Consider the following 70,737-nt stretch of genomic DNA (forward strand, 5'->3'; position numbering starts at 1 on the left):
GACTAAATCCTGGAGCAGAGATTTTAGATGCAGGCCGATGTAATTCAATACTTGCTTTTAGGCTGATATTGAACCAATTTCCAATATCAATATCTGATTGGGACACCCTAATTTATCGTGCAAGTAAATTGTTTGAAATGTACAACACACAGGGAGCGACAGCAAAAGTTTTCCACAACAGCAGACGGCAACAAAAGTTTGAAAGATCGAAATTTCACATGTACGAAATATGTCGGCCGCTCGGCTGGATGAGGACAAACGACTGTGGCCTCATCGGACAAGTTCCACAGGAAATGAAAGGAGAGGGACATTTCTAAACAAACGTTCAAAACAAAATGACTTCCTTTTAATCCTCCTGGAAAACTGAGAATCAGTAGACATGCTTAGTTTGAGACAATGAACAATTTCATAGACATGTTTTATAAATGTGCATACAGTGAAGGTTTTTGATATGGGTTATATGGGCATTTGCCCAGGGCGGCATCAGAAAGAGATGGGGCACAAAGAATATCTTATCTGTCAGTTGTCCCCAGAACAAGTTCCCTGCTACTTGTATCATGTGCTGCAGTGTTCAGAAGCGCATCCGGGGAGGCACGAGGCCTGCCTCCCCGGAGGCAGGCCTCGTGCAGCGGCGTGATGGAGTCCACCGCCACCATGTTGACCGAAGCTCCGCCCTCTATGAGGTGCTGCAGGTGGGAGGCGTGGCCGAGAGACGCTGCCTTATGCACCTCAGTCCTCTCCGCCCAGCAGCCTGAGGGGCAGAGGGGGCAGGAGGAAGGCTGACCATCTATCCAACCGCAGGCTGCTGTTATCCATACCGAGTTAAAACTAATTCATGTCATCCAGAATCAGTCATCCATCCATCCTACTGCTGAATTTCAATCTAAGAAGACGTCCTAAAAATCTATTAACCCTTTCATTTGGCATCATAACTCTGGATGCAGTCAGCTGCTTTTCCATAGCTGATTTTACAAAATTTAAATCTTCAGAAAATGTAAACTCTGATTAATTGAAAAAAATCAAATAATCACCCAAACTTAGTGGAACCTTCGTCATTTCAATGTTACCTCTCAAGAATCTAAGGCAGAACTCTGCAACTTTTCAATTCAAGCAACTCATCCTTCCTCCAAAAGTACACATTTGGTAGTGCAACAAATTTATATCGCCAGGAGAAAAACTCATATCAACTTTAATAGATACAAATTTAGGTACTTTTCTTTAAAAAATAAAAGTGTATTTGTTTAGTTTTAAGAAAGCCATCTTTTGTAGAATGAGGCCAATAGGGACCGTTCTACAAAGGAATAAAAACAAAAACTACAAAAAAAAAAACAGGTAGCTCACCTAAAAAAATATTAAAGCTCATGTAGAAAACTAGAGCCAACTAGTATAAAAGAATTAAAAAGACACAACATTGAATTCATCTTGTTATAATGCCTCTAAATCCATGATTGTTTTTATCTTTTAATAAGATAACTTGCTTCTGTTCAGACTTAAGTGGTTCCAACCTGCCCAGCATGTTGTTGGGCTCCCTGCTGCAGAACAGCTGATTTCAACTGATGGCTGGAACAGGCCCAAGTCATAGTACCAGCTGGATCAGGTGAGTCAAAGCAGAGAAACAACTAAACACGCAGGGACGACTGAGCTTCGGGAGGGCTCTATGTAAATGGTGCGCGTGCTCTACCACTGAACCATGCGGCGAACCGCTCGCGCACCCGGGTTAGGAGGAAACACTGGGTTAAAGACTCTGAGGCCCCAGCCGAGAGAGCTGCTGATAACAGCGATACAAAAGACATCTGACACAGTGTTCCTGATGTTTATGCGCTTGGGCCCTAGAGAAGGCAGCTTTAGCAACCTGCAAGCGGTGCACAACCCTGACACAGTATTCCCGAGCTAAGCTAGCTGGCAGCCGCGCCAAACACGTCAACGTCAAACCGGGTCGGGACTAAACAAGCGACAGTCTCTCCGGAGCTTCTGCGTGTCTTGTACTCACCAATGTCCCCAACATAATACGGCTGAGAAATCTCCATTTCCATCCTGGTTGTTCTCTTCCTTTCACCAGTGAAGCGACGCTAAAAGGAGATCCAGTTATGTTTGTTTGTAAACAGCCGCGTCTTCACTGCTTGCATGCTTCTGTAGTCACGTGACATGACTGGGCGCCGACGAGGAGCCCGGTAGTTGTAGTTTTTGTGAATATTTCCGGAAATTAGGTTTTGACGTCGGACAAAGCTATATTCAGGCGTATGTATCCATGCATATCGATTTAATAATTCAGATAATAGCCTTGCTACGTTACGCCCTGTTTCAGGAGTGGCCAGATCATAGCATCAACGAGAAAACAATCATTTAAGAGTTAAATAATTGCAGGGCAGTCAAATGTACTGCTGTGCTGATATAAAATAACACAATAAATAACAGTGTACAGAGATTTCTGATCTTGGTTACCTGGATGTAGGAAATCAGATGCATTCAATAAGAACACAAATTTAAAAATGAGACTCACCGATTTTTTCAAGGTATCTCATTTTTCAAGGTGGTCGAGCTAGATAAGAAGCAGTGGCTGGTAATCATCAGATCAACTGTCTGTACCTACCACACAAAAATCCAGATAAACAGTGGAAGTAATAACAAGATAACAAGATGGGAAATCTTCAGAAAAAGATAAAAATGGCCAATAAAACTTAGTCTAAAAATATCATAAAATAAATTTTGATGAGTCAAAATTACAGTTCAAAATATTTTTTATTTAGTTTTACCTAATCATTATTTACTTTCAAAATATCCGAAATGTAATTTCCACTAGTCAGATCTATTTACATCCTACCTAAAAGTACATTTAAGATATCTAGAATTACAGTGTATTTCAAGATAGCTGTAGAATTATAACTAGCCAGAAAAGGGAATTATTATATACTTACATTATGACTAGCCATAGTTTAATTGCCACAGTGACGTCAGACAATGGCCGCCATAACTCGAAACGGTGTATATTTACTTCCGGTGTGATTTTGCTTCGGGAAACCTGACTGAAAAATTCACGGATACTTATTACTCATTAAGGATATAATAAAAGGTAAGGTTAATAATAACAGCATTAAAGTGTTAGATAACCATCATTACTCATTGTCAAGCCATCATTCTCTAACTGTGTATAAAATAAACATCGGAGAGTAAACCAGCTAGCAGCAGCTTTAGCCACAGTTGGGAAAATATATACACCGCTGTCTGTCAGTGCTGTAACGTTAAAAGGTTCACTTTCTGTATTAACTGTAATAAAACAGTATTTACATGTTAGCCTTCATCAGTCATTGTCAATTTACCATTCACTGTATTTAAAGAAACCAGCCTCCGATCGGAGAGTAAACCAGCTAGCAGCAGCTTTAGCCACAGTTAGGAAACATACACGTACACCGCTGTACGTGTATGTTGCTGTGTTGTCAAAAGTTTCACTAAAATCTCTGACATCTTCCAACACTGTTGTTTAGAAAAGCCTTTTAAATATTGATTTAAGCACCATCTGCCAGATAATTTCCATATTCTGATGTGATTCATAATTTCTCCTTTTGTTTTGTTGTCCGTCTTTCTCAACAGTAGCCGACCTAACAACCCACCATATCTGGGACGGTCTGTTCTTCTGTCCATGGCAGGTTCAGTCAATCAGCTGTGGGACATCTGCTGTCTAGTCAAAGTATCATGGGCCTCTTGATTTAAAAGGACAAACCAGTACAGAGCCTCCCTGCTCCTGCAAGTCACACTTCTTGGATGAACACTCACTACTGCTAGCAGCTGTTAGAAATGAAATCTTTGTGTATCTATTCTGTAATTAATACCTAAATATATCTATTAATAAATGAATTGATGTTGTGTAAAGTTCTGTAAAAAAAAAAAAATATTGTTAATAGCTTCTCTTGAGTAATCTACATATGTGCAACTTTTACATTTAAATTGCTTCTTTTTGTAAATTTTACACATCTGGCAACAAAGTATGTGGAGGAGAGGAAATGCTCAAATTAAAGCTGCCATTGTGGACCAAAGACATAAGGTTTGTGGCTGTTTCTTTAAAACATCTATTTAATAGTTATATTAAACACTGTACATGGTTACTACATTACACAAACATAATTACTAAAGTTAATTTAAGTCATTGATAGAGAAAATGTATTTAGAAAAGGCATATCAATTTTATTTCAACATTATGTACTCAGGGTTTACAACTTAAGAAGACGTCCATGTTGGGTCCTTGGCGTGAGCCAGTCTGCAGTGAACTGGTGCCAGTCTGCAGTGAACTGGTGCCAGTCTGCAGTGAACTGGTGGATGACAGAGGCAATAATATACTGTAGTGAGCAGTGAGAAGCAGAAGTCCCACCATGTGATCCACAGGGTTTTACCAGCTGAGCACAAACTTCATGCACTTCGTTTCCACAGGCACCACAGCAGAATCAAGTGTAACCTGTTAAAAGGGATATAAAGTTATTATTCCTGTTATCAATTTTCTACTGCCAAGTCTACAGCCGCAGGAAGACAAAGTATAAGAAACTTAACCTTCTAAGCATAACATTTGATAAATATTCATTGGAGAAATGTGAAGTTAATGAGCTAATATAGATGGATAGATATATAGATAGATAGCTCATCACATTTCTCCAATGAAACGTTAATATCTATATCTATCTAAAACAGCATCTTCCTTCTCATGTCTCGATCGTAGCAGGAGTTTAACTTCTCAGGACGTGGTGGAGCGGCGGGTGTTTGGCATAACTGTTAAGTTTTGGACTTGTGGCTACAGGTAATGTCGCTACTGAGCGGGAGATGAAACTAGCGTAAGTGAGGAGGGTTTAATACGATCATGCATTTTACATGACGGGTGGCAACCCCAGTCTATACTATAAAAATCTGATTAAGATTAGAGCCGAAATACGTTCTATTTCCAAAACAGAAAGGCTACATAATGTTAGCCAGCTGACAAATTACTATTGCTGTCCTAGCATGTCAACTAGCAGCTAGAAAAAACCAAAACACGTACCTTCGTAGTCAAACTGGTATCAATCAGCGAGGAATTTGTCCAGTTTAGATTATGTTGATGAAGAAAAATTGTTTGCAAATAGTGATATATCTTCAAATCATATTTGTGGCAGCAGCTTTAGAGTCCAGAAACAGCGTTAACTACACACACCGGAACTAAAGATACACTGCTCCGAGCCATAACGGAAGTTGTGTGACGTCATGTGAAAAGGGTCTATTGTGAATATGATGAATTTAAGCCACAGGATATACTTTATTGATCTCCAAGGGGAAATAGGTTTTTTATTCACAAGTCACTCGATTAGAAATGTATTATTAAATACAAATATAACCACAAGTGATACAAAACTGTAGTACCAAAGATTCAAATAGGGACTCATTAAAATATAATCAGTGATATCTTGATTAGTCTAGTCATAAACCAATGTCAGATACCTGGAATGCAAGTGTGATGAAACCAATGTTTATGTTAAAACTGTCTGCCATTAGCTTGGTGTATGAGACATCATACATCACCAATGATGTCACATATGCCTTTGATATACGTCACATACATCAAAGGCATATTCTGCCAGCAGAATTTCCTGCATTCTCCTAGCATTGTTTCGCTCTGACATTTTACCTCGTTTTTAAACGGCAAGAAAAATTGTAACGTTTTTTAAGCTTTAGACAGCAAGAACAATTTCAAAATGTTTACATTTTTCAAGAGGACGCAGAAATCTGTCTCTACTGATCTTGAAGAAATGCGCCAAAGGAATAACGAGGCAATCCAAGAACTCTTGGAAAAGAACCAAAGGCTTGAAAAAAAGAGAGATCTCCGAAATCCCAAAAAAGTGATGAAAGCTGAGATGGAGTTGAGCAAAGAATGTGAAAGACGGATTAGGAAGTTGAATCTGGAAGCTGACAAATGGACTGCAAAGGAAGAAAAACTGATGTATTTAGACAGAAGGAGGAATGAACTTTTCCGTACTTTGGAAAGGACGAATGAACAATTAATTGAGAAACCTGTGTTAAAATCTTACTTACGTGGGGCTAAAGAACAGCAGAAAAGCCTCAAACTTCTTAACACTAGGTTAGCAAATCATGTTGACATCTTGACAGACCAACTTTCATATCAAACTAAAGTATTTGATAAGTACACAAAGTTTGCAGAGGGTAACAAAAATTTGATGAAGATTCAAGAAAACTGCATAACACAGATTATGGACAAACTGGAAATATTCAACTTGGCAGCTTTGAATGACAAAACCATGGCAAAAGATGAAAACCTGGATCATTTAGACAAAAAGAACAATAGTCTTTTGCAAAAGCTCGAAAGTTTGAAACAACAACTAGTTGGTGTGCCTATCACGAGATACCACTACAGGTGTGCAAAAAAAGAGTGCCAAAGGCTCACACAACTGAACCCTAAGTTAGAAAAACTGGTTCAGGACCTGACAGACGAACTGTCATATCAAACTGTACTGGAATGTGATTACAAAGAGGCAGACGATCTGATCAAAGAGCTGGAGGAGACCAAGCAAAATTACCTACACAAGATAGAGGATTTAAAATCAATGGTAAAACTTGGGACCAAATCAAAGAAAAAGGACAAAGACAACATGGGAAAACGTTTAACTTCCCTTGTACTTAAACTCAATGATCTCAAGAAGAAATTTGTTTCCTTCCAACTAGACATTGAGAACATTCTTGGAAACATTCAGTCTTTTCATGTTGTGAATATACAAGATAGAATTCGTCCAGCAGACAATCAGAAGTTTACCGGACAGCATTCTAACTTAGCAGGAGAATGGAAACAAATTTCTTTGGACTCAATATTATCTGATGGGGAATGTGTGCCTCCTACTCAAAAATATTTTTTAGAGTCAGAGGATGAGGCAAGCGATAAGGAGTTGGAAGACAGCTCTTTAGAAGAAACGACAACTGAAGATGACTTAGCAGGTTTAAACAACACAACTGTGAAAGAGTCAGACCCTCAAGACCGCCAAAGACTAAGAGAAAATGAGAAACAAGTTGATATTTCAGAGTCAGAGGACGAGACAAGTGACGAAGAGTCAGAAGACAGTACTTCGGAAGACACGTCTGAAGATGACTTAACAGAATCATACAGCACAGCTATAAATGAGTCATTTCCTCAAGCCCCCCAAAGGCAGAGAGAAAACGAGAACCAAGAGAAGATTTCAGAGTCGGAGGATGAAACAAGTGATGTAGAGTTAGAAGACACAACATCTGAAGATGACTCAACAGATTTATGCAACACACCTGTGAAAGTGTCAGACCCTCAAGACCTCCAAGGGTTGAGAGGAAACAAGAAACAAGATTTTTCAGAGTCAGTGGACAAAGCAAGTGATAAAGAGTTACAAGACAGGACAACGGAAAACACAACGTCCAAAGATAACTTAACAGAATCATGCAACACAACTGTGACAGACTCAGACCCTCAAAACCTCCAAGGGCTGAGAGAAAATGAGAAGCAATTAGATTTTTCAGAGTCAGTGGACAAAACATGCAATAAAGAGTTTGAAGATATAACTCTGGAAAACACAACATCTCAAGATAATTCAATAGATTCACGCAACCCAACTGTGAAAGAGTCAGAGCCTCAAGACCTCCAAGGGCTGAGAGGAAACGGGAAACAAGAAGATTTTTCAGAGTCAGAGGACAAGATGTGTGATAAAGAGATAAAAGATGGGACTTTGGAAAACACAACTTCTGAAGATAACTTAACAAATTTATACAACACAGCTGTGAAAAAGTCAGACTGTCCAGACCTTTCAACCCTGAGACGAAATGAAAAACAGGAGGATTTTTCAGAGTCAGTTGACAAGATACATGATAAAGAGTTAGAAGACAGGACTTTGGAAGACACAAGATTTGAAGATGACTTAACAGATTCACACAACACAACTGTTAAAGAGTCAGACTCTCCAGGCCTCCAAAGGCTGGAAAAGAAAGGGAAACAGGAGGACTTCACAAAGCCAGAGGACAAGACAAGTGACAAAGAGATAGAGGAAAGTCCTTTGGAAGACATGATATCTGAAGACAACTTAACAGATTCACAAGACACAAGTTTGAAAGAATCAGACTGTTTAGACCCCCAAAGGCTAAGAGACAAGCATCAAGAATCCACTTCAGAAGAGAACAACACATGTGAAGACCGAGACCGTTCAGAACAGTGATACGGCAGAGACAGACAGGTGGTGGGGAGCGCATGTAAAAACCAGAACCAAGCCTGGGAAAACAATCTGGAGAAAGACTGGATCTTGAGGTACGAGATATATTTTCCAGCGCTGGCTGGGCTCAGCCAGAAGAAGAAACATGCATGTCACATGCAGGATGGAGGGAAGGATGGGATTTGGGACTGCAACTTCACAAACCAGCCAAAATAAAGGCCCTGGTCTAAAGTAGTTCAGCCCACATAAAACAAAAAAATGAGTAATTTCACACAATGACAGTTTAGATTAGATAAGTCACATTGTGTATGCCAGTACTGGCATACACATTGATTGTGCTTAGTAGATTTTATTATTATTGTTCTTATGTTGTTGATTATGTATTTCACAGGTCTCCCTTATAAATTAAACATGTGAGTTTCAAAATATTTCCCTGTATTGTGACTGCACATTATTTTTAGCAGTATGTCATTCAATGCTTCTTGTGTAGTAATTACCACTACAGCATTTATGCATATATATGGGTTTTCTCCAGGTGCTCTGGTTTGCCTAATCCAAAAATATTGATACCATATTTGCTATGGTGTCAAATAGAACACATTACACTCAAAATAAAGCGTACATTATAAATAACACTTGTACATCACCATTAGTTAAAGGAGATATTAAAGAAATAAGGACACATTAAGCAACATACAATTTTGATGTACACATATCAAAACTACGGAAGAGGAATATAGGACCACTGGAAAAAAAAACTGGGCCGCACAGTGTCGCAGTTGGTAGAACTGTTGCCTTGCAGCAAGAAGGTTCTGGGTTCGATTCCCAGCCCGGGTCTTTCTGCATGGAGTTTGCATGTTCTCCCTGTGCATGCGTGGGTTTTCTCCGGGTACTCCGGTTTCCTCCCACAGTCCAAAAACATGACTGTCAGGTTAATTGGTCTGTCTACATGGTTGTGTGTCCTCTGTGTCTCTGTGTTGCCCTGCGACAGACTGGCGACCTGTCCAGGGTGACCCCGCCTCTCGCCCGGAACGTAAGTTGGAGATGGGCACCAGCAGCCCTCCCGACCCCACTGAGGGACAAGGGTGTCAAGAAAATGGATGGATGGATGAAAAAAAAAATCTGACTTTATTGTCAGAATTCTGAGATTAAAGTCAGAATTAAGATTAAAGTCAGAATTCATATTTTTTTCAGTGGCCCTAATCTTCTGTAAAACTAAGAATTGTTGAGGAAATGACAACAAATGAATGACGTATACAGAACACTTATTTGAACAAACGGGTTCACCCAGGTATACTTTGAATTGATGGCGTACACTGGCGCTGTTCCAGTAACATGGTCCAGGGTTCTGTATCTGGTCTGTATCCTTTCTGCATCATTTTTTTTTCTGACTATGTTCTCTGTAGGTGATTCCTCTTGTTCGTGTAGAGAAAAGAAAACTTTCCAAACTTCATATTTCAATGATGACATCAGTTCCTCATAACATCAACTTAAGTGGTAGTTGCAGTTTGAAAGTAAAAATAGACTTTCACGTTTTCTTGGCCTTGCAAAGTTTTCCCAGTTCCACTCTGTAAATTAAAAATGATAAATAAGAGTAGTCTCTTTCAGGACAAAGTATATCCTCCTTAGTCTTCACAATCACGTGATTATCCTTCTGCAACCAACCAAAATTTGGATTGTTTAAAAAAAATTTCTAGAGTGAGATTATGCTACCAATATAAATTTTACATTTATATTAAGTTTCTTTCCTCAAACATATTTAACAAGAATCCCTATAAGTGTACATGACATATTTGGACAGAATACAGTTATTTGAGACACTTTGTTTTTAATACTTTCAGTGGATAGGAGAGATTCAGCAGTGGTCAGAGAACTGGAGGTAGTCGTAGATGCGTCGGGAGATGTTCAGCTGGCCTATGACCTCTGAGGCTTTGGTACCCAGAATCCTCCTCAAAACAATCCTGCAGAGCTGCTGAAGGTTCAGAGGATTACCTGTCAGCAAGAAGACGTCTCTGTTAATCCACTTTTTAGTTTTTCAGCACATTGTACCTAATCAGGCCAGCTGGTACGTCTGACAGAATTCAGCTAAAATTACTTTCATAAAACTGGAGGCAGGCGTAAGAGGGAGAGGCCGGCGTCATGTAGTCGAGTGGCTTCTTTCCGAGACTGTCACTGGCGTACACATTGGCTCCAAATTCCACCAACAGCTCGATCATGTCCACCATGTGGGCTCGAGCGGCGTGGTGCAAAGCTGTCTCATGAAAATTCACTGAATTCACATTGGCACCTGCACAAAGGATGAAAACCAACCTATTCAAATCCTAGAATCAATGAGATCAACGCTATTTACAGCCATGAAAGAGTATTAACACTATGTTCAATGTTGTGTTCACAAATGGAGGTGACTTTTGTTTTGAGAACATTGCAATGACTGATGCCGTTTTTTGACATAATGTAACTTGCCGTTATTTGAGGGTAAATAAAGATGTGCACTGAATTATTTTAGTGGCACACTTGGGTGTTTTATGCAGAAAAGAGATAAAAACCATTTATTTTACATTCACTTTACAGTTGAAGGTAATCTCTTCAGCTTTAGATATCAGCATTTCAACTCAAGGCTCATGCTAACCATTTAAACTAAGACTAGATTCAGTTGGTTGTTTGGAGTGAGAAATCCTGGAGAGCAGAACAAAGAAGCTGCAGTTGCATTCTAGTCTACTCAGCCCACAGTATGGGTAAGTAGCAAAAACAACAGCACACAAGTTTAATATGATATTCCATGTGAATTAGCATTTCAATAAAGATCGACCTTTTCAAGTATAATTATAATCTAAAAGAACTGCTTCTTAGTCCCATTTCAGACTCTGCTTTATACCAACAAAAGGATAAGATTATGAACAAGAACAGATTTTTTTGGGAATTATGCCATTAATAAGATGCTGCTTGTGTGAACAATGAGAACAAAATACAATAAAGCAGTTTTCAATAAGCAGACAAAGGCGAGATGACAAATTAGGTAATGACATAGTTGATATGCTAATTAGTGAATGATGTCATGATGAACATATAGATTTTAAATAGGGTTGAACCGGTTTTCCAGCCAATCACTAATCTTTAAAGAACCTGACCTGCTGATATGTTATTTTTTGTGTCTGAAAAGTTGCTAAGTTATCTTCAGTGTGGTGATTTACTGTTTTTGGCCTCACAGCATTTATCATCTGCCTAAGCTATTATATTTGCATTTTAATGATTTAAATACATTTAATAAATTAATCATCAATTAAATACATTATTTAGACATTCAATTAAGCATGTATTTATTTCATGTCAATTTTGTCCCTTTTAGTCCTCCATAGAACAGAGCTCAGTGTTTCCCCGTATCCTGTCGGCTGTATCGCTTTTCCTTTGTGTGCTAAAAAATCTCTTATAAACTTCATCATACGCAGGTTGACCATATTTAATAATTATTAACTTCTCAAGGTAGTTGGTTGCACGGAATGTTATTTAGGGGTATCAGAATAAAGGGGGCTCAATGTAAACTAAATGCTACTTTTTTACTTGTTTTTGCAAAAACAATTGAGTAGTATATATTACATGCCTTCCAATTCACTTTTGTACACTACATTGTTATGGTGGATCACACACAACCTCGATAAAGATGAGTGAAGTTTGTGGTTGCAGCTGATGCATGCATCTGTTGCAAGGCGCTGGACGTTAGTAAACAACCTGCTTTCAGCAGCTCCTTGACACACTCCACGTGACCTTTAGCACTTGCTATGTGAAGCGGGGGACCAAAGTGGACGTCGAAGGCTTCCAGCTTGGCGCCGCTGGTTATCATCAGCCTCACCACCTCAGCATTACCTGGCAGGAGACTGGAACGTTACTGAATGAACATGTTAGTTTCCCCAGTCTGTTCTCGGAGGGCGCACCCTGGATGCAGGCCTCATGGAGCGGAGATGCAGTCAGCGCCGTGAGCGATGGGTTCACCGTGGCGCCGTACTCCAAGAGCAGCCGGGCACACTCCAGGCTGCCAGCAGCACAGGCGTTGCAGAGGGGCGTGCTGCCATGGATGGTCCGGATGTCTACCTGGAACAGCCACACAGACACCAGGCGCCGTCTCACCATCACCTCTGCATCTTTGGCGCTGCTGATCCTGAACTCACCTGAGCTCCGGCCTCCAGCAGGAGGCGGGCACAGTTGGGACAGGCCTGAATGCAGGCTTCATGCAGCGGTGTGATGTTATCCACAGTCACCACGTTGACAGAGGCCCCGCTCTCTATGAGCTGCTTCAGCTGGAAGGCCCGGCCCTGGGCCGCGGCTTCATGCAACGCCGTACGGTCTGCCCAGGAACCTGACACACACCAGCAGAGTAACACACAGGAAGGACGACCTGACAGTACACTGGAACCAAATAGTACCACAGATAGAGCTGGCCATTTATCATCAACTGTGAGACACTTCTCACTCATCTCGATAAGAATTTTGAATTATTGTTATGATAAATCCTAATTGTGATATCAAAAAGAAAAAACTCTAGTCAGGATTGTTATTTAATTATCTCCACTGCTTGATCAACGAGAGTATCAATAAATATCAAATTTAAAAAAATAAGATTCAATGCACTTACTGTAGTTAAGTGATATAAATCACATTATTTAAGTGGCTGGAGTCATAAAGAAACGCATCACACCTGGATACGTTTTTCAAAAACAGGATTTGACAGCTGTCAACTCAGCAGTATTTCGTATGACTGTGTGGACCGTGGCATAAAATATATGTATTGAAAATAAACTTTATTGGTCTCATGTAGCACATTTTCTGACAAACTAAATTTAGTTTTGACAGAGATATTCAAACCCATGGAAAATAAAACATTTTTACTGCGTTTGTGTAAGTACAGATTTACGATACTTTAACCTGACTTGCTCTGTCCGCTTTTAGCCTGTATGAACCGCACCACTGCTAAACATGCCGCAACTTTCCGCTCACAGAGTTGGGCTCACCAATGTCGCAAAGAAACGAGCGACGCGCCGCAGTCACCTCCATGACGATCCGGATAGTAAATCAATCCGACCACAACTCTCACAGCAACGTTTTGGGAAAGAGGACGGTCCAGCAGGGGGATGTGGGAAGTGTAGTCCGCAGGCAGTTACTGTCTAGCTAGACAGTAACATTCTACTCCGCAATGGTCCTAGAAAATTACCTAGGTAGTTTTCTAGGACCACTGCTGTCCACTGTATAAAAACAACATGTCCCGGGCCCCGTTTCAGAAAGCAGGGTCAACAAGCTGAGTAGAAGGCAGATACTCTGAATAGACCTACCTAACTGTGATACTCCGGGTTTTTGGTTTCAGAATATCAACTAAGTAACTCAGTTCTGAGTCAAGTTATTCCTGAATTATTGTTTCTTGAGCGCGAGAAACCGTCATCAATGGGACGGAAATAACGCGATTCATCATGGCAACGGGGAAAAATGTTCAGTCGTCGCTAACGGAATTAGAAATTTGACCATAACTAAGCTATTTATGCTTGATACCAATATCAGAAGATAAAAAGAATATCTTTGATTGAGAACACCTGCCGGGGATTGAACACTAGCGTCCTGTCCGACAAGTAGAGACAAGCACCACTTTGAAGGGGAAGAACATTCACTCTCAACGGCGCCCCCTGCTGTAAACCATCAGTGGTGCTACAGTAACATTCCTGACAGCATTCAGTTGGCATTAAAACGAAGTACTACAGGAAATAAAACAAAAACAGCAACGATCGAAAACATAATCCGGGTATCATAAAATCTAGTTGCGGTGTGATCACCTTATTCCAATGGAGATTTCTGCTCTCCAACATCTACAGAGTCACCCTGGAGAGGACATGTCATTCTGACACTTTCCTTTGCCCCAGGTTTCAGCCAAGTAGGAGAAACTCGGGTTTGGATTGCAGAGTCCATCTGCAGCTAAAAAAAACCGTGAAAGTCTGAGCCCTTTCAGCTCCACGTAAGACAGCATAGGGCTGATCTGTTGGCTACTTTTTGGATTAATAACTGGATAGCAAAAGATTTGCATGCATGTCTCTGTGTACATATACAGTAATTTTGGCTTAGTTACTGCGGAGTATGTTCCGCTTTCAGCAAATCGCCATTTTTGAGTCTGTATACTCCAGTTAAAAATTGATCAAATGCTAAACTAGTTGACGATTATTTCAATAACCAACTCATCACAGTTAATCAGGTAAATCATTTCAGTCCTAGTTGGAACACTTGATATTAATCATCCTGCGTGTTAGAACACTTGGGGGGAAAAAACCTCTTAAACTATACATTTCCATAAAAATAAACAAATACAAGTCATTTGATTTATTCTTTTTACTTTGCAGTACAGAAATCATTTGAGCCCAGGCCAATTGTTTTTCTTTTACAGTTGTTCAAAACAGAGACAAGGCTCTCATCAGTTCAATACTGCAGCAGTATACATTTGGTCCTTCTTTAGTAATTACAGTGAACCATAACTGCCATCCGCCATCAATGTTTGGATTGTTTTACCAGGCATAGATCCAAATGTCTGCTGCTTTCTAGGAACTCCAGCTGTTGGTAGTTTCAGGTAGTTTTCCCTTGAGTACGGTCATCAGCGTGACTTTGTTTACAGTAAAGCATACCGTCTTGGCAGTGTGTCAGAGGTGAGACCCCTTCTGTCACAGGTCTTTATTTTCTGAAATTACGACACCCTGCAAAGAACAGAGTTGCTCACAAGATTTAATACAAAAAGGACAAAGCCACCTCTCTTTCAGTCAGACACGGAAAACACCTGCAAAACAACATGGTGTTGGAGATATTGTACATCTTTTAGAACCTGAATAATGACAAAAAAAACTTGGACCCCACCCACCTTAAACCCCAGAATTTGTTTTTTTTAAGATACTGATCAATTCTTTTTTTGATTTAGGGTCTTTGGATTATGCTTCATCTAAACATGATGACTCACAATAGTATAAAGTACTGACTAATAGGCATAAACTGTATTTAGTGCAACATCCACCTGAATGAGATCTGAAAAAGCAATGCTCCCTTTCTGAACCCTATCCAACACTATTTCATATCTTTCTATAGATCATAAACTTCCACAGAGGGTAAACCATATACCTGGATATCTGGTTAGCCCACCCATGAATACATATTTCTGTAGTTTATCTATTTGTTTTGTTTTTTAAGAATTCCGTAATTGCCATCTTTGATCATCTGGAGTACTGTGGATGTGTTGCCTCTACTCTGCGGCGTCGCCAAAGATGTCCTGCTTTTTGCGCTCCATTTCAGCAAAGTCAAAGTCTGAACCAGTCATTCGCTTGTAGATGTCCTTGATGTCAGCACAGGTGGTCTCGAAGTGAGTCGTGGCATCATAAGAGCGGGAGATGAAGATCTGGGAGGGACAAAAGCACCAGACGATAAATATTTCTGACTGAGCCCAGAGAGGCTATGAGAATAAAATGCCTTAATGCAATAAACTAAATCTACAATAACACAGATGGTTTGTTTCAAGAAATGTTAATGTCCAATTAACACTTGAACATATTCATATATATATATATTCATATATATATATATATATATATATATATATATATTTTACGTTATTTTAATAAACGATAATATTGTTTTGAGACCATTTTCAATTAAAATAATGGTAATGACATAATAATGCAAGAATACATTCCCAGAAATCAATTAACTTTAAATTCTAATAAACATTTAACACTGGAACTGGAAGACATTATTAACATCCAAAATAAATAAAACAACAGAAATAAATAAAATGAATTAGGGAATCTCTCTAAACAAAATTGTCCTTAGAAAAAAGATTTTAAAAAAGTACCAGACTGAAGACTTCAGTCATCCAGTTTTTGGTAGAAAAAAACAAATAACTCATGCAAATAGAAATCAAGTTTCTTTTAATTTTCCCACACAATTAATTGATTTAATGTTCATTGCAGCAGGCCTACTGACAGGTATTTCTAGAAAACCAAATTTCAGAATGTGTCCACTGGTTTTGAACAGAAATTAAAAATACAGGGGTAGGGAAACAGTCCTCCACTCGCTGGAGGTCATTTAGGTTCTGCCACAAAAACAGCAATGAGGAAAACCACGGCCAGGAGATCAGAACAATGTTTTCAAAGACTGTCTGGAGCTGTAGTGGTAGATTTATGATCAATAAGATTGAGCTGATTGAGCAGCCAACCCACAGGGGGACCCAAACATTTGTGTTTCTTTTCCTTTGTGGTAATCTTGTCTGTGATGCAAGTTCTGCATTTTGCAGGTGATGAGCAGAATGGTGTCTGATTAAAATGCAACAAGCCACAATACTTGCTCAGCTTGCATGAGCTCATCGCAAATGTTCAAAAGCGCCAAAGCTAAAGTAGACAAAAACTGGATACAAACACGCACTTCTACTCTGTTACCGACATTCACGCGCTGAGTCAGGTGAGCTCGCATGCAGACAAAAGCATTTTCCCGCCAGCATACAGAAAGCAAACAGAAAAACAATTGCAACAACCTGCAAAACAGGTAAGGATATCAATGATTTTTAAAAAGTGCAGATTTTGTTTTAATGGCCGCAGCTTGTTCTCCTCCAAGTAGCAACAGGAGAAACTGTTATTATGGCTATTAGAAAGTCGGGGTGCATCGTTGCGGTTTTCTGGCCGTTCACAATATTTAAAAATCCTGACTCATTTTGGCCTACACCGATTTGTTTCAGCAACAAATATAGCAAAAAATTGCAAAGTTGACAGCAGTAGGCAGACTACTATTGAACGCAGTCCTCTCTCAGACCTTTGTGGTGGTAGAAAAGATCAGTGGATGAGATCGGTTTCACATGCAAGTATCATCCATAGGTCATCAATCGCCCAAAATGAAAGAAATTGGGCAATCAATCTGCCTCCCCCTTACCCCAAAGCCATGTCCCTACTAGGGAAACACTGTTTGGAATACACTCTCACCAGGTGCAGTATGGATCTGTATGCTGGATCCATACTGCAACTGCAGACTTGTGCTATAACACAAAGCTATAACAGACTAGTCCTGCTCTGGCTTCTCTTCAACCAAACAAAAGCCTCAACATCTTTAACCTCTCCTACTTAAAACGATACCTCATACCAACACAAACACAGTGTTTTAATTGTCGCCTGTTTTTCCAAGACCAGAATGGGAAGCAGAGTCTTCAGAAGTAGATTCACCCACTGAGCCTACCTGGCTTTCAGTGCCCATGTCGGTGGGTTCATACAGATCACTGATGCTGACAAACTTCTGCTCGATGGGCTCCAGGAGGTCCATGGCCGGCTTAATTTCTTTCTCGGGTTCGTTCGTCTCCACCGTGGTGCTGGCGATTGCGATGTATTTACCCGCTGCGGCCACGTTGTGAGCAAAAGAAATCATACAAACGTAGATGTCTGTAAAGAGAAAATCGAAAGTTAACGTACGACAGTTTCACTGTGGAAATTAAACATTTCCTGCATTTCTGTTTTAATCTAAGCAAGGCTTTCCTCTTGACACATGAACTCACCGTGCTTCCTGTTAACCTGATTCTGTGGGATGATGATCTGACAAGAGTTGATGTCTCCGGTGTTGGCAATGGGATGACTCAGGATGCAGATGACTCTGATCACCTGGCCAACTTTCTTCACACGATCCATGACGTAGCTGGGGTCGCAGATCAGCTGTTTGCACCTTGCAACCTGGGAGGAACCAGTGGAGAGAAAATGAATAAAAAGAGCAACTGGATTTTAGAAATTAAAATGCAGATAGTTTGAAAATATAAAATTTGTAGTGGTGCTTAATTTTATTCCAAGCTTTAAGACATCTGCACTGACTGAACAGTTAGTCAGAATTATTGGATCCAAGACGTTTTGAGCTGCACCCAGTTGTGGGTTTGACTGCTGCCAACAATTACTTGTAATGTTGTATTAATATTAATCAGCTGGCCAACAGAACAGGCCCATTTTCAGCGTGACTGTCAGCATGTCTCCAACATGCCAACAGTCCTGCTCTTCTTTCAAGAAAGATTTACCATGATCAGAGACGCACTAATCAATTTTTATGTTTGTGCAAAAATACAAGAGGAATTACTGAACATCTGCTTCATAGACAAAATTAATGAGTTTACTTTGTCATCCAGAAGATTTCCTCGTGTTCTCAGGCAAGATGTTCAAAACATCAGTGTTACATTTAGTGTTGATTAAATTAATGAATACAAATATGCTTTATAAACAGTGCAGGTTTTTTTTTTGTTTTTATTACATAAACCATTGAGCTGTTTAGTGTCTTGTGTAACTTAACTCTCCACACTCTACAATGAGACCAAATGATTCCAAATCACACATAAGATAACTGATGTATTTAAGAAAACAAAGTTAATAATTCTGCATTAATATCATTCTCTTGAAAAACTTCCAGGAGAATGACAAACATGTTGGTTTTATGAAAAGAAAAGCAGGATGTGGAAAGATAAAAAGTAGAATTAATAACTAAGGTCAACATTTTTACATAACATAAATACTTTCATTCCATTTCTCTACCCAACAGTGTTTAAGCTGAAATCTGGAAGCCAAGTTTGTACCATTTACTGTGAGTAAAAACTGCTCACCTCTCCCTCAGACTTGACTCCCACCACCTTCCCATTCTCCATCACGATCTCCTCTATGGGCTTGTTCAACATGTACGTCCCACCAAAGATGGCACTCAACCTGTGATAGAACCAAACAAGAAACACTGCAACACAAATTAAAGCTTCACAAAAGCCTTCACTGACGTTCTGCCAGCAGGACCAACTGAAAAAAAACTTGATGCCAGTGAAGTAACACCGACATTACTTCAGTGTTTCACAGACAATTAGGGCCCCACCAGCGAGACTAGCCCATCAACTCCAATAAGATGGCTATATGTAGTAATAGAAGGTGGTCATGGTTACAGATACTACTACTGATTTTATTAGCCTAAGTAAAACCAGATCACATCGTGAGCCAGTTTTTTTTTTTTTTCCCCCAAAGGTTTTGTTGGCTCTAGTGGCCTTTATTTGAAAGTAGTTTGACAGGAAAGAGGGTAATGAGAGAGGGGGAAGACATGTGGAAAATGTCACCAGGCCGGGAATCGAACCTGCGACCACCGCCATGAGGACCAAGGCCTCAAATGTGGGTTGTGCTTTGCCCCTGCGCCATGACAGCACACCCGTGAGCCATTTCCGTCCCCATGTGGTCGCTCATCTACTTTCACCTCTCAAACAGTTTCATAGCTGACTCACTGAACTAGGTGAGAAGATGTGCTCACCAAGCCACACTGCTTACATGAGCTCATTGACAAAGACATGTACTTATACTCTGTGAGGTGCAGTCACACTTGGGTGGACACACACTCCCACCAGTGGACAGCGAACCACAAGGATACCAGCGGTTTTTAGATGTGCTGATTTCATTTCCATGGCAGCAGTTTGCTCTCCTGGAAGTCACAACAGTAGTAACTCTCCTACTCAGGAGCTCAGTCAGGTTTTATGTTAGTTTTCTTTTACCTCTCAGACTGAAAGTGCTGAAACACAAAGAAAGTCAACCAGAGTGCAACCAGTAGAGGTCTGAACAATAAAGTCATTCAAGTGACTGGTGTATCTTTGATGTTATAGAAACATCTGCAGACCTCAGCTGATGCGCCGTATCACTGATTAAATCGTCATGGCAGCACGCCTCTGATGGGGCTGTAGGAATTTAAATCAACAGAGGCTGATTGTTTTAGACAGACATCACACAATGACATTTGTTTCACAATTTCACACCCTATGTGACTGCATCAAGTTTCAAGAAGTCATTTGCTTCTGAAAAATCACACTTGCACTGGCAATAGCTGGTTCCACACGGACTTTATGAGGGCAAAGGCAGCTTAAAAAGGGGCGGGCATTACAGCTGTATGACAGAACTCTTATGATTGTTGTGCTACTTGGTACAAACAGGAAAGTTAGAAATGCACCAATCAATGGGCCAGAAATGGAAATTTTCAGCTCTGATCTGAGATCAGCATTTCAGTGCTGAATATTGAAAATGTTGTTTTTTTTGCCCCTAGTTGGTCATTAAATGCATCAAAACCAAGAACTCCGGCCATTGAGGTATATAAATGAGACATACTGGTGTTTATCTGATCTTTATCATGAGATTCCAAATTCTTTTTCTACCTATGAGCCTGCAGCACACCAAGTTGTGTGTTATAAGAGTTAAAAATTACTAATTAAAACAAGTCAAAATCAAAATTGCTATGAAGACTTTTAAAAAACCAGAAATTTATGTTGGCCAGAAAAAAACATCTCTAGTTATGAATTCTGCTTTGCAGGAGAAAACTCCCTCTGCTTTCACTCTACAATTATCTGGGGCTGTTTCACTAATGGAACGAATAGTTGATGTATAACAGAGCAGAGTGAACTTAACGCCCCAAGATTCATGCAGGCTGAAGGATTCAGACCAACTCATAGAAGGGATGATTGAAATAAAAGCAAACTCTTAATAAAATAAAATTCCATTTGCAATTCAAGAAAAACAAAATTAGTCAGAAATGAAATTTGCTATAATTTATGCAGAATCTCAAACAGAAAACATGAACCCAACCCAATGTCACATTCTAAGTTGCAGTTTCCCTACACACACACACACATCTAGTTGTGTGTGTGGGTGTACACACACACACAACTAGGTGCCCACACACACAGTGGACCCCAGGAGGAGTGTGGTACCTGGCGAAGCCCTGCGGCAGCTCTCCCAGGCCGTACAGGGGGTAGAGGTACGGGCTCTTGCCGTATCTGGCCAGAGATTCGCTGTAAAGCTTTATTCTGTTTATCGCGTCCATGCAGGGTTGATCCAGGTACCTGAGGGAAGACGACAACATGTTAAGCCTCCAGAACAGAGCATAGAAGACCAGAAAACATTAACCAGAGGCAGAACTGACTCGTCTGTGCGGTAGAGCGCCAGGGAGTGGCCGGTGAAGTCGATGACTTCCTGTCCCAGGCTGAACTTCTGGAAGATGGCCCTCATGGTGGTCTTTTTGGGATCCACGCCTTCCATGGTTTTAGGGTCGTTCTCATCGAAGTTGGCGACAAAGACCAAGAACTTCCGGAAGCGTCGCTTCTCAAACAATCCCATCAGGCCTTTAGCAGAAGAGAATGAGCTGTGAGTGAAGGAGCTGCTTTAATGAGAGCAGTTATCACATCCCAAACAGTCACTACTTACTGGATGCCAGGGCCTCAGTCTCAGTGGAGGGCACTTTGTAGATCTTCCCTCCCTTGTACACATAACTGCCTTCAATCACCTTGAAGTCCAGGTAGCGAGTCACCTGTGTGATCAGCAGCATGCGGACCAGCTGGCCTACAAACACAGCAACATTAACTTCATGACCTCAGGCGGAGCATCTGTTAACCTGACATTCTGATAGCTGCTCTAAATTCTTACTCAACTTTTCTTTGGCAATACCAATAATTTGCTTACTGACAGGAGAAAATATGCTAGCGGAATCCTACAAAACACAACATTTAAAGATTCTATTTCTTACAAGTATGGAGATGAATTAAAGCTGCATGTCGAACTTAATGTGAGCAGCTTAGGGCTGAAACAATTAATCGTGATGAATCGATTATTGAAATCATCGCAAGCTAAAAATCAGTTTATTGTTAACTGGAGTATACAGACTCACACATGGCATTTGCTGAAAGAAAACCACAAAGATTTGTTCAGGCCAAAACTGTACAAAATGTATAGTATTAAAAAAGCAAACTGTCTACAAATCTTTTCTATCCAGAACTCCTATAGTGACAGTCTTAGCTTCACCTGATTCAAATGATGTAAAAACAACAACAACAACAAAAAGAATGTACAGACACCTATTGCTCTCCAATTATTAATTCAATAATAATCATCAGATCAGCCATACATTGTATTGCTGTTAAAGTACCGAGCTTGTCACACGTTGACGTAAGGATTTTTTTAGCTGCATTTGCATCCCTTGCTACAAATGATCAAGAGTTCACAAAAGCAATGCTGTGTTACATTTCAGGGAATAAAATAAACCCTTTTTTTTGTTGTTTTTTTTACAGAGCCCCTTAGGGGGCACGGGGAACATGTTTTCTTTTGCATTTAATAACAATCTGCTTACTGCGATATCTGCTGGTCTATTTTGTACACAGTCACAAATGTATACACATTTAAAGAGTCGGTGTTTATTATTAACCTTTTGGTGCAAAAAACTGATTGAAAATCAACTTATTCACTATCAAATGAGTTTTTATTTTTTATGCATTTTTAATATTGTACAACAGATGATTTTATTAGTCTCTCATAGGAGAAATTTGTCTTGGAAGCAGAGGAAAAACCGAAATACAACAATAAAAGCTCATCCAAAAGGACAGTAACCATAAATAAATACGTAAAAACAAAAAAAAATACATAAAAGCACGAATCTCAGATCGGCAATACATCCCCATAACCAAAAATTCACTTAAGTGGTTAAATCTATAAAATGTGCCAATTTTTTTCTTTATCCGATTCATTGATTGATCATCAAAATTGATACGATACTCTTTTGCTAAGACAATCGTTAGCTGCAGCCCCAGAATATTTGTTACCATTAGCCATGAGGAACTTTGGGACGAGGTCCACATTCCAGTCCCGTCCCTTTCCCATCGACTCTGGAGGGGTGCCGGGCAGGTGGAAGCGCTGGTAGAGCTGCAGGGAGGAAGCAGAACCCAATGAGACCCCCAGCTTACATGCCCGACTTCTGCAACCAACACCGTCTCCAACGATGCAGACACAAACACAAAGCACCGTCTGTCTCTACACTGATGGGAGGTTCACACTGGTTTTAGGGCGACTTACATCTTCCAGTGGTGTGATAGAAGCGCTTTCAGCTCCGTAGTACGAGTTGCGGTCCATGTGAAGAACCTTCTTCCCCTTTACTGACATAATGCCTGATAAAATGCATTCCTGAAAAAAAAACAAAAGCACACAATTAAAAGAGTAAAAGTCAAATGTCTTCATAAAGGTTTTATTCTAGTGTATTAATAAAGCTCACAGAAGTTCCATAATGAAGAGAAGTATGCATGTTCCTTTATTCTGGAGTTTATGTGATTATAGCAGCAAGTTTGCAGAACTAAGCGGGTGTAACATGCATCATGTGACCAGAGATTTAAAACAAGTTTCCTGCTGAGCGTGAGGTCACTTTCTACAACTTCCTGTATCATCATCATCATCATCATCACCACCACACAGAAAGCGACAGGCTCTGCATGTTTCCTGTTTGTCAGGGAAAAGCTGCCCTGAAGGAAGTAGAGCGGCAAACACCTTTCTCATGTAGATCCAGGACAACTAAAGGCTCAACTGAACAGCAGCAGAACAGAAGACGGGTCAATTTGTGGATTTAAATTCTTTTAAAAACTGGTGGAAAAAAGCTGTAGCAACTTACGTTTGTCTCACAAAACACACCGTCTGCGTTAGCTAAGATGTCATGGTTTCAAACCCTAACCTCTAGTTACACTTTCAGCATTACAGCACAATGTTTAAAGCAGCAGTGCCCCTCCTGCACCTGTTGCTGCACAGTGAAGGTCTCCTGACAAGTTGCACCTTTGCTGAAAACTAGTCTGCTGCTCTGAAATAGCTTAGATCAAGAAAAACCGGCTTTCCTCTGCAGTGATCTGCAGTTGAAGTCTCATGAATAAAAGCAAACACAGACAGAGTGCTCATCACAGTAACCGCCACGCTGACACAGGAGAAACACATACAGTGTGCAAACATCAAAGCTAACAAAATTCACTGGAAGCACAAAGTCCATGTTCACATCTTAACCCATTTTAGCCATTAAGCCTTGAAGCATCCACTCATTTGATGCAAATGAAAATCAAACATGCCCAATATGTGGCCTGAATAACACAAAAGCTTTCTAAGAAATGGACACTTGGAAAAAATAAAAATTATGGACCACATATACAGTATTTATTAGGACCGAGCAATGAAAGTACTGCTAAGGCCACTGGAACAAAATTATTTCTTCTTATTTTATTTTTTCTTCCCCAAAAACCCAAACAGGTGGTCTAAGTATATTTGAGATCTCAAACTTCACCCAAAATTGTCCTCAGCATGAAATCAAATAATTTTAATTAAATTAAAAGTGAACATGGCCTAACTGCAGCCAATACTTCTTCGTGAATGGGCCTAAGAGTTCTCCTCCTACAGAATCATCAGACGGCTTCATACACCACTCTCACTTTCTACCTGCTAAAATGACTGATTCAGTCCATTTTTTTTGGAATCTCATGCATATGCAGCCTGTTTAAAAGCCTCATTTTGCCACAGAAACATGCTGTAGCCACTATAAGAAATAATAACTCTACACATGCAATGTTTCCCCCAGAAAACTTGGTAAGCCAGATGGTCAGGGCACCGAGGTGCCCACCGCGTTTTTGTATTAAAAGATGTTAAGTAGACGGGAAATGTAAAAATATTACTGGGTAATTATGTTACTGGAAAACAGCGTCAGTGAAATGCTATTTAAAACCACAACTAGTTGTCTTAAAAACAACTAATCAAAAAATATAAATAAAATGAATATCAATTATTTGAACTTCTGTTCAATCCAAATTAAGTCAGTGGCTCCATCAGGCCTCCAGGGCTTCAGGGGCCCATAAATGCTAATATTTTAACACAGACCACAGATACATAAATGTGACATTTGTTTATTGAGATGATCAATAGTGTTAAATTTGATTGAATGGTTTCAGCATACATAAATTAAGATTTTAAATTGCTTGTTTTATTCCCATAGCAACACTCTGATGCTGAGTTTAGTCTGAGTTTGAGCTCTGTTTGAGTGAAAGGAGGCACGCGCACGATCTGCGCTGAGGTAAACTTAACATCCAGCTGCTGCAGCGCGTGAGGCAACGAGCAGAGGCACCAGTAGTGTGATTGGTCTGGCTTTAAATGCATAAACTATAAACCTATCTTCTATAAACATATCTTTTAGGAATAAATCTGCTTCACCAGTGAAACGCTCAGAGCTATCCGGCTTTAAAAAGAAAACAAAATAGCGCTAGTAAAGCATGGCGGGCCGCCAGGCCTATAATACACTGGGGAAAACCCTGCATGACATGTAAATCCAACCACACCTCTTGCATTTTCTGGCCATAATTTTTATTGTCACTTTTTCACTCAGTATCTTTCTTTGAACCCAGTATATTCAGGGTGAAGAGCCACAGCTGAATGTAAAGAGCTAAAATACACAAATCCTTGACACCTCCTCTAAAAGCACTTCCTATTTTAATTGTACTAACAATTTACCTTGATTTACATTAATACAAACAGTGGAGACCATATTAGCACTACCACAGAAGCTAATTTCCATGGTTTTCCTCATCTCCACTATTGGGGATACAGCCAACCACGGTCAAAGGAAAAAAGACCGCTGCTGGATTGCCTGCTTTACAAACACCAATCAAATAATAAATATATAACAAATAATATATTTAACCAGTTGGATGGACTTCACTGCTGATTATTTCTGTACCTGAAGACCTTAGTGATCTAGATTAAAAGACCAGGGAGAGTGGTGGTAAGGAAAAACAGAAAATACAGGTTAGATGCAGCTGATAATCACAATATCCCACAATGATATCACTATTGCAAAGTCTACTAATATTGTGCAGCTATATTATTTTACTTTAGCACCAAGTCAAAACTTGAATAACAATAAAAACAAAAGTGTTTGTTCTAGATTATTCCATCCAAACTTAAAGATCATCTTCAACTAGCTGAGTGGATGAGGTAGACATTGTTCTGACTGGTCTGACCTACAAAAAAATTTTGACGACATTTTCAGTCGATGTTAATTATTATTATAGCTTTCCTTTATCCAGTCTCTCATTACTTCTCATTTCTATTTATTTATAATAACTAAATGCATAAAAAAACTAATACTTCCTCTTCTTTCCTGCATCTAGATGGAGTCTGAGCTCAGTGAAAATCAGTTCCAGGTAAGTGACATTAACATGTAGAAATCAGAGATCATCTCATTATTCCCACATTTTTATTTGGCTCATCCAGGAAAGCTCTCTCTCTCTCTCTCTCTCTCTCTCTCTCTCTCTCTCTCTCTCTCTCTCTCTCTCTCTCTCTCTCTCTCTCTCTCTCTCTCTCTCTCTCTCTCTCTCTCTCTCTCTCTCTCTCTCTCTCTCTCTCTCTCTCTCTCTCTCTCTCTCTCTCTCTCTCTCTCTCTCTCTCCCTCCCTCCCTCATGTTACACATCACACAAGATGTGCTGCATGTTATTCTGCCAAGTAATTTAAACACTGAAACAAAACAGAAGACACCCAGCTATATCAATAACACCTGTGACACCTTTGCATCCATAAGTTAGCTGTCTGACCCAAAAAGAGGAAGGTGGTAGATGTTGGTGAAATCACTGATTTGAATCAGGAACTGAAACCTATGAAGCTACACCCCCTCCCTTTATACAAACAGTTTTAGTCTGCATATGTTTTGACTGGTAATAAGCTCTTATTGAACCAGACTTTCAGAAAATGTGCAGTGATCTTTCAGTTCCAGTCCTGTTGAGACCACACCCAAGTGAGTTTCACACTCATACATAAGTTCTATAAAAACACTTCAGTAGTAATGATTTTTTGTTTGTTTTTGCAGTGACACTAATATGGAAGAGTATTTTTAAAAAGCGTAGGCAGATAAAAAAAAATTTGCATTTCCTCTTACAGTTAAGTTCAGCAGGTTGAGGACAGTGCATGAGAAGTTATGTCGCTCCTCATATAAAGCATAGAGCTGCTTATTGGCCTGCAATAAAGTCATCACGGGGCTTCCATTGAATGCTTCAGCCATTAAAACTGCCTGCGAGTCAGGAGGCCTTCAGGACTCTAAAGCTCTCCATAAAGTGATGGAATGGTGAATGTGGTTTTGGAAATGCTATGAAAGACTTCCTTAGTGTTACAACACAACGTACTGGAATAGCTCAGGAAACCTTCCAACAATAACCGAGGCAGCTACTCTGAGCCTCTTAAAAGTGTCAAACTTAAAACACAGAAGGGTGTGCAGTTTAAGCACTTCACTTAAATAAAGTACTAAAAGTGTAAAGAATGAGGGACTTCTGCAAAAGTTTATGATGATAAGTCTGTAAATCGACTTCAATTCGCTGCAGTAATTTTCGCGTCTTTTCCACAAATAGTCCGAGCGGAAACTTCATGAGTTTGAAAGGTTGCTTGATGTTACGATTAATTTCATTTAGTGAGTCAGAAACTAGTCATACTGACTGCAAAGTGGCACAGAATCAATAATTCTGTATTCAAACAAGATGCAGAAAGGTTCGCGAAGGAAGCGAAATCAAGAGAAATTAGTTTGCTCAAAGTGGCCTAACCAATGCTAGCGGACTTATCCGCCTTTTAATCTCGCCTTGGCAAAGGAAAGCTCAACTAAAGTAGCGCTCTACTTCAGATATTTGGTGAAGTTTATATTAAAAATAACGTCAGAAGAAATATATTCTGAATAAATACCAACCAGGTGAAAGGTTAACTACTCCTCTAATGCAAGTTTAGCGATGCTGGCTTAATCTTTCCATTGACAGCACATAGCATGATGCTCAGTGTTCGCCTTAGCTGCTCGGTTTCGGGTTTCCATTACTTTACATTACACCGCCGCTCCCCTTAGCGGCTAAGCTAGCTACTTAGCTAATTGGGCCTAGTTATCTCGAAGCCAAGCTGTCAGTCACCAACTGCGCTAGTAACAGGTTGCAAATCAAGTCTGCGCTCTATTCCACGTCATATCCCGCTTTCTCACCGTAAGCCCGGTGCCCAGGACGATAACGTCGTACTCTTCATTCATTTTGCAACGCTTTTCGTCTTCTGCTCCTAGCTATCGGGAAATAAGAAAATGGAGATCTGTAAAGACTGGAAACGAAAAGGGGCTGCAGCTCAGCGTCAGGCGCGTGACGCAGGGGGCGGGGCTTCCGAGCTTGTCAATCTTTAGTGGAGAGTCGCAGAGTGTGATTGGCCTCTTCAAGAGCACCTGTATCCATCCCGGGCAGAAATATACCAAGTTATATCTTCATATATTTTGAAAATTATTCAATCTGTATTATGTTTACAATTATTTAAATACAACCTCAAGTGTGGAAAACACAACATCAGTTGTTGGCAAGCACTGTTACGCCACCTCATTTGCTTTTGCCGCAACTCTTTAAATTAGCATGTTATTATTTAGCACTTAGCATGTATGTTGTTCCATATGACAAAACATTTTGATAAAGTATGGGGTTGCTTGGATTGTTTGCCAGGAGGATGGAGTAAGTCTCTATGGAAGCACAATATAGATTAAGTTGCATTAATATGAGTCTTCACACCTGACAGTCAGTATTGTATCAGGCTGACATCTGAAGTCTAATTAGATTATATCAAGGAAAATCTTCCTAAGTATAACATCAGATTTACAAGAGAAAGGCTGCAAAAGATTAGTTAATTTTTGCATTGGCCCAGTCAAAGTCCAGATTGTGACCTTTCTGAAATGCTGAGGACTGTCATTTAAAGAGCTGTGCAGAAACAAAACTCAATCATCTGAAGCAAAAAGGTATAGAAAAGTGGGTGACATATAAATGATAGTCAGAAAACAGAACGTTGATGGTTCTACAAGATGTTCAATCATTAGGGGCACTTAGTCTTTATCATTCCCCCACATTGGTTTAACCTTTAATTAATAAAAATAGTGCATAATCTGTTTTCATTTTGAAAATCTGAGATTAGAACATTTAGAACCTTGATGGGATTAGATTATTTTTACTATTTACTAACATATAAAAGTCAAAAATTGAAAGAGCATGTTGTTTTTATAATGCCTGTAAAAACATTACTGTCCTTACAGAACATGTAAATTATATTTTATAACCTAGGTCTGGTTTTAACATGTAATAGGGTTTTGTCTGACCTGTCTGCTAGGTTCAGGCCAGAAACAGGACAGCTGCATTTATACTGACATTAGACTACACAAGTGGACTGTATTTTACTCGTTACAGGCAATTTGTTTAACAAGACTTGGCATATCTCTAGTAAATGGGGTGGGCTTCGTTTTAGAGGGTTTTATTTGCAAAAGCAACCAAGAATCATTTTTATTCAACTTTACCATTAATTACCCCTTTGGGTCTGTTTAAATTGCTTAAATTCATTAACGTTGTGATGTGATATAGTGTGAAATGGGTATGAAAACCTTTACTCAGTGAATGAAAATCTTTTTTTTTTTTTAAGATTTATTGAACAATTTTTTACAAAAAGTCTACACAGCCATCTGGCAGGAAAAAAAACCTCTCATAACAAACCTAAATATTTTTAGGTTCATAAATATTTTGAAATATTTTTAATTTCATATTTCCACTTTCCAAGGAAAGGCATGAGCAAAATAGAAGGTCATGATATCGTCAAGATGCTGTCAGATAAGGGAGCGTGCTGAGACACAACCTGATCTCACAGCATCTGCTCATATTTATAGTGAATTCCACAAAACTCTCTCATAATAGCTTCTGTCTCTGAAGTGTCAAAGCTTCAAAGTGACAATGAAAAATGTGCGTTAGTTTTCACGATGATCCTGTGTGTGTTCCTGGCGTGTCACGCTCAAACATTCGCAGTATGTTCTGCTTTTTGGCCAGCTGCTGGGCTGTGGCACCGGATCCGTCCTCAGAGTCCTGCAGTCCGAGTAGCAGCAGCGTCCAGACTGCTTCTGCATGCTGCCCAATGCAGGCCATGTGGAGAGCTCAGAGAGGGAGGACAAATGAAGAGCACATGGAGTAAAAGTTCTTGTTCTTTGCAAAGTTGCATTCATCCAGCTGCAAATGAGAACACATGCTGTCTGACACGCTGCTTACCGGTGCGTCCTTTTTTGTCCCGAGCGTGAAGATCTGCTCCAAGTTCCACTAACGTTTTAATTACGGCAGTGTGGCCCTCCTGAAAAACACACAGCCTTATTAGTCTCAGATTGCTGCCAAAAAGCTTTTTAATAAAGGCTTTTGTAACAATTTAAAATATTTCTTTTAGTCACCGTTTTTAGAGGGATTCTGTTGAGCGGCTTAAGTAGTCAGTAACTTCCCTGCTGTAGATATGTTTCCTAGTGTATTTATTTATTTATTTTCTAGAGGCAGGATGCTGTTGTTGATTAAACAACTTTAATTTCACAAGACCAAAAGCAATTTTTTATGCACAAACTCTTGGACCAGCATAATAAATGATAATATTCGTAGAGATCTGTGGCTCTTTTCAAAGAAGAAAAGTTTGTCTGTGATACAGAACAATTATCCTCTAATGTCAAACATGCAACATCTTAAACTGTACCCGTATGTCACAGGACAGTTTATGAGTTTTTTCACAAATGTTCTGTTGGGTCTCGACTTTAACTGTTTCATTTCCCCAATAGTTCAGGCTCTTATTGTTATTGCTGGAAGGACAACCGTCACCATTTCCTCAATTCTTCTACAACCTCTAATAGTTTTATCTTCTAGGACTATGCAGTTTTTTTAGCTTCATCTACCCAACTGGGGAAACTCAGATTTCACGGTGCCTGTGGATTTGGATATTTTAAAGGAAGTTAGTGTTTAGTTCATATAATAATAATAATAATAATAATAATAATAATAATAATAATAATAATAATAATAATAATAATAATAATAATACATTTTATTTGTAGGCGCCTTTCTGAACACCCAAGGTCACCTTGACATAAAAGCAAGCAAATTATAAAATACATACCAATAACAAAACACAAAAAACAAAAAACACAAACAAGATTTATAAGATAGTACAAAGATAATTAAAGACTATATGCTAGTTCAAACAAATGGGTTTTGAGTTTGGACTTAAAATATTGCAAAGACTCGATGTTCCAGAGATCAGGTGGGAGTGAGTTCCAGAGTTTGGGAGCAGAGCGGCTGAATGCTCTGCTCCCCATAGTGACAAGACGAGCAGGGGGGACGGTGAGATGGACAGAAGAAGAGGATCTGAGAGGACGGGTGGGTGTAGCAATGTGAAGGAGGTCCGAGAGATATGAAGGTGTGAGGTTGTGAATTACTTTAAAAGTTAGAAGAAGTATTTTATAGTTGATATGTGATTGGAAGCCAATGGAGCTGTTGTAAAATAGGTGTGATGTGATGAATTGAAGGGGTCTGTGTAATGACACGAGCAGCTGAATTTTGAACCGATTGTAATTTATGCAGAGTTTTCTATGGCAAACCAAAAAGTAGAGAATTACAATGGTCTAAACGAGATGTGACCAAACTGTGGACCAGAACAGCAGTGGAGTGTGGAGTGAGAGAAGGACGGAGACGGCGAATATTTCGGAGATGAAAATAAGCTGACCGAGTGATATTATTGACATGGGAGGCAAAAGAGAGGGTGCTATCGAGGATGACACCCAGACTCTTAACCTGAGGGGAGGGAAAAATGGAGGAGTTATCAACTGAGATGGAGAAATTATCAAGTTTACTTAGTATTGAATTAGTACCAATTAAGAGAAGTTCAGTTTTACTGGAATTTAATTTGAGGAAGTTAAGAGTAAACCATTGTTTTATTTCAAGAAGACAGTCAGTGAGGGAGGAAAATGGAAGCATGGAATTAGGTTTGGTTGAAACATAGAGTTGGGTGTCATCCGCGTAGCAGTGAAACTGGATGTTATGTTTGCGAAAAATATTACCAAGGGGGAGAAGGTAAAGGATAAACAACAAGGGTCCCAGGACAGAGCCCTAGGGAACACCTGAGGAGACAGGAACTGGGCAAGAGGAAAATGATTTTAACTGAACAAACTGAGAGCAGCTGGAGAGATATGAACGAAACCAGCTGAGAGGTGTATTTACAATGCCAAGAGAGGATAATATGTCAATAAGGATGTTATGTGAAATTGTATCAAAAGCCGCAGTCAGATCAAGGAGAAGGAGTATCGATAATAAACCAGAGTCAGCAGCAAGAAGGAGATCATTTGTAATTTTAAGAAGCGCTGTTTCTGTACTGTGGAGTGGACGGAAGCCAGATTGGAATTGTTCATATAAATTATTGTTGGAAAGATGAGAATGGAGTTGAGCAGCAACTGTCTTTTCTAGAATTTTTGAAATAAATGGAAGATTTGAGATAGGACGAAAATTATTGAGTTCATTGGGATTTAAGAAACCTGGTTTAGACCAGGTTTCTTTACAGTCAGTGGGTGTAACTCCTGAGCAGCAGATTAAATCCAATACATGTCCTTTAGTATGCGTGGGAAAAGTTGTGTATTGCTGAAGTCCAAAGCTGTCCAAGCACGATATGAAGTCTTTGGAAAGTGGAGACTCTTGATTATCAATATGAATGTTAAAATCCCCAATAACTATTACATTTGGTGAGATGGTAGAAAGATGCGTGAGGAAGCCAGCAAGCTCAGAAATAAAATCCTTATTATATATTCATATAAAAATTACAGGAGAAAAAACCAACAGCTGCTGCATTGTAGATGCATTATCAATAGAACTTATACACACAGTTAGCCAGAGATGGGAGTTGAGCATTTTATCTCCAGTCAGCTCTCATCTGTTGGTAATTTCAAAAGATATTTTATCAATGCGTGAAATACATCAAAACTAAGATATTTCACAATTTTAGATTTGTAACTCCACCAACAAAAAGCATGTCCTTATGCACTTCAGATAAAGTTTCTGGCCTGCATTAAAGCATAGGTTGGGACATTCTTAAATAGTTTTTTTCATGAATGAATGAATGAATTTTTAACGTGTCATGTTTGTCAGTGTGGCTCTCAGGATTAATTTCTGAGTCCAAACATGTGGAGCGTTACGGCTTTCGCTATAATTCTCCACTTGAGATGTACATAAAACACTTCATTAGAAATTGCTGAGTTTATTAAATGTAATGGACACAGAGACGGAAAAGAAAAAAAAATAAGGGAGAGCAGTTGGGCAAAAGTATTTAAAGGGAAATCATATGAGAGAAGAAGCGAAAGGGAAGAATAAAGAGAATACGCCTTAGAAGTCTGATTCTACACCTGCAGAAAGAGAGAGAAACAGAACCGAGAAATGCATATATAATAACATCAATGTCATTGCATGATATAAATTAATACTAGATGTATTTAGTTGCTGCCACAGCCCGATATAGAATATCTGAATTGTAACACCTGTGTGCGTGTGATTCCTGTATTAGCTGTTGGTTTCTGCAGCACATCTCGTTCCCCTTCATGAGTTTAGTTCTGACAAATCACAATTGGTAGAAATTGCTTTATGCCAGGAAAAGCCTGATTGGCTTGATTTAGAAGTGAGTTAAAAACTTCTTCAACAGGATGTCTGGTGAGATAAAACCATGTGGTGAGGATGTTTACATTTGCAACATACCTACATTTAAACTTTATTTTTTCCTAAAGTTCACTGTTAACTCAGTACAAATCAAATGTACAAAGAGGGAACAGGTTTGAATGGTTTGAAAGCCTCTTGTCACAGACTCGTCTTTAAATGGAGTTTCCATCTGCAGTCACACAGGGCAATACAACGGCTCAGTGAGGAAGTAGGAAACCAGCTGTGGTCAAAACAATGACTCAAACCCAAGTCACAGCAGCAACGCTAAAGCAGAAGTGAACATGCTAACTACACATGCTCCATGTTCTACAAAACATTCACTCTTTTTGTAAGTTCCTACTCAAGTCCTAAAGTGCAAATGTGCAAGAACCTCAGACTAATAGCTGCTGCTCTAACCTTTGCAGCATAATGCAGCGCAGTGAGTTGGATGTCAGTGGCTCTCTGGTTTACGTCCACAGCCAGGTCCAGCACCAGAAAACGGAGCGCCTCCTCCTGGCCAGTGACAGCCACCTGGTGCACCGGCTGAGCCCCGAGAACATCAGCTGCCACTGGAGACGCCTGCCAAACAATCACAGATACTGCTGTGGAAAAATATTCTGATTTGTAATACGCTCCTCTAGGACACCCGTCATATAAAGAAGTGTGATTTTTATCACTAAAGTGCATACATATTTTCAGTTGTATTGATAATTTTTTCAGTTTTTCATTTAAAAAACTGAGCAGAAAACAGTAAAACTTAACAATCCCGATAATATGAACCGTTTTGGGAGGTTTTAAATATTATTAGCTGGAATTTATCGTGACGACGATAAATCAAAATTCTTATTTTGACAAGAAATTTATCTCAATAAATGATAAGCAATATAATAAATGTATGATATGATTTGAGTTCTAGATATGAAGTTCTTTAAGCTTCACACTCTGTAGTGGTTTTGAGACTCTTATTTTGAAATAAGACAGAAAATAGTGTTTGAGTTGTTGACCAGTTTTATGACGGTGTTGTCTAATAAAGACTGGGTTGTTACATTGAACTTAACAAGGGGTGTATCCTGCAACACTGATGTGTGTTACCCTTCAGTAGCTTCAATGCCTCTGATAGAACTATGAATGGCTGACAGTCCAATGTGTGTTAAAGTCACTAATGGATTTTTGTCAACTGATCAGAGCCACAGCAGAACTCCACATGTGTGTTCCCCTTTAAGAATTGCTTCAGATGTCTTAATAAAATTCATGTCAAAATATTCCCTGTGCAGTTCTTATTCTAAACAGTGAATGTCACTGCAGATTAAATCAGCCTGCATTCAGCAATTGGTCATATTTGGAAAAGAGAACTAAACCAACTTTAACCTTCTAGGAGGAACTTTCAGGAGGTTTTTTTTTTAGTATATGCAACTTTTTGTAACAAATGTTCCCTCTGTGTTTTCATCCAACCATGCATGTGATAGTAAAAACAAACAGACTCTACTACGTTCCTTGATGAGCATCATTCTACTTATGTATGAGAAACATGGGGATGTGCCTGACTGGCTGAAACATCAGTCTTAAAATCAATGCAGAATTCTGCATCCTTCAACACTTTGCTCCACCTGGTGTTTCTCTATGAGCAGCCTGGCTACAGGGAGGTGTCCATTCCTGACAGCATCCATGAACGGCGTGACTCCACAGCTGTCAGCGCTGTCTGGGGCGTAGCCACATCTGGAAGACACGCAGCAGAGCTGAACATCAGTCAGAGCAGGTCAGTGTCTGGCTGCGATAAGATCTCCTATGACACAAAGTTGATCTAAACTGCATTCCCACATTATGGTGCATCCACTACGATGCTTCCCAGTGGGGATGAAGCCTTCAGGGTGATGTGGAGTGCTAACTGTCTGCCAGAGAGGAGAAAAGGTTCAGTTCTGGTCTCCTGCAGAGCATCTACTGCTACATGTTTGTTGACTTGTCTTGCAGTGATTGTGTCATGAATACTGTAGAAATATTCTGGCTTTGCACAGTATGGAAACTTCCAATGCTTCACGTGATTTAAAAGATGGTTACATTTCCCCCTTACCTCTCCAGCAGCATGCTAACCACCTCCTCACAGCCGTGCATAGCTAGAGGAAGAGCAGAGAAGATGTTAGTAGTCTGCTATACCGCGATAATGCAGACTAGTATAAACAAACAGACTAAGTCTTAGAGAGGCAGTATTATGTGTGTTCCAGGCAGTTTATAGCTTTATAGCATAATAAAGTAACTATGTTAGTTTCAGTTGTGATAAAAATGCTATATATACAGTATATATATATACACACACACACTCATCCTGACTGCACAGGAACAAACCTTAAACACCAGAGCAATAGAGGCTCAGATCTACCTCACCAGACAAGTGTAGCTCCTATAACGAGCTCAGCAGATGTGCAGTTCCACCAGGTGTTTGCTAATTGCTGCAAGCTAGTTTAAAGGAGCAGGGCGGGGAAGACGTGGGGCACACGAGAGAATAATATTATAACAAGTCGATTTTACACAATACTGCCCCTTTAATAAATTTGCAGACAGAAGCATGCGCCACCTGCAGTGTGCAGCGGTGTTCTGCCCGTCATGCTCTCGCTCCTCCAAACATCTGGTGCAGCTCGAAGCAGCACCTCCACGACCTGAGGGTCACCCTCCCTGCAGGCGATGTGGAAGGAGTTCCAGCCGTCCTTGTTTCTCAGCGTGGGGTCTGCACCGTGGGACAGCAGCTTCCTTATCACCTCCAGGTTCTTTCTGGTGCACGCCATCATGAGGGGAGTCCTGTGAGAGAGGATAGAAAGCTGATATCACCGAAGTAAAGCAAGCAACTGACATTCACAAAACATGACTACAGGCTGACACAGCAATCATTTTCATTGTTTTACGATGTAATTGTTGTAATATTTGTAATACTGGAGTGTGGGACGTGAGACACAACAGGGAAAAATCAAGTTATGTAAAATTATTGTTCCAATTATTGTTACTTAGAAACTGTGGCGTACTCATTACTTTTATAAATTTAGAGCACACTTAGAAAGTCCAGAGAAAACTTATACTTATCTAGCATCCCAGAAGTCCAGAGGATACTTACTTTCTTAGACTTATTTAGCAACCCAGAACAGGGATTAGAGCTTCGAACCCAGAAAAGCTACGTACCTTAGCAACTACTTTTTAGGCTCCTGTTCTCCCAACCCAGAAAAAATTAGACCAGAGGATACTTACTTATACTTATCTACCAACCCTGAATAGGAGTATCTAATTTATTTACTTTGGATCAACATTATTAGCTTCTTCTTCTTTTGCTTTTTCTTTTGGTTTGTTATTTTGTTTGTATTTCCTTTTAATTCTTTTAAAGCACTTTGTATTGCCTTGTTGCTGAAAATGTGCTATATAAATAAATTTACCTTTACTTTACATCAAAAATAGTAAATTCTACACCATAAAGGCTCCGGGTTCAAAAGTCTGCTGCATCTTTCTCTGTGGATGTTCTCCTTATGCATTCATTGGTTTTCTCGGAGTGCCCTGGATAAAAACACATATTCCTTTTTTTTCCTAAGCTGCCCTTACATTCCCTTACCAACATGCTGACTCCATTTAACCTTTTCTCCAATTACAACTACAAACTGCAATGTTCCATTGGGACTTTTTGTGACAGACTAACAAAGATTAGTGATCTACTGTGAATTGGAGGGTAAATGATACATGGTCTTCAAATATTTATTTTACAAATAAATGTCTTAAAGCAAAAGTGAGTTATATTTGTAATACCCTGCCTTGACCTTAAATAAAATTCACTTTAGTTGTGTGTGATTTAAATTATAACTAGCTAAAACTAGACTGAAAACTACAATAAACAGATGTACAAATGACAAAAATGCAACTAAACCTAAAATGCTTTTTATTACATGGTTATGGTCTACAATAACGCTTTGAATAATCTGAATTAATATAAGTTACAACAACTACAATGTCTAAAACAATTAGTTATCTATTTTTACAGTTCAAGGTTTTTAATAAAGATGTAAAATATGAGTCATTATTCACTTTATGTATTATAAGATATATACACATATATCCGTGCTAAAATCAAAGCTGAACAAGTATGTTTTAAATATATCTACTGAAATGAAACAAAAAGCGGTTCCTTCGAGCCGGATTCGAACCAGCGACCTAAGGATTTCAGCATCATGCCTCTACAGTCCTCCGCTCTACCAACTGAGCTATCGAAGGGAACTGCGGAACCTCCCTCAACATTGAGCTTTTCCGGAAACTCAACTTCTACGTCAATAGAGTTTATAATGACTCCCATTCGCCTCTTACCAGTCTGCCCTCTTCAGGCTGTTCACGTTAGCTCCTTCCTGGAGCAAGAAGCCGACACACTCCTCATGGCCCATGGAGGCAGCCTCATGCAGCGGTCTCTTGTAGTCGTTATTGAACACTTCCACGTCTGCGCCAAGCTGCCGTATTAGGAACTCCATAACGTCCAAGTGTCCGTGTCTCGCTGCGTAGTGCAGCAGAGTGTCTCCTGAGCGTCCAAAGTGTTTGCATCTGATAGAAGCAGTAGCTTCAGCGCTCCATGATGCGATGTGTTTCTGCAGACAGCTCAACCGTCCCTCCTGAGTTAGCTTCGCAAGCTGTTTTAAACCACCTTCATCCATGCTTAATTATAAGATAAAATTAACTAAACTCCGGGGATACAGACATGTTGGGAGAAGTATTTTCTTACAAGGGCTTTCTCCAAGGCTGTAAAATCCGATGGCCAAGCATAGATATTTACGGAGATTGTCTACATCCAGCGATGTTAATATTATCAAATTTTTCGCTAACTCCTTCTAACTTCATTTGAACAAAGCGTTCAACGTGAATAAGTGAAAACTTACCTTGCAGCACATAATACCTTACTTTAGAATATGGTTACAGAACTAGCAGACATCAAAGCTATTTCTTTGCAATAACTTCTAGCATTTCAAACTAGCACTTTAATGCAAACGTTACAAATTATTGCAAATATATAACAAATTAAACAGCTCAGCAACAGTTGAAAAATAAAACAACCTTTGGAGTAAAATATACAAACAGAACCGTCTGACGCGAGGATCGGGCTACGCATTTATTGTCCTTTAAACTAGAACCAAACACCAAGAATTATGGGAAATGTAGTTTTAAAGTGTAAAGTGTGGTTCTCCGCTCACTAATTAAAAATGTTTTTTAAATCAGTTATTTATTTCAAGAATATAACAAACAGTCTAATTTAAATATCCTATTTAGAAAGCACAGCTTTGTTTGCTGATTTTATTCCTTCTCTATCGATGTGGCTGAGGTGGAACTCTGCTGGAAACACGAAGCCAGGATCCAGCCTTCTGCGGAGCAGAGAGCGATTAGATAAAGTCGATGGTGAACAAGACGAGTAAGACGGAGAGAAGAGGAAGATGAATAATAGAGAAGTTTAAGAAAAAGGAATAAAGGATTTGTTTTACAACATGAACTGGGCAATCCAGGGATGAGACTGTCAACACCTCTTTTATGGTGAGTGTAGATTATTTCAGAAAGATTATTCAAAATGCTTACGATTTGTCTCACACAATGACTAACACAAACGTATTCATATTCCCTATACTTATTCACATTTTAAGTTTCATCCACAAACTTTAGTGTCTTTTGTTTGGGATTTAATGTCATACAAGAACACAAAACAGTGCAGAATCATGAAGTGGAAAGGAAAATGATATTGTGTGGGGTTTTTTCTTTTTCAAATTAAGATGTGCAAAATACTGTGTGTATTTGTATTCAGCCCCTTGAGTCAGTTCTTTATGGAGCTTCCTTTCACTGCACCACCTTTGCACATTCAGAGACTGAAACATTTGCCCATTCTTCCTTGCAAAAAAGTTCATTCTCATTGAGATTTAAGTCTGGATTTCAACAAATGGACATGCTTCCTATGGCATGATTATTTTTCTATAACATAGAAAGTACTGCTGGAACTTCTGTATTTTCATCAGTTGTGATTGATAGCTGCTCACACTGAACCAGGTTCTAGTTCTGAAGGAGGTTTCCTCCTGTTAAATGGGAGTTTCCTTTTCCACAGTCACTTCACGCTTGTTCAGGAGGACTGAATGCTGCCAGTCACTGACTGGATGGAATCTTCTGGATTTCCTTTGACAGAAAACTTTTTAACCAGTTGGAACAAAAAACTGAACTTGACTCCATTCTTTGATAACAGGATCAATTGGAATAAATATATTTGACTTGGAATCTTCATGATTCAATTGAATGAACTTTTGTTGTGAATTGGCACTATATATGTACGCTGAAATGAATTTAAATTAAATTTAAATTAAAGGTTTTCAACACATAACATTTTGCAGATAGGACAAAGATGTTAATTTTAGTTTCAGTTGATCCATAGCACCACATAAAACCCAAATGAAATCTGTTTGTGATTGTAACAGGGCGAAATAGGAGAAAGTTTAAGAATATAAGAACACTTGTGGAAGTCTCTGTGATCTGTAATGTGATCCAGAAAGATTTGAACTCATCACAATGGAGCGGTGCATGCAGTAGAACACCAGCAGCAAAAGTGTAGAATATCCTGTTTTTATTTGGGTTTATCCAGTCTGCCTGTTCCTGTGGCTGCAGCAGCAAGTCTATGACCCAGCAAATATTAATCTGGTAAGAAAAAAGAAAAAATGAATGACGTGGATGAAAGATGAGCGCACTGTAACTCATAGTGTCCAGAGCGGACTTCTAATTGTTCAAATCTAGAGCAGAAATGATGCAGGAAGTAGCTCTGTTTTCTGGAAAAAGTGTATCTGCAGCCAAATGCTTCCAGATGTGTGGAGGTTCTCCAAACAGTGACAAACAAAACTGAAACAAATGTGCTGTGTGAAGCGAACATGTTGTTTAATTTCAGCTGACATCAGGCTGAGTCATGAAAACGCTCTGCAAAAGCAGACAGAGGAGGAAGAAGCAGGCCTGTACGTTTACCTTTGGTTGTTTCATAAACTCACATTATTGTCAGAGTTCCTGTGAAGGATCTTAACCCATCATTCAGCAGCATCAGCTACAGAGGGGGAAGAAAGGCTTTAAATTCATAGAAATCTGTGTTTGTTTAGTCCACCAGTGGAATAAGTTTGACTTTAGAGAGCTGGAATTCAAACAGAGTTTTTTTCTTTAAGCCTGGCACCAGGAAGGAAGGGAGCCGTGGAAAACAAAATCAGCCACATGTGCCGGCCGGTTTCTCTTGGCTTTGGACGACCGGGAATTTCCTGCAGGTCACATCACAGGAGCAGTTTGTCCGAGCCAGAGGGTGATGCTCCTGAAAACATAAGACACAAAATTCTTCTGAAACAAAACACCTTTTAATGACAGAAGAAATAGTCTTAAAAATACTAAAAAAAACCTTTTCAATGTATTGTTTTATTTCATGAAGAGGGGATTTTTATTTATTTTATAAGGGGAAAAAACATGCAAGTCAATCTGGTCCTATATGAGAAAAAGCATTTGATCACTTAACTTAATAAATAGATGTGGTAGCTAACTGCCAAGGCGTAACTAGTACGTTTTTAACATCACCATGGAGAAATTCTGGTCCACTCTTTTCTGCAGAATTCAGTGGTACTGAGTGGGATTTATAGTTCTATCAATTATGACTAAATGTCCAGGTCCTGAAGCAGCAAAGCCACCCTGGACCATCACACCACCACCTCTGTGTGTGACTGTGAGTCTGCTGTTGTTTTTGTAAAATGCTGTGTTAGCTCCACACATATGAGATGATTCTTTTTGCTTTGCGGTGATTTTGTGCTTTAAACTCTCCCATGGGTCCCATTTCTTGTCCAGAATCTTTCATATTGTTGAATCATGAACAGTTACTTTAACAGTGAGGTGAGGTCGTTCTGGGGTCATCTAGGACTGGCTGGATGTGCTGTCCTGAACTTCAATAACCTGTTCATTGTTCCTTTTACATGTTTTTTCATGCAGTATTTGTTTTTGGAGAGCTTTAACTCCAGTGATATCCAGCCCCTGCCAATCAAAACACTGCAATTGGATTCACTTTTACAGCAATCCCAATAAAATCCACACTGACAAAGTGTCAGTATAACTGACAGTCTTTCTTTCTTTTTTATTTCGTGTGTTTTGCAGATACTACTTGGAGGAATTATGAAATATGCCTCTCCTGAAAAAAAGTAAGTGTTAAGTGAGATCCAATCAATGCTGTAGAGGAAACAATTACACATGACAATGTCTAGTTTGCCATACATGTGTACATAGTTTTTAAAGTGGAAGTTTATCAGAACCAGCTGTTGCCAGTGACAGACTCTTAAGTTTTCCTCCAGGGAAAGGGAGCAGGAACTGCGTGAGCTGTGATGAAGTAACCAGATGATACAAGTCCGTACGGAGTTATGTTTTCTGAGTTTATTCACATAGAGAACAGCCAACTGGATCGCACAAACGTCTGAGAGCTGCTCCAAAAAAGTCATCAGGATCAGCACCAAACATTCATTCTGCTCATGTCTTTTCTAAGATTTGTTTTGATCAAATGTGTCATGTGTGGTGATTTTTATCAAACTGTGAGGCAGCATAAATCACATGCCTCCAGCTCAGCAGTAGTGAAATCCTGCCAACTTTCCAGGCGGACACAAAAAGAAGTCCACCTACCTTTGGCAGGTAATACAAAACAGAACTTCAAAAGCTCATGATCTGGTATTTTAAGAGCTTTTTTTTAACCATAAATACCTGTCAGCATTTTGTGGAAAAGAATTAGGGCCACTGAAAAAAAAGAATTCAGACTTTTTGCTCAACATTCTGACTTCAATCTCAGAATTCTGAGGGAAAAAAATCAGAATTGTTTATTTATTTTTCATTAACCCTAATTCTCTTCCAAAGCATTTAATTTCTTTTTGGTAGTGATAGTAGATTGTGGAAGCAATGCATAAAGACAAACCACATAGTTTCCTATAAACCAGATGTTATAAAGGGGGTGCACAGAGTTTATTTCAAATAATTTGGGGTCCCATTTCTTTCAGTGTGTCTGGAAAGTCTGATCCAGGGAACAAGAGATTTTGCCAGAGGTGTTCTCTATTCTGAAAGCATTCTGAAAGAATCATTCGACTGAAGAGGCCAGAAGTGAGATGATCTGAGGCAAAATAATGCCAAAATTAACAAACTGTCAAAAAATTGCACAGAATCCTAAAGATAGGACTGTATTTAACCTGTTTAGGTTTATCAGCAAAATTAGTTGATTTAGTGGTGAGTGTGACTTTAAGCAGAGCAGTTCAGGTATGTCAGAGTCTTACATTTTGTATTAAACCAAAGCAGAACAGTGGTGGATTTAAAGTAGCTTCTTCAGATGTATTGCTGGTGAGTGACAAATACACCCTTCAGCTTCTTCAGGGTTTCATCACTTGTTGTGTTCAGTGTCACTACGACTTTTCAGTGTCTGGATTTGAAATGGCACAACAAAAACCTGCATATATATTTTCTGTGGTTTATCCAACTGAACTGGAACTGAATTTCCAATTAAATCAAATAATTGAGATAAAACATAATAGGATGACAACTCAGTCTACAATGAAATAAAAGGTATAGCATTTCAAGAATCACTTGTTTTTTTCTTTTTTTATCTTTGCATTTGACATTTCCTTCCATTTTTTTCAGGTCCCTGAATTGTTTGCCTCTTGTTACAGAATGAAACTTTAGATGTTCTTCCAAGTAAATGTTGACTCAACTTTTCCCATGTGTCAGTCAACCAGGTTCTTATTGTGCTGCTGGTACTGCTGGCATGTTTGCTCCTCCATAGTTCACTGAAATTCTCCACTCAACCAAAAAAAGGTATGGCAGCTCAGATGTCTGATTTTATGCTCTGGACATTAAAGGGGCAGTATTATGTGTTTTCCAGGCACATAGTGCACAATCAAGCAACTATGTTACCTCCAGTTGTTATAAAAATTATACACATATTACTTAAAAGAAATTTAGCATGAAATTGGGTCTCTGCCTCTTTAAGAAACTCCTGCTCTTTCTGAAGCTCTGCCTTCATGAAGTCATCACATGGCTCCTCTATTAACCGTTTAACAACATTTTTACCAGCGTTGCACTGAGAAGTAGCTTGTATAATAAGCTCAGCAGATGTCCAGTTTGAATTCTTCTAACCTCAAAGGTGGAGCTAGGTCCACCCAGGTGTTTAGCGTAGCTGAGTGGTTGCCAGGGAGATTAAATGATTTCTGAGATATGCATTAAAAAAATCAAGGCAACACTCCAGGTGTGTTTTTGATGAGGGAATAACAAAAGCTCAAAAAAGTTGATTTTACACAAGACTGACCTTTAACAATCTCTCTCAGTAGTTCACTCTCAGGGTCTAACTCATCTCCCCTTTCCATTCTTGGTGCCTCTCAGCATACAGGCAGAGCCATGGTTTAACAGCAGATCTCCCAGCTGAAGAGGTTGAAACAGATGATGTTGTTCCTGTTATCATCTGTGCCTCCGAGGAGCGTACTGGGGCAACCATGGCAACCATCAACAGCATCATTAGTAATACAGATTCCAGTGTTTTCTTCTACATTGTTACTCTGCGTGATGCAGTCAAAATTGCAAGGTTTGTCACTGTCTTCAGCTTTAAATCAAGAATAAAGGCTTCCCTCACACCTTTCAGAATCCAGGTATCACTGTCTGTTTCTCTCAAGGAGATATATAGAGAAGACCAAGCTGAAAGGCATTCAGTATAAGATTTTAGAATTTAACCCTATGGTTCTAAGAGGAAAGGTGAAGCCAGATTCTTCTCGCCCTGATCTCCTTCATCCAGTGAGTTCTCAATTTTTACTCCTAAACTATGTTGTGAGCACATATGCTAATGTACAGTCAGCAATGCTTCTGTTTCAGACACATGGAATAACCTCAACTGTGTTTTACAGCTTAATTTTGTCAGATTTTACCTACCTCTACTAGGCATCAGCCATAGGAGAGTCATATATGTGGACGACGATGTCATTGTGCAAGGTATGTGTTTAAAAACAGAATCTGGGTAGAGATTAGATGTTGCTGTCTCACTGTTGATACATTTCACCATTTTAGTATCATTAGAAAATATAATAAGCTACTCAGTCAGTCAGACAGACAGACACACACACATGTATGTATGTATACATACATACATACATGGGTGGACAGATGGACGGATAGAAAGATAGATCATTTTTGTTTTTGTTTTTACCTCCTCAGATTTTTATGAATTCTTAAAATCTTTTCCAACATCCTGGACTGCCTTTTTCAAATAAGCTATGGCAATGTCATTTACATTTTTACAACAAAGTGTTGCACTGATTAAGTTTAAATAACGCTTTTGACAAATGCTAATTAAATTATTCCAAAAAATATATATATACTTTTGAAAACGTACAAAACAAATTTTTGAAATAGTTGTGAAGTAGTTGCCAGTGTTTTGTTGTATGCTTTCATTAGAGAGTCAGTGTTTGTGAAAGTTCTTTATTGAATCAGCAACAATAATAATCTATAAATGAAGCACTGATGTTATGTTATATGATCAGTGATGAACGACTCTATGGTTATGCCTTCAAATGATTATTATTTTCAGGTGACATTAAGGACCTTTACAATATAAAGCTGAAAACTGGACATGCTGCTGCTTTTGCCTCTGACTGTGACTTACCCTTCACACATGAGATGGTGCGAAGCATTGGCATGCAGGTGCATTTCTATGGTTGTTAATGAAAGCCATATTACACTGTATATATAAATTTCACATTTACATGAAAAATTCAGTGATTTATTTTCTGGGTTGACGAGTGATGGATAAGACAGATGATGGAGTTTATGTTGGTAGCTAAAGTCTGTTGTTTTCTGAGCTTGTTCCTCAGACCACCTACATGGGCTTCTTAGACTACAGAAAGCAAGAAGTGAAAGACTTGGCCATCAACCCCAACCACTGCTCCTTCAACCCCGGCGTGTTTGTCGCAGAAATCAAAGAGTGGAAGAAGCAGAAGATCACCAAACAGCTGGAGAGATGGATGGAGGAGAATTTCAGGTGAATGGGAAATATTGTTTCTACAACTGCAAAGTTAATAAAAAATGGAGGCATTCTACTCATTTCCTTTTTGTTCTAATGGAGTCTCTGGTGAGAAAACCAGAACCCAAACAGAGGATCATCACTGGTCAACACTAACGGGGCGGGAAGGTGCAGGGTGGGGGTTGCTTACCACATGCATGATGTTGTGAGTGCTGCCAAATTCATCAGAAACTGGGTCAGCCTCCTCTGCTGTGGGAACCACTTGGAGCAGGAGGCATGTAGAGATGAATGAACCTTCATCAAGGCAGAGAGAGTGTCTGCATAGCACAGCATGAGATTAATCCCTCTCTCCAACAGGCAGAACATTTACAGCAGTGCAATGGCAGGAGGCGTGGCCACTCCGCCCATGCTGATAGTGTTTCATGACAAATACACAGCGCTGGATCCTCTTTGGCATGTCAGACACCTGGGTAAGATTCTAACTAACCTTTCAAACATGATAATGCCGTGAGAAGACAGAAAAACCTGATCAGAAATAATATTGCTAATTATAATGCATCAAATCCAGACCAAAGCTAGTGAGCAGCAAGTAAGAATATGCAGTTTCATGGAAGGGAGCATTTTAGTGAGTAAGAATAGTTTTACACATGGTACCACAACATTGTTTTGTCTTCAGGCTGGAGCCCCAATGCACGCTATGCAGAGAGCTTCCTGCAGGGGGCACAGCTGCTGCACTGGAATGGCCCATTCAAACCATGGAATGACCCAGCCGTCCACTCGGATCTGTGGAAAAGGTGGTTCATACCTGACCCGTCTGGAAGGTTCACTTTGACTCGGCCTGGCAGTGACAGCTAAGGCCCAACGCTGCAGTGACTGATCCACTCATTTCAGAATGTTTGCTTTTTAGTCTGCTCCCACTAAAAGGCTGCCTTTGTGTTGTAACTAAGGGGGCTTTTTTAAACTATTCCTCTCATTTTTGTGCTTATAAGTTTGTCTTATGTCAAAATGTGATCTTTATATGTGGAATCAGGGCCATCTCTGAGCTATTGTTCCATAAATTATAAATAGTGAATGCAGCTTCTCAGGTGATAAGTTTGAAGTGTTAGGACTTAAGAGTTAAACTCACAGAAATAATTCATGGCAGAGAATGCTTTATGCATCTGTTTGATTTTATTTAGGAACTCATATTGTATACATATATGCCTTTAAATTAATTATTTTCGACACAATCTTATCAATTATAGAATGTATTGAATAGAATTAGTTAGTATACTAACAGTTTAAATAATTAAAGTTGTAAAAGAAACAAGATTCTGGTATTTAAATTTTCTGTGATTTTTTTCATTGACGTTATGAGAAGTGAAACAGGGAATCATGTAGAATATTCATATTTCTTGTGGTGTATATATTATTTTTTTAATTCTCAGTATTATTTAGGCTTACTAAGAATTATTTACAGATATGACAAAACATAGACTTGGCTCAGATAATTAATTATATATCTGAATCAAACATAAATTTGGCTCAGATATAAATTTTTAATTTATTTTAACATACCCAATAAAAATAATTAAATTTTTCTTATACTTTTTCGCCATTTCACATGTATTTTAATATGATACTGGTGTGTGGGGTTGACAAGAGATGCCTGCATAAAAGATATTTTTTATTGGTATCATTTATTCTTGACATTTTCTGAGACTGACTTTTGTGCTTCCTTTAGCTAAAAGCATAATCATTACAATTAATGGAAAAAACACTTGAAATTCATGATTCTGGGTGCAATGACTCAAGTTCATATTTATTTTATTTCCTGTCTTCATGGGTGAAGTGTATGCCATCTGGCAAAACTGCCTCGTAAATAACAGCAAACATTGTTTTTTTTATGCCAGTTTACAGCTGAGCTCAACGATGCTGTGTGTAAGCCCCCACATTTACTTGGAGGTCAAATGAAAAACCTCAAGTGATGAGTACTTTAGGGATGACTGGTTCTGATGGTACTGCCAGACCATTCATGGGTTCAACCCACATACTCACCTCTGCTGCTCAACACACGAATGCATTCTCCTGACAGATGTGGCAACATTTAAACAGAAATAAGCAGTTTTTTCCAACACTGTTTGTAACAACAAAAGAACACACATTTTCTTACTTTTTGTTTTGTTTATGTTGTTAGACTGTTGACTAAACCGGGTCAATGTCATGATAAAAACGATGAGCTGATGTGTCTTTACCTCAGACTGAAATGTTGTAGCACTGAGGTCATCCTGTGCTGGTAGTTCTGGTTAAAACCGGTTCTCCAGCCGTTCTGGCTCCGTTTTTATCCTCACCGACTGATACAAGCGTCTAAATCTCACTCCCATTTTTTATTGGTCTGATGTAATATTCTAATCATAAATTTCATCACTTTCATCAGCTCTAAACAGAAAATATATAGCGTTTGGGGGCTTACACATAGTGTTGTTGAGCTCAGCTGCTGCAAACCAGCATAAAAAAACCTATATGCATAAAACATATATATACACATACATATATTGCTTGATTTGTTGAACTACAGCAGAAGCTCTATCTACTTTTGCCTTCCTTTCGGACACTGATATGACTCAACGTCTGTGACTCTGATATCGCTGCTGTTTCACCAGTTGTTGACTGGTTTTCATTCACTCATCTGGACTTTTTAATATTTATTTGAGCTGTTCATGTTCGTATGTATACATTTGAATGTGGATTTTTGCTGTTTCACACATTAAAATTATTCACACAGGCTCCAGTTTCTTATAAACACCTGCTCTAATGTTTGTTTTAAATGTTCATTGAGGAAGTTGAACCTCAAACACTTTCTGTAGCCATCAACAGTTTCTATCCCAATACCAGCTGCATGTTTAGAAACTATTCTAATCAGCAGAATTAAAATGAGCGTATTAAAGGACTCAAACCTTTGCGAAATGTTTGGTGCTTTGTAATCTATTCTAAAATCAGTTTAGGTGTTCTTTGAGGATGCCTGTCTTGTTTCTGCTGTTAATCTTGGAACTTGTAGGAGTTTTGAGAATGTGACTATAAAATAGTTCCCAGACTTATGTAGACGTTCTTAGATCTCCAGTGAATTTCTTTCACTTTTCAACTTTTCTGGCTGTTAGCCAATCAAATGTGTGCTCTCAAACAAGTTACTACATCTCAACCTGGTCAAGATGAAATATGTTCTACAACCTTCAGCACCACTTAGTAATACATTCATGTTAATATACATAAACATTTCAGTTCTCACTTAATGAGGCTTTTCACTGATTAGTTAAAGTGATAAAAGAGGAGGTCTTATCAACTGACTCTGCAGATTACACAGAGCAAATTCAGGCAGGAGTTTATTATAAATCACATGCTTGACAGGAAGTGAAAGCTAAATCATCAGAGCCTCAGCTGACTGTCTGCAGACAACATCCAAGATCGACAACAATTTTATGTTTTGTTTTCACATCCAGCCAGGCCTTTGTGAGGGATCAGCAGGTGAGTACAGCTATTTGTGTTTAGAAAGTGGCCAAAGGGAACCGAAACGCAGTAAGTATGAAACAATCACCATCCCGTCTTTGTTTTGATTTCTGAAAGCTGGAAGCACTTGCATCACTAAAGCTTTGACTTTCACTTCCTGTGGGCTTCCGTCCTTACTATACAGAAAATACACAGATACAGCAGAAACAAAAAGCTTGTTGCAAATACAATGTGGTCACATTGATCTTAACTTGCTGTAAATATTAGAAAGCTGAATCTTGAACAGTAACCCAGAGTGCAGTGCAGTCGTCCACAGCCGTTTCTGCTTGCTGCAGCGACATCCTCTTTGTGGTTTTAAAATGCATTGTTAAACTTTTTTTAAGTTTGAACATAATTATGACAAATAGAAGAAAAGCGTATGTAAGATGAATTGCACGCATCTGCAAAGCATTGTAAATGCCACAAGGCTTTAGGGTTCACCTGGACTTTAATACTAATATGTTTTAATATCTTTAGGACCTTCTTAAAAGCTTGTGTTTGCTGAAACTTGTCACCGGCTCTGTTGTCAGACATGGCAGCTCAGGATCAGCCACTCTGCTGCATCTGCCTGGATGTGTTCACCCAGCCGGTGGCTCTGCCATGTCAACACCACTTCTGCTGGACCTGCATCACCAAACACTGGGACAACGCTGACAGATGCCAGTGTCCCCTGTGCAACAGGCGCCTCACCAGCAGACCAGAGCTTCAGGTTAACGCAGGAATGTCTGGGCTAAGTGATCAGTTGGAGCTGCTGGCTCAGCAGACCGCCTGCTGCAGCTTGGAACCACAGCCTGATGCGGGACAGGTTGTGTGTAGCGTCTGCACCAACAAGGCCCAGATGTCCTGTCTGGTGTGTCTCAGCTCCTACTGTGAGACCCATCAGGTGTTCCATCAGATGATCCCAGGCCTGAAGAGACACACTCAGCTGGACCCTGTGGAGGGACAAGAGGACAGAATGTGCAACAAGTATCAAAAAGCTTCAGAGAAACTTATGTGCCGATGTGGCCTTTTTGTGTTGCTTGCATGTTTTATTTTAATAATTGCTGTTTGTTATTTTGCATTTATTAAACTTTGTTGTATTTATTGAACTATTTTGGATTCATCTGGATTTGTTGATTAACTTCTTTGGTGCATATTTTTGTGTCCACCGTCCAGAAGCTCCTTGCCTCTCTGGAGACAGAAACCTGCCATGATGTCCGCCATTCACTCCAGTTTCTATCTTATGGAAAACTATTAGCCTCCCGTTTTTATGAAAAATGCTCTTTAATTAAATTTTTAGAAGGCTAGGTTTTTTATCTACTGAGCAGATTAGACCACTAGAGGGCAGGATGTTCTTGAGAATCTTTTAAACTATAAATTATGTATAGTATGAGTAGCCTTGGGCTGCACAGTGGTGCAGTTGGTAGCACTGTTGCCATGTAGCAAGAAGGTCCTGGGTTCAATTCCCGGCCCGGGGTCTTTCTGCATGGAGTTTGCATGTTCTCCCTGTGCATGCGTGGTTGTTTGTCCTGTGTGTAGAGACACACAGGACCTGCGATAGACTGGCAACCTGTCCAGGGTGACCACGCCTCTCGCCCACAACGTTAGCTGGAGATGGGCACCAGCAACCCTCCTGACCCCACTAAGGGGCAAGGGTGTTAGAAAATGGATGAATTGAGTAGCCTTGCTATTCTTGTATATAAAAACTTAAACTATTCTCTAACTGATTACTGATGTGATCTAGCACCTCACAGCAACAAGATGCCAAATCAAGAGAAATAGTGTCAAAATCTATGAAGTGTGTGTACTTCATTGACAAAATTTAAAAAACAACAGGTTCTCGAGAATCTCGAGGGCAGGAAGAGGAATGGGGCACTTTTTGGAGCAATTCTTTACTGACTCTGATCAGCTCCACCACCTGACTTGACCCTCAAGCTTGTTCATGTTTTTGCAGCAGTGTCCAAATGGTCAGCCATGTTGGCCAAAATCCTAAAGCTGAAAATGTAGAAACTAACTGTTGTGAATTCTAAATATAAAGTGCTCAATAAACATTTAGAGTTTTAAATGAAAAGAACAATAGAGACACATTATGTGTTGAGAAGAGATGTGTACATTTATATAGATTCCCAACATTTAGCTAGTGTCTAGTGTATTGCCCTATTAATAACAATTACCACATTTCTGATGTTAAATTTTTTTTGGGGGTGTGGGGGTTCTTCTTTTTTGTCCATCTAGAAAAATAAATATTATTTATAATGGATGGCTATGTCCTTCTTTCTTAAGTGTATTTGAGTAAAAGTTGCTGCACTTTGGGTTCATTCTTCCTATGAAATTAAAACTACGGTATAAAATGTGGTTGATAAAAAATGAAAAACCACACATTTCAAATCTTTTGAAGAAATTTTCATCTGAGAATGAAAATCTCTTCCTGAAAGATTTAAAAACAGTGTGTTCTTTATTACCACTTCATACAAAGTCTCAATAAATACACTGAAGCTTGTAACCGCAATGAGACACAGGGAAAAGATTAAAGCGTCAGAAAATTTTAAGCATTTTTTTCCAGTTGTAATGCATCATGTAAAATTAAAAAGAAAAATTACAAATGTGTTTGAGGGAACTCAACTCAGAACTCACTAAGAACATTAGTGTTTGGCTGATTACTTTTTGTAACAAAGCTTCTTGGTAATATATCTCTTTACTTCATGGTACACTTGTAATAAGGAAAACGGGGCAGTGTTTAAATGAATTGACTGTTTTGACCTTTACATCATGCTATAATGTTATTCACTCATCAAAAACACACCTAGAGTATTGCTTTGATTCTTTCATGCATGTTTGAGAAATCCTCTAATCTCCATGGCAACCATTCAGCTGTTCAAAACGCCGGTTGAAAACTTTGGAGCTGCAGTCTCCAAGTTTCTGAGGTTCCACCTCACAGAGCCCCCAATCCCCATGCCTCCCCCCTGGTTAGTCAGCTCCTTCAGACTAGCCAGCAGCAATTAGCAAACACCTGGTGAAACTGAAGATCTGCTGAGCTCATTATATGATTTGGAGTTGGTCTTGGCTCACTCCAAAACAGGAGCAGAGTGCTTCTGTCGACATGCTTATATCAGAGATTTTAGATGTTGGCCGATATAATTGTGTTCTGGCTGATATCAGACCGATTTATGATATTAATATCAAACAGGACAACAATAAAGAAAGCACCAGCTGACCATAAGGTCTATTGTTTATGAGCAGCTCAAAATTAAAGTTTTCAGTGGTAGCATCCCACATACTCTCCATTGCTGCTGAAGCCACATTAGGTTCTCTGATGCAGCATCATATGAGGGGAAATAAACAGGCTTTCCAAAAATATAAGGTTTATTGCCAAGAAGCCCTGTTATAACAGAAATAATCAACCAAGCGCAAATGTAATAACTTTTCTTGCTAAATGTAAAATATAAAAGCATGTAATGACTGTTGTTTATGTTTCTGCACCATTCAAACAACACTCTGCACATATTTCTTCCATTTCATCTTTCTGTCTGCTTCAGTGGGAGTCTATCAGCCTCCCACAACTCCTACAATGCTCACAATTTCAAAAATGTGGATAAAACATTTTGTAGTGCTTGCCTTGTCAATAAGACGACTGAAACCTGCCCTGCCTGCGTCAGCGAGGGCAGTGTGCAATGTTTCCCATCAGAAGCAGGTCAAAGTTCAGCTTCAGGCTCCTGTGGCATTGTCTAGGAAGAGTCCCCTCTCCCCCCCCCAACTCCCCCAAGTCAAAGGTTGAAAGAGAAGCCCAGGGGGGTCAAGAGATGGTGTCTGGAAAAAAATAAGAAAGTTAAAAACCTTTTAAGATGCTAATTGGAAGCACAGGGACTGAAGTTCATTGATGTGATTGTAATGTAAAAGGATTAGAATGCTCCACATCAGCAGTAGGGATCAGCAGAAAATCCTGCTGGTCCACTGTGAGAGAAAGGCTGTGAGGAGACGATGTGTGAAACGGCACGTATGCTGCTCACAGCTGGCAGCCAGGAGGGGGAAGGGGGGAGCACAGCCTCAGTGTGTGTGAGTGTGTGTCTAGGGTGGGAGTGAGAGCATAAATGTGCTACAGTGTGTAGGCAATGCAACAGATACATGCTGGAGGATGTAGGTAACAGGTCATTTAGGATTATCAGTTTTAGGTGTCATTAGTATAGATGTGTGTGTGGGGGGGGAGTGGGGGGGGTGCATGTGTGTGTGTGTGTGTGTGAGTGTGAGTGTGAGTGGAGTCACGTTTAGCTTTGAGGTGATGTGTCATCACTGCCTGATGACTACCTCAGCCCAGCTCAGTTTTCCTTCCTCCTGAAGTTTCACAGTCACAGAAAGTGAAGAAAGTCTTTTTGTCTTTAAATATGTGACTAAGAGGTTTGTGAAATAACAGTAACTCAAGATGTCTCCGAATTCTGTTTTTGTCTAAAGTCAATTAGCAAAAGAATAGAAATGTAGAAAACATTAGCAGTGTGAAAATTTTCCAATGAGTGAACCAACTGAACCAACCTTCATTTGGACAAAGTTCAGGTTTCACTTTTAATTTCTGGCCTTAAGGACCTTATCTGTTTGACCAGAAATAGCAGTTCAAAAGTTTTCACACCACTTTTCCACAGTACAAACACAACCTGTGTGTAATTAGCATTGTATGAGACAAACTGACACAAAATAAGGAAAGAAAATGCTAAATGTTTAAGAAAAAAATGTTAAAAGAAGAAAACTAGGAAAGTTTATAAAAAAACAACGAACAAAAACCTTACAAAAAATGACAGAGAAAGCAGAGAGCCAGAGGAGAACAGGTTCGACCCTGGTTCAAAATCCTGGGTTCGAATCCCGTCCTCGGTGCCTTTGCTGCATGTCTTTCCCATGACCCCGGTCTGATGGGTTGATGTCAAAAATTAAGGACACTAAAAAAAATAAAAAGTAGCTGCCATGGTTACATATACATGGCTTGAGATGCACATGGAGTAGGAGGAAGAGGTATGTTTTTAGAATTTTAATGAAGATTAAAAAATAAACATACATGTAGGCAAGGAGTGAATAACCAGACAAGGAACAAGCGGGTAAACACAGGAAGAAGAATAAACAGGACAATCCAGGACTGAACTGGAGAAAGTTTAATACGGGAAGCTTGATTACTAGAACAGAAACAAGATTATGAAGAGAGGAGAGACCTCAGGCCGACTGAGGTCTCTCTGAGCACTCATCAGAAAACAACAAAGTGAACTAATGAGAAACAGGCTAAGCATTAATTTAAAAAATCAAACTCAGAAAAAGTCAAAACATCCCCAGGATATGACGGTAACTTCCACTAAGCCCACAATGCTTTCATTTATTGGTCTGATGGAATATTTTAATCTTAAATGTAATGTTAGCATCAGATGTGAGCAGAAATAGACCTGAACACATCACTAATTACTGAAATAAATGATATCCTAATTAATTAAAAACAATACATGGCTGAAGGAACACAACCACTCTCTGGTACCTCAGGAACTTTCTGAAAGTCTAAATTTAGTGAGCATTGTTTCAGTTAGTCGGACTCCACCTGCTGGGATGTGGGGCATCAGGTCAACGCTGCAGACGTGCAGACCGGTCTGGTTTTCTCCAGCCCCAGTTGTCCCAGGGGGATCACTGATCGGAAAGGGAAACTGTTTTTTTTTTTGTGTTCGATTCCACCCACACTTCTGAGTTTGAAACAGAAACCAGCTCAGGTCTAAACACAGACTCAGGTAGCGTTTCAGCCTTTGTGTAAATTACACAGCTGAGGGGATTCTCTGCATGTTCCCAACTATATTCATGTTAATACTTTTCAAACCCGCTTTCTAAATCCTTGCTTGCTCTTGCTCTTGCTCAAATCAGCTCAGCAAGAACTTAGCAAAAGCAGATAAAAGAAAAACGCAGGACATGATTTCTGAAAGCAGAGTCAGAATTTAACTAGGCCAAAGGGCACAAAGGCTTTTGAAAGGTGATGAATAGAAATGAGGTTAAGTGTAGATATTTTTTTACCTCTCCGTCTACTGTTTCAGACCATTTGAAGAAATGTTTAATTTCACAAATTCTGTGTTATTATATCTACTAAAAGATGAAATTCAGGTGTTTTTTGTTTTATTTGACTAAAACTTTTGTTTGCCCAGAAAACAAACTGGACAATCCGCTTTTGCAGTTTGGGCAAAGAAAACTGGAGAAAATCAAAGTGCCAACTTTGCATTAAAGTGTCATTATTTACAAAATACTCCAAAGTTAGCACTTTTAATGCACTTTTAAAGCAACCTTTGGAGCAATGTTGCATTAAAAGTGTTATTATTTACTGAACGACACTTCATGACTCCTTCATATTTATGACAGGTGTCATGTCAGTCTTATGCAGACCCTGTCAAGTAAAGTGTTACCAGTTTACATTTCAGCTACAAGACAGTTCAAGATACTTTACATCATAAAACATTAAAAAAAAACATCAGAAACATATCATATAGCCAACAGTTGTGAAAACCAGCAAGAGATATTATATTTTGTCATTAAAAGCATTGACTTTGACTTTCACAGACACTCTCTCTGAACAATCTGAGTTTGAGCTGTTCTGCAAAGAGGAATGTGCAAAATGTTCAGTCTTTGGAAATGCAAAGAAAAAATGCAGTGTTGAAAAAGATTGACATTAAAAAAAATTAATCGTACGATTTCCACACTTTTAGTTGTTAAATTCTGTTTAATAATTATCGGTCATTTTCATTCAACTTATTTAGCTGCTGATTCATGTTCTCTAAATGATTTACGGTACAAAATTTCATCAAAATTGTAATTGTAATTGTAACATGGCAATATGTGGGAAAAACCTCATGGAATATGAAGCAATATAGAAACTTGAATAAGCATTTATTAGAATAGACCTTCTAGTATGTAAAGGCTCTGTGAGCTCAAACAAAGGGTCCAATCCAAGTTTACATCACATGAACTGAGAATGGAGAGATCAGTCTGAAAACCTTGACACAATCTCTTATCGAGTAACATCCCAAACTGTTTTCAGCTTGCAGATATCTGCTGCGCATGCTGTTCTGCATATCTAACATGAGTGGGTCGGTGAGAAATGTGTCAGACAGTAGAACTGCTGCCAGGCTGCAGGTTTCTCTCATTAGATCATCCACAGATCGGCAAACTCAGCATCTGAACTTTAAATTCATCTGTTAATCAGGACAAATAATCAACTCTAGGGGTCATCTGATTTCCTCGTGGAACTGTGGTGATTTCAGTCGGATGTGAACGGATAAACAGTTTACTTGTCATAATATCACCACTTAATCCATCAGAAATAGGAAAATAAATAAATAAATAATAGAGAATAAAGTTACTCTAAATTTATTCCAGTGTGGCCCTTTGTAGCGAGCTCCACATGCAACATGAACTTTTAAATCAACATATTCTTTCCATTTTGAATAAATACCAGCATTGACTTCAGTCCTCATGACACTTTATACAAGAGCTATTCAATCATTTTTCATGCAATTTCAGCCACTATAATATATCTCTTTTTTCTATTCAATATATGCAAATTGTACATTAACTGTACAAAAAAAAGAAACATTTTCATGTAACATAAAAAATAATCAAAAATTGAAGTGTATTCAGAAATGCTTTTGAAATGGGAGATATAAACACAGAACAATCCTCAAGGGACACAGATTGTTCTGTTTAGCTGGAAAGTCATTTTTAAAAAATGCTTAAGAAAAATAAAATTGACAAAATATAATATTCACCTCAAAATCATATAACTGACTATGTATGCATCAACACAGCCAAAAGTAAAGGGGAAAAAAATGCGCATAAAATGTCAAAGCACCCAGAGTTGATTGTCCCTTTGTACTCAGAAGACAGATTTTCAGATTTCCTCCTCAGACGTTCAACAACAGCGCCCCCTACAGTCAGAACTCTGAAGGAGAAAGTCTCATGTTGCAGAGCAGTCCTGAATTCAGGGCTCAGTGTGGATGATGTTTTCCTATGTTAAATGATGCGATGTTAATAAATAAACTCATATATTCATCAATCAATACATCAAATTATTTGTCGGCTTTCGACAAATAATTTTCCTAAACAATAATTCGTCATACAAGGAATTTCATTTAGTTCTTAGTCATTCAATAAATCTTTATAGGCTACTAATTTAATCAAAGTGTTCATTTATTAATCAAATTAACTACATTTATGTATTTTTACTGATAAAATATAAATAATAAACTAGCTAACATAAATACAAGGAATAATTATGAAGACCAGATAATCTACATCTACTGACAGGAATAACAGCAGAGATCTGAAGTGATCAAAGAACTTCAGGAACAGTTGTTATTATTATTATTATTATTATTATTATTATTATTATTATTATTATTATTATTATTATTATTATTATTATGGAAGCATTTGTTTCTGGATCTCAGCAGCTAGGTAAGCAATCTAAGTCTTTTTCTCATTCCCTGAATCTTCCAGTCTTTAACTGATGTTCTAAGAATGTTAAACCCATCAAAACAACATTTTACAATTTCTTTGACATGAACATTTTCAATGCAATAATGTTCAGAAACATTCTATGTATAAAAACTCCTAACCATTCAAAGGTAGCTCACTCAGTGTAAAGTGTGGCACAATCATTTATAATAATCACAGCAGAATATGTAGCGTAGCACTCTTGCTAAAAAACAAAATAAAAAAGGCAGATCTGTTGGTAAAGCAGAGACGCTAGCAGGCTTCTGATCTGGAGCCCTCCAGGCTTCACTGCCACTAAAATTCCCTGCAAAGATGGAATTGGAAATGACAGCCTGGTTGTCCTGGAGAGCATATGAAGAGTTAAAAAGGTTATGTAACTGAGTGTAGAACAGCATAAAAACGTGACAAAAGTTGCTGGTGTAAACTATTTACAAGCATCACAGCACTATATTTGTTGCTTTAGTGTTTGGACAGAAAAAAGGTGTGGAGGGGTATTGCTAACATAGTACTGAAATATTATATCTAGCTTGCAACCAGACTATGATATTGATATTCTAAGGTTGGGTGTCATGTCATTCCATTTTATTGTAAAAGTCATAAAATAACAAGGCAATATAACAATGACCCTATTTGGATAGGTAAGATTCTAACCTTTGGTACTCAGATATAGTTGTTGGTAGTCGTGACCTCATGCTATGAATCAACAGTGATAAGTGATTTTGAGGGAGGGGGGGTTATTTTGTTTACATATCCTGACAAAGAAAGCATGTGGTTGGCTTTCTCAAAAGCAGCTAAAGAATGGGTCAAAGAAAACAACAGGGATTCTGAAATGTAAACAGCCTCCAAATTTCACAGATAACAATTATCTGACACCCAATGGCATTTCTGGGAGCCACATCCCACATCCTAACATCCAGATCCCAACTGTTCCAGTCCACATTTCAGTTCCGATGCTTCCCAAGGAGACAGGATAACTCAGCTGAGTTCACCCCCAGAGTGAACTCTGGGGGTCACTCTGGCCAGTCCCTCTGACCAGGTGTTGCTTCAGATATTCCTTTTTGACTCCTTCTGCTCTGCACTATGTTTAGTGCTTATGATCACTAAGCATAACTGCGAACCAATTCTGCTGTCAGCATGCAACTCATTTGGATGTGATGTCATTCCCAGATTTCAGTTTGGACCTCAAGAGACGGTAGATTTGTGTTGGTAGCCACTGGAAATTCATCCGTCCAGGTTTTTCCATTAGGCATTCAGTAATGTTTGAGAAAATGCTTTGATTTTAAATCAGTTCCCAGCTTCGGTCATTGAGGGCCAATGTCTGACGCCTTCTGTGGTTCAACACACCTGAGTCACAGCATTAGGTCATTACTAGGCCAGCCACAATAACAGGCCTACTGGACGATAAATTGTCCCAGACGTTATTGCAATAAACGATAATATTGTCGTTCTGAGACCATTTTTAAGTAATATAATGGTAATGGCATAACAATGCAAGAACACATTCTCATTGAGTAATAAACTTTAAGCTCTAATAAACATTTAACACTGGAACTGGAAGATACTTTAAATATCCAAGATAAATAAACAAAACAACAGAAGGGGCTAGTTAAGAGCAATGCTCCAGATTGAAGACTTGTAATTCAGTTTTTGGTAGAAAGAAATGCAAATGAAAATTATTGAACTTGTTTTAATTTATCGTTGTTTTGTTGCTTGTTGCGACAGGTCGAGTCATTAGCAGGACTTTGTAGAACTTTAGTCCATGATGTGGTAATTCAGTCCTTTGATTCAGGTGTGTTTAACCTGGTCTTTGAGGACAGAAGTGCCACACCCATTCTTTAAATATTCACATGTCAAAAAAATCATTGAATATACTAAAATATTGTAACTGGGTGGATTTTAGTCTCAACAGAAGTATTTTCTGAGGCGTTTCTTTATAAAGATTACTGATAGAGTTGATCCCTCTGACCTGCTGTTGCTTCAGATATTCCTTTTTGACTCCTTCTGCTCTGCACATCAATTCCATCTGCATTCCTACAAAGCTAAATGCACAGCACATATTTATGTGTGCATTTGGCTGTGTCTTTGTCTGAGACTAAATAAACTTGGGGCATGCACTGAGCCAGGTGCTAATTTGGTCTCTTGGAATGTAAATGTTAGGACATTTAGATGAAGTGAAAGTGGTCCAGAGTCTTCTGTGGGCAGGGACAGGAGGTGTGGACAGTGATCCTGTCTTTCCAGACTGGAGATGGCAACTGAGAAATAAACAATATGTTTAAGTAGCAAGAGAGTAGTTTTTATCTTTCATTAAGATCAACACAGGTATTATATACCCTAATTGAATATTTCAGGGTCAAGTAGACATTATACAATCAAACAGCTAAGAAACCACCTGTGTCATAGGGCTGACTGTAGGTTAATGTGTGTGAGGTGTATTTGCTTTGGGTGTGACACACTGGCGACCCATCCAGAGTGAACCCCACCTGTTGCTGCTAGAGCCTCTGTATATACATGTATTTGAGCACAAAATCCTATTTTGGCAGCAGGATAAGTAGGTGCTTCCCAAATATATTCATTCTCAACTGAATAATTTTTTCTGTTTGTTAATTCATTCACAAACTTCAATGTCTTCACTGGAATTGTCTGTCATGGAAAACACCCCTTATCTCTGCTTACCCTAAATAAAATTCGATACACTATTTGCCTTCAGAAGTCCACCTCAGTGGCTTTTAGTTTCAAAATCAATCCAGCCGTCTAGTGCAGGCGAGGTCAGGGAGAACGGTATGGAAAGATTTGAAGTAAGGATAGGAAAAAAAATCTCCCAGAGCACCAATTTATCATCTTGAAATAGAATAGTTATGACACATCTGCAAACAAAATTTAAGAGCTTTCTTGTCCTAAAAGGCTGGAACAGACCAGGGCTTACAGGAAGAGCTTTATTGTTCTTGCTGCAGTCCATATTTTTATTTGAATGACCTTGAATTTTAAACTTTGTTGTTCTTGCTTTTTCTTCAGTTTTACATTAAACAGAGGTTCGTCAGCTATCGTCTGAGTGTTGTTAAATTCATGGTGTGTTTGTGGAGCGAAGAAAGATAAATTACAGTTCCTGTCTTCTTTCATTCGTTATGGTGGTTAGGTAAGAATGTGATTTAGACTTTCCTACTCGACTTTATCTTTTCTCTGTAGCCTGATTGTGACCTCAGGTTGGAGACTTTTCACACTCAGATCAAAGAGTGAGCCAACTCCCAGGTGTGTGTGAGGAAGACACCATGTTCACTTTTAAGGCTACACTTTAATTTTTGAAAAAGCTTATAGTTGAAGTGACCTAGGTTATGCAGTTATTGTTGTCTTGGCTGCTGGCTACATTTCCTCCCTCTGCTACTGTCTTCTACTATATAATTTTGTATAATTTACATTTTTCTCAGGTTTTAATTTAATACTTTACTTTTTTTATTTTCAAAAGAACTACAGCTGGCTTTGTGTTTAGCTATATCAGATTTGCTGTGGGGGTTTTTCCCACTGGGTTACAGGTGCTTTTGTTGTCTGCTTTTGTTCTCCTCCCCTTTGCAGGTGTTGCTGATCCAATCTGTTGATTTGAAGAGCAGAGTATTTGAACCTGGCTGTCTCTGTCTAACGGATCGCTTTCAGCGTCCTCTCTGCCTCTTGGTACTTATGGTGCTCTGCTGCCAGGCCTCAGCTCCCATCCTCTTGCACATTTAAGTTTGTCTTTGTTTTTGCACCTCAGGACTTCCGTATTCACTCACACAACACATCCAAGCATTTGCATTACGCCACTGATACCGACTTTCACAATCCATTGCAGTTTGTGTTAATAAATATAAATTTTTCTGCACCTTATCCACTGCATGGTCTCCCATTTTTGTTATGACCTTGAGCCAGTATTAACAATGTGTCATAGGCAGGTTAACAGACACATCTACTGAAGGAGACAATAAGTCACCCAGAAAAGGCTGATTATCATCCAGCGCTCCTTAAAGCTCCAGCAGGTTTAAGAGCTGTAACAGGTGTAAAGTCTGTTACACCTGCAACCAGGTGTAACAGACTTTGACATTGCTGATGTGCTGGAGTGCATCTTGCTTGAGATATGCACTCATGTTGAAATAAATCTTCATTGTGCAGCAAACCCTTACTTGCACTAAATTGGAAATAATTTAGAAAAATACACTGAATTACAAGGCTTTACAGAACAATGTGCTATGGTTGACTTTACATGTAAGATTATAATTACATGATTTTAGTAACAATAGGTGGTTGTCTAAAGCAGGCTAGCCTGAGGCTTGAACTGAGTCTTACTCCATTCCTGGTGTTGCATCTGTTGGAAGACAGAGGTTGTGGAAAAGCCTATCGAGTTCAACAGAAAAAAACATGATTGTACTGAAGGGATCGGCTTAATGACAAGTAAAAAAGGCAACAGCTTATCATACAGTCCACAGACTTGTATTACTAGGTTTGCAGGAAGGCCAAACTCCCGTTTGCAGATGGCATCCCAAGCAGAACTCTGTGAGCCTCAGACATTCTTTACAACATGACTGAGCTTTAAGCTGTTCCAACAGCTTTATGCCTGATTGGTTCTTGGTTTTCATGATGCTGTTTGTCTCTAACAAACCTTTTGAGTTCTTAAAGGAACAATTGCATCTATACTCAGATTCAATTAGACACAGTGCAATGTGTTTCTGCAAACATGACTGTGACTTAATGGAAAAAATTGCTTCTGTGGATTCGTGTGTTTAAAGAACCTTGTTCCAAAAGTCTTGTGGTTGGCTGAGATATAACTTTCCACACCAAAGTAATGCTGTCATTTTCTTTTTAGAGGAGACAATCATCCTGGGATCCGTTCTAGACAAGCAGCCACCGTGCAAGTCACAAGGGTGTACTTACTTTTTGCACATACTTATTCCATTGTGGCTTCCTCTTTGTTTTATTAAAGAATGACAGTGTGGAATCTGGCGTGTATTTTTACATACTTGAGGTTTCATTTAAATAACTTTAGCTACTGGTAAATCACATTTTTGGTGTGTCAGCATATGATTGGGGTTTTTGGGTAAATGTTGGTTAAAATGATGATTACTTTGTTCCAGGGAAATATAAAAACAGTTTCCAATTCCTACAGGTCCTCAGTGTTTAAGTATTTCCCCTGAGGAAATACCTCAGCAAGCATTTCCAGCTAGAAACAGAAACAAGTTCAGCTTGGTGTGTGATTTGTGTTCCAGAATATATTACTTCCAAGACACAATCAGAGCAAAAACTAGTTTAATGTAGTTTTTGAAAATAGAATAGAATAGAATAGAATAGAATAGAATAGAATAGAATAGAATAGAATAGAATAGAATAGATCTCATTTGTCAAACTTGAATGTTTCAGATTGTTAAACACATTTTAATCTCAGGCAAAAAATAAGGAAAAATAAATTCAGTTTTCAGATGAGAATTTCTATTAAATAAGCTTTTCTGAAGCAACCTGGCCCTTCATAGAACAGTAACTGCTGTCATTGTTAAAACATTAACTAACTATAACTAGCATTTGTTTTTAGAAATCTGAGTTTCATTTTATTAACTACTTTAATTAGTTAATGAAACTAATTAAAGTTTCATTAACTAATTAAAGTTAATGAAACTTTAATTAGTTTCATGTCTAACAACATGAAGTAGGTTAAAAGATTTCAAAAAGCTTTATACTAGACTTAAAGAAACATCAGAACAGCTGAAGAATAAAATAATTGACATCAATCAGTCTGTGTTATTGCTGTGAGATTTCAACCTTCTTCATAAACTAAATTCTGAGTAACAACATTGAGAGACAGCTTGACAGTTTGTGACAATATCTTCAAATTCACTTGTTTGAACCTCTGCATGCTTTAATCCGCTAACTGCTGTGGAAACTTAACAGGAGTAAACCTTGTGCAAATCTGCCATGTGTCAAATACTGTTTGGTTTCCATTAGGCAGCCAGAACAGCTCCCTGTGAGTTTCCACTGGGCTGGAAATCGCTGCAATAAGTCCTCTATTTGGGATCACAAGACCTGACCAAACCCTTCATTCAGCTGTTTTCCCACCTGGCATCACCTGCTAAGACAGGAATTCAGCCCTTTTTACTACGTTCCACTTTTTAAAGTTTAAATGGTAAAAGAAACTCTCATTTTAAGACCAAGGAGTGGACAGCATCCAGGGTGGACAGCATGACAGACTGCTAGGTGGACAGCAGTGACGTGCGGTCAGGGGAGGGGGGCGGTCATGGAAAATAATATATAATAATAAAATCATTTATATTGCTATTTTCACCCTGTAGTTTGTACTATAAAGTACCTATTTTTTACTTAGCTTAGTCAATTCTGATAAAATATTTAGAACGTACGTAACTTTAATAAGAATCATGGGAGCCAAACGTGGCAAACATGTGATGTGCGGTAGAGCAAGGCAGGGATTTGACCTCTTGTCAGGAATTAACTGGACTTAATGAAAAGTGACAATCCCCTTCCAAAGCATTTGGCTCCAAGAAATACGTCAAAAATTACCCTTTTAAAGATCTATCAAGGGTTGAGAAATTCATTCGTCCCCTTTTACCCTTCAGCACTCTTCCCCTGAACTCCGCCCCCTCTGGATACCAAATCCTGGTCTTGCTTTTGGTCAGACTCCCTCCATCACTCATTAACCCTGTTCCGTCATACACACTGATGTTGCAGCTATCAGATCATGTCCTGATCCCTCCATGTCTCATTCACAATGTCCAATGCCCTCCATCAGCCTTCATCATGTAATGATTGACTTTAGTTGCAACATTTGAGACGTTTCCAGGTCAAAGGCCTGGAAACATGAAGAGGGATCACATCCTGAATGTCTTTATAGTGCCTTTCAAAATCAGTCACAACTCTTAAGCTTCCATTAGATTAAATGGTGATAATAGGTACTTTGGTCAAAATAACATATAAAATAACATAATAGCATATGACCAAATGTGAAACATGGTGGTGCCTGTTCCATGCTGTGGGAAGTCTTTTCTTCTGCAGGAACAAGGATGCTGGTCAGTTGATGAAAAGATGAATGGAGCTAAGAGGCAACCCTAGAACAAAACCTGCTAGATGCTGAAGAAGATTTGAGACATAAGCTTCCAGCAGAACCACCACCCTAAACCTACAGCTACAGCAGGTAGCTAATGGCTATCAGAACGTAATTATGTCTCAGTCAGAATTCAGACCTAAAACTGACTGAGAATCTGGAGCAAAACCTTCCACCATAAGTTTACTGTTACTCCTCATTCAGTCTGACGGAGCTTGAGCTATTTTGCAGAAGAATGGGCAAAAATGTCAACAAAAGGATTTCATTCTTAAACTCTTTAAATAAAAAATTTCTTTAAATTTAATAAGGTTTTGGTTGTAACATGAAAAACTATGAAAAGTTTTGCACATAAACATTTAAAATACACTCAGTACTCTGTCACTATACACAGTATGGTTCTTTATTTTAAAGACTGAAGAACATGGTCAAACAGTAACATTTCAACTACAGTCACAAACTTAATTCCCACTATGATAAGGAACAATGGAAAAGACAAGATAAATAGTTCTCGGTGACATTCAGGCATTATCATACAAGATAAGTTAAATACTTAAATACATAACTTTCTTTAAATACAAAAGTATAACATATATTCACGAGTGCACTCAACACTCCTCACACCACAGGGAGCACACGTACATCTTCACAGACAATAAGACAACTTCTACAGGAAGCACCTCATCCTACCGTCACTAGCTCTTCAACATTGAAATTCAAGTTGTAAAAAAAAAACTGTCAACATGATTGTATTAAAGTGCTTTCCTGTGACCCTAAAGAAGAACACGTGACACTCAAATGTGAAAACAAGTCTGCTGAGAAACTAACAGGAACATCACATCCTATGAATCTTAGTCATGGATAGCCTTGAAACACTGTCCGTGGTCTCTAACCGGAAGGCGTTGACTGTGGTAGGGTTTGCTAACGCAACTCCGTATGACGCAATGTGTGACGTCCCAAAAACATACTGCGAAAGCAAAACAGTGATAAGGCAAAACTCATCCAAAACACACTCATCCAAAACAGCCACATAGAATGGCTGAAAAGTTACATTTCGAGAAAGTAGAGAGATGTTTTTGTTTGTCATTTTAAAAGCCGTTTAATGATCTGTCACGAGACATTGATAAGCTCCGTTACAGCAGAGAGAAAGGCACGATTTACCTTAGTGAGGCTTTGAACACATTAGAGTTAAGACCAAGGAATCGCTGGCTACCACGATTTGACCAGGGTGGAAAAAAATAGATGGAAGATGGAAGAAATAAAGACAGTGGAAAATACATAAAGAACATGGTATCATATCATGTGGGTCACATACTGTAAGGCCACTCAGTCAGTCAAGTATTTCCAGGTATTTGGTGAGATTTTACTAATGCTGTTTCAAGATTACAGAAAACAATAGAAACTAAATAGAAACATAATAATAATAATAATAATAATAATAATAATAATAATAATAATAATAATAATAATAATAATAATAATAATAATAATAATAAAATGAAATTAAATGACTCTCTTTCCTATTCAAACAGTACTCCAACTCTATGAATCTATGAAGGTTTATTAAAAAAGTTTACATCTAATACCAATACCAAAGATGCACCTGTCAGAGTTTTGCAGGCCAACACTGACTTCCGGTTTTGACTGAAGTCTGACCTGTTGCTTCAAATTTTAACTGATTCTACTTGTTGATTCAAGCTGTGTCTCAACCTTATGATTTAGGCAATATGATGATTAGGGTGTGGAAACATTAGGATCATAACCTTGGCCTCATGATGGGCTGGTGACTTCTCCAGATTGTTTCCCACTACTTGCCCAGTTACAGCTGGCATAGAGACTATATTCTATGCCAGCTCTATGACATAACCCACTCACTTGGTGGTGGTTTCCTTAAACGGGATTAAGTGGGTATAGAAAAGCGAAGGCTGGATGGATGAGAACTTTAAGACCCAAACAAATTATACCATAGTGGACTAACAAGACCTTGTTTCCCAGCAATTTCTGGTCTATCATATGCCCACCATTTCAGACGCAGACATAAATAGAAGACAACAAAATGTTGGGGCATGCATTTTGCTGGTGCCTGGCTATTTGTGTTCATATTTGAAACTAGGCACTGTACAGCTAGCATTTTGGTCAGCGTGGTTTTTGTTTCAAACCCACATCGTAACGCCATATTACATAGTTGGGAAGTAAAAATGAAAGTAAATGGATTTTACTAGGGTGTTTTACCTATTTCTGATTTGTCTACTTTCGCATCTTTGCTGTAGACTCGACTTGGATGACATAAGAGACTCAGGAGTTTAACTTTTTAAGTTGTTGAAACTATGAAGCCTAACTTCATCTGCTAGTCCACTAAACAAAGAAGCTTGTTGATACATTTTTAAAAAGTTATTTTTCTGATTTGATCTAACTGCTAAAATACTTTTTAAAGTTATTTCTAGCATTTCATTGTTTTCACTCAAACAATTAAATTCTAATCAGACTATAGTGTTCACTTTTATTTTAAACTGTGTGAAGCACAAAATTGAAACAGAACTTTTCTTGACTCAGTAACTAATCCCTGCATGCTGACTCTTATTTTCCTTTTCATGGGGTCTTAAATCACAATGTTTGCTGTAAGTCTTGGCTGTGGATGATCTCAGATTAAGTTCAGCTACAAACTCAAGGTCTGTTGTGGTGATCTGAGTTCATGTTAGACACAGTGTATGAACTTCAAAGCTGATGGAGAGGTAAAAGGGTTCACTTGACTGTTGAAAAGGTATTCAGGAACAAATTGATTTTGACAGTCTCCAGTTCATGGTGCAGCTTCTAATCCACAATTAGGGCCTTAAGTGTGTGATCAGTGAAGAGCAAAGGAGCCAAAGCTATGAAATTCAGTTGGCAACAAGTACTCCACTGAATGGCACTGAAGACACAGCTCAATTCTTACTTTATCCAGATTAAAATGTCCCAATGTCAGCTTTTGGCTTCCTTTTAGTATTCAAGCTGACAAATCCATAATGTTTAATGTCCATTTTCCTTTGACGGAGATGGTCGAACCTTGGAGTTGATTTGGTCCGTTCTGATCTTAAAATTTAACTTTAAAATTAATCAATCAAGTACAAACAGTAAAATCAGGAAACTTCTAAAACAAGTCAAAGCTGACTGTGCACTAGATTAATCCTAAATGCAAAAACTAGAACTAAGACAATTAAAAGACAAACACTGACAGACCTTCTATGGGGCTACCTAGCTCATCCATAACTATGAGGGCTCCTAGGGTTAATGGGGGATGATTCTTCCCTGCCGTTCTGACCGATGAGCTGATACAGACGGTGGCTGAGGTTTTGTACTTGGCAGGTTCCCAGGACACACCCCACTCTCTTAAACTGGGGATGCTGGTGGTGGTTTCTGCCCCCTTTTGAGTGTCCATGGCCACGAGATCTCTTAGCCCTTCTCTTGATCTGAAAAGCCTCATCAGCCTGTGTCCATGTCAGGCCAGGAGATGCCGTCCTCAAACCGGACGTCGGTGGGTGCCTCATGAGGCTTAACATCCATTTATGGAGTTTGCTTGCTGCTGGAGATGCTGGGACAGTGTTGGACTGGCCTTCTGAGGGAGTGGAGAGCTCCTTTTCCTGGTCGATTGGTTCTTTTTGATGATTCAGTCTGGAAAGAAAAAAAGCCAGAAAAAAGGTGTTCTTTTAGGTTTTTGAGTGGATTAGAAGAAGAAGAAGCTGAAATATAAGTGGATTAAGTAAACAGTAGTAGCAAGAAAAATGTTCAGCTAATCAGAATCTGAAATGGCCCAATGCAAACCTTGAATGCAGACATTCATGTAATACTTGCCTTCAACTTCAACATTTCAGCAAACTGAAGCACATCTACTGCACCAAGTCAGCAGTAGAAGTCTCCTCAAGTATTATGGCGCATCATGCCAAACCACAAAAAATGCTAAGAAATATTTTGAGGAACATTACAAAACCTCAAAAACTCCTGACACGGACAACGCCTCTTTATGGGTGGTTAAATTGCTGCCCATTTTCTGTACTTGCTAAGTCCTGTTAGCTGCACTGGGGAGACGGCAATACCATCAAGGAGGTACAACCCTAAGCATGATGCCAGTCTGTTAGAGACCCAGAACAGAAACCCATATTGTCGTGTAATGTTCTTTTCATGTCGTGATCAGCTGGAATGTCCTCACACAGAATGGGGAGTTGAAGTCGTCCCACTAATATCAGTCCACTGAGACACATCGAAAAGTAGTCACAAGCGAGTAACAACTACAAACTGTAAGGGATAAAAACGGATTTTTGAATGACTGTGATGTATACTGTTAGAATACAAAGCAAAGCATTCTAGCACACACTGAGGGTCATGATCCAAAGACACACACAGAAGCACATCATCAAACCAAAGAAAAAGAGACCCTGAGATTCCCAAACCAGACACCCTCCTTTCTGCAACTTCAAATCCTGTCCACAAACAGACCAATCACACTAGAAACTGGTTATGACAGTATGCTGAAATACAAACACAGCTCATAAGATCAGTATATCTTCCCAACTACATAATATTTTATATCACTGAGTAATATGAATGGGTTTCTTTTGAAATAAGTACAAATTTTAGTAATGCATGTATATCCTACTGTTTTCTTTGTAGGGTTAGGATCAGCTAATACTGTGAAACTTTTAGTAGGAGTACCAACATCTGTTTATCTTTTGCATGTGAGCACAACTTTGTGCATTTCAACATGCCTGTCTCTTAATTGGGGCATAAAAGTAAATAGCCTTTTGATGCCTTCAATAGCATACTCCTGAGTCAGCCTTGGTTGCTAAATGTTTTACGTCGCCACCTGATTATTGTTGGTTTTTAGTTAAATAGGCAAGGGATCTCATTATCAAGAAACCTGATGAGACTTGTTTCAGTTTTCCTGAAAGGTTCCAGGGGAAACAGAACAAATATAAAGCAAACCAGTGGAGCTTTAGCTGTTCTTGTAGTGAATCTGTGCACAGTAACAAGTTCCTTCATGTTAAAAAGGGTCTGTTTTTGATGTAACCATGTTATTTGGAGATCGCTTGACTTTTCGTTGATCCATGCATGAAATGTGTTGTCTGGAACGTGGACCTTGGGACAATTTCTCTACTAGAAAGAACACGGTCAGCAAAGCAAGCAGAATGTACTGGCCTCTCAGTAAACAGTGGAAACATCACTACCATCTGTTCGTTGTTTGAACAACGGGTATCGTTCTTACAACTTGACCTGGTAGCTCATCAATAAGAGTCAAGCCGCTGAGTGTCTAACTTATCACCACCAATGAAAAAAGGGTTGAAAAAAAATGACTACACCTGGCAGACGAGAAGTAAACCTTCATAATTCTGTTGGAACATTACAGCTGAGCAAATACATCATATGTTTGCTTTTCCAACTACAAGAAAAATTTAGCACCAAGTTGTCAGTGACAGACACCACAGCTGTTCTAAATATACTCAGTAAAACGCTGACTCAACTCAAGCACTCAGACTTTACTCCCACTGAGTGGCTGAAAACTGTGTACCATTGAGATGCTGTACAGTAATCTGGCACAAAATGGAAGGTCAATGCTATTCAAACAAGTATGGTAGCCTGATGAGGACTCAGTTGCCAAAGACAAGGCTGTTGCTGGAGAGACGGTTGCATAATGGGATGCCGCAGACTATTTTCAGATCAGGCTTGGTGTGTCATGGTGCCACATCACCCATCTAAACAGTGGGACTAGTATTTAACTTACTGGACGCATGTCTTGTTTCTGCAGTCACCATTGCATATTGACACTGAAATTCATTGTGGATTTAAATTGGTAATATTTTGTATGACTCATACACTGACTCCACTGTTGCACAACACAGAACTACAATCTGCGGTGCTGATGATTCTAGCCCTGTGGTTTTGATAGTTGAAGTCAAAAGTTTAAACTAGAACGAGCATCTGAAGCCCTGTGATCAATAAACAAAACATTCAACCACATCATCAGATGAGTGCTGCTTCTCTTACATACACAGCACATGTAAAGTCACGCCTCTCTAAAATGGGTTTCCATGTGGAAAGCAGCTCTTTATGGGTGCCAGGGTTGGATTTTGGTCTAAGAAGATAATCCAGAAT

At 39.0% G+C, this 70,737-nt stretch overlaps 6 protein-coding genes and 1 non-coding gene across 8 annotated transcripts in view; 1 reads left to right on the plus strand and 6 right to left on the minus strand.

The window, feature by feature from the left end:
• LOC103459722 (ankyrin repeat and SOCS box protein 13-like) overlaps nucleotides 1-2,165 on the minus strand; it is a 13,849-nt gene extending 11,684 nt beyond the window's left edge. Inside the window, exons 1-2 of the mRNA XM_081604320.1 lie at nucleotides 1,991-2,165; nucleotides 537-751 (exon numbers count right to left, since the gene is read on the minus strand). Coding sequence (XP_081460446.1) covers nucleotides 537-751; nucleotides 1,991-2,033 — 258 coding nt within the window. The 5' untranslated portion in view covers nucleotides 2,034-2,165. The remainder of the gene's footprint in view (nucleotides 1-536; nucleotides 752-1,990) is intronic.
• A 7,835-nt stretch (nucleotides 2,166-10,000) lies between these two features.
• On the minus strand, nucleotides 10,001-13,471 carry asb13a.1 (ankyrin repeat and SOCS box containing 13a, tandem duplicate 1). The gene is made up of 6 exons (XM_008401521.3): nucleotides 13,196-13,471; nucleotides 12,356-12,543; nucleotides 12,122-12,278; nucleotides 11,919-12,053; nucleotides 10,288-10,479; nucleotides 10,001-10,184 (listed from the first exon to the last, which is right to left on the minus strand). Exons 1-6 carry the CDS (start codon nucleotides 13,236-13,238, stop codon nucleotides 10,048-10,050), a joined length of 852 nt encoding a protein of 283 aa, XP_008399743.1. The 5' UTR covers nucleotides 13,239-13,471; the 3' UTR covers nucleotides 10,001-10,047.
• Nucleotides 13,472-14,528: 1,057 nt separating this feature from the next.
• Nucleotides 14,529-28,175, minus strand: gdi2 (GDP dissociation inhibitor 2). Its single transcript, XM_008401522.3, has 10 exons — nucleotides 28,018-28,175; nucleotides 23,069-23,176; nucleotides 22,819-22,918; nucleotides 21,431-21,565; nucleotides 21,150-21,348; nucleotides 20,938-21,069; nucleotides 18,817-18,916; nucleotides 17,737-17,908; nucleotides 17,424-17,623; nucleotides 14,529-15,600 (listed from the first exon to the last, which is right to left on the minus strand). The coding sequence occupies exons 1-10, from the start codon at nucleotides 28,060-28,062 to the stop codon at nucleotides 15,448-15,450; spliced, it is 1,344 nt and encodes a 447-aa protein (XP_008399744.1). The 5' UTR covers nucleotides 28,063-28,175; the 3' UTR covers nucleotides 14,529-15,447.
• Nucleotides 28,176-29,568: 1,393 nt separating this feature from the next.
• On the minus strand, nucleotides 29,569-38,635 carry ankrd16 (ankyrin repeat domain 16). Its single transcript, XM_008401523.3, has 7 exons — nucleotides 37,856-38,635; nucleotides 36,096-36,316; nucleotides 35,595-35,637; nucleotides 35,134-35,242; nucleotides 33,944-34,105; nucleotides 30,089-30,167; nucleotides 29,569-29,976 (listed from the first exon to the last, which is right to left on the minus strand). The coding sequence occupies exons 1-7, from the start codon at nucleotides 38,191-38,193 to the stop codon at nucleotides 29,801-29,803; spliced, it is 1,128 nt and encodes a 375-aa protein (XP_008399745.2). The 5' UTR covers nucleotides 38,194-38,635; the 3' UTR covers nucleotides 29,569-29,800.
• On the minus strand, nucleotides 37,678-37,765 carry trnay-gua (transfer RNA tyrosine (anticodon GUA)). Its single transcript is given in 2 exon segments — nucleotides 37,678-37,713; nucleotides 37,729-37,765. It is a non-coding gene; the product is annotated as a tRNA-Tyr (tRNA).
• A 202-nt stretch (nucleotides 38,636-38,837) lies between the features above and the next one.
• Nucleotides 38,838-50,164, plus strand: glt8d2 (glycosyltransferase 8 domain containing 2). Of its 2 annotated transcripts, XR_014086149.1 has the most exons (11): nucleotides 38,838-39,061; nucleotides 41,675-41,718; nucleotides 43,277-43,363; nucleotides 43,928-44,126; nucleotides 44,215-44,332; nucleotides 44,443-44,527; nucleotides 45,123-45,235; nucleotides 45,406-45,572; nucleotides 45,912-46,024; nucleotides 46,231-49,055; nucleotides 49,607-50,164. XR_014086149.1 is itself a non-coding variant. In XM_008401525.3 (10 exons), the coding sequence occupies exons 2-10, from the start codon at nucleotides 41,700-41,702 to the stop codon at nucleotides 46,407-46,409; spliced, it is 1,080 nt and encodes a 359-aa protein (XP_008399747.1). In that variant the 5' UTR covers nucleotides 38,838-39,061; nucleotides 41,675-41,699; the 3' UTR covers nucleotides 46,410-50,164. The 2 variants fall into 2 exon arrangements, 1 of the variants encoding a protein (XP_008399747.1); XM_008401525.3 differs by having other exon boundaries at nucleotides 46,231-50,164.
• Nucleotides 50,165-64,995: 14,831 nt separating this feature from the next.
• The window catches only part of adm2a (adrenomedullin 2a), a 9,248-nt gene continuing 3,506 nt past the window's right edge, over nucleotides 64,996-70,737 (minus strand). The window contains exon 3 of the mRNA XM_008401526.3: nucleotides 64,996-68,262. Within this exon, the coding sequence (XP_008399748.1) occupies nucleotides 67,851-68,262 (412 nt within the window). The 3' untranslated portion in view covers nucleotides 64,996-67,850. The remainder of the gene's footprint in view (nucleotides 68,263-70,737) is intronic.

This window comes from Poecilia reticulata, chromosome 23, assembly GCF_904066995.2.
Source record: "Poecilia reticulata chromosome 23, P_reticulata-male-v2, whole genome shotgun sequence".
NCBI lineage: Eukaryota > Metazoa > Chordata > Actinopteri > Cyprinodontiformes > Poeciliidae > Poecilia > Poecilia reticulata.

What these genes read in the sequence shown, in the direction of transcription:
- asb13a.1 (XM_008401521.3), bottom strand. Translation starts at nt 13,238, where the DNA reads ATGGAGGTGACTGCGGCGCGTCGCTCGTTTCTTTGCGACATTG. An exon ending in CCATGAGGCCTGCATCCAGG is followed by an intron (nt 12,054 to 12,121) that starts GTGCGCCCTCCG and finishes GTCTCCTGCCAG; the next exon opens with GTAATGCTGAGGTGGTGAGG. An exon ending in CAAGGAGCTGCTGAAAGCAG is followed by an intron (nt 10,480 to 11,918) that starts GTTGTTTACTAA and finishes TCCTTTGTGCAG; the next exon opens with GTGCCAATGTGAATTCAGTG.
- gdi2 (XM_008401522.3), bottom strand. Translation starts at nt 28,062, where the DNA reads ATGAATGAAGAGTACGACGTTATCGTCCTGGGCACCGGGCTTACG. An exon ending in CTATCACACCACTGGAAGAT is followed by an intron (nt 22,919 to 23,068) that starts GTAAGTCGCCCT and finishes TCCTCCCTGCAG; the next exon opens with CTCTACCAGCGCTTCCACCT. An exon ending in CTGCCGCAGGGCTTCGCCAG is followed by an intron (nt 18,917 to 20,937) that starts GTACCACACTCC and finishes GTTCTATCACAG; the next exon opens with GTTGAGTGCCATCTTTGGTG.
- ankrd16 (XM_008401523.3), bottom strand. Translation starts at nt 38,193, where the DNA reads ATGGATGAAGGTGGTTTAAAACAGCTTGCGAAGCTAACTCAGGAGGGA. An exon ending in AGCCTGAAGAGGGCAGACTG is followed by an intron (nt 36,317 to 37,855) that starts GTAAGAGGCGAA and finishes CCTCTCTCACAG; the next exon opens with GACTCCCCTCATGATGGCGT. An exon ending in AACACCGCTGCACACTGCAG is followed by an intron (nt 35,638 to 36,095) that starts GTGGCGCATGCT and finishes CTCTTCCTCTAG; the next exon opens with CTATGCACGGCTGTGAGGAG.
- glt8d2 (XM_008401525.3), top strand. An exon ending in CTCCACTCAACCAAAAAAAG is followed by an intron (nt 43,364 to 43,927) that starts GTATGGCAGCTC and finishes GGTGCCTCTCAG; the next exon opens with CATACAGGCAGAGCCATGGT. An exon ending in TGGATGGAGGAGAATTTCAG is followed by an intron (nt 45,573 to 45,911) that starts GTGAATGGGAAA and finishes TCTCTCCAACAG; the next exon opens with GCAGAACATTTACAGCAGTG.